At 41.9% G+C, this 60,948-nt stretch overlaps 2 protein-coding genes and 1 non-coding gene across 4 annotated transcripts; 2 read left to right on the plus strand and 1 right to left on the minus strand.

Annotated features, from left to right (window-relative positions):
* The first annotated feature begins 26,192 nt into the window (after positions 1-26,192).
* LOC121709062 (NACHT, LRR and PYD domains-containing protein 12-like) lies at positions 26,193-40,499 on the plus strand. The gene is made up of 8 exons (XM_042092113.1): positions 26,193-26,223; positions 31,129-32,893; positions 32,972-33,145; positions 34,077-34,250; positions 36,680-36,850; positions 37,157-37,327; positions 39,278-39,324; positions 39,565-40,499. The coding sequence occupies exons 2-8, from the start codon at positions 31,149-31,151 to the stop codon at positions 40,188-40,190; spliced, it is 3,108 nt and encodes a 1,035-aa protein (XP_041948047.1). The 5' UTR covers positions 26,193-26,223; positions 31,129-31,148; the 3' UTR covers positions 40,191-40,499.
* A 4,233-nt stretch (positions 40,500-44,732) lies between these two features.
* Positions 44,733-44,806, plus strand: trnan-guu. The gene has a single exon. It is a non-coding gene; the product is annotated as a tRNA-Asn (tRNA).
* A 4,421-nt stretch (positions 44,807-49,227) lies between these two features.
* mdh2 (malate dehydrogenase 2, NAD (mitochondrial)) lies at positions 49,228-60,379 on the minus strand. Of its 2 annotated transcripts, XM_042092136.1 has the most exons (9): positions 60,196-60,379; positions 58,182-58,350; positions 53,229-53,312; positions 52,661-52,770; positions 52,245-52,370; positions 52,000-52,077; positions 51,691-51,790; positions 51,059-51,210; positions 49,228-49,549 (listed from the first exon to the last, which is right to left on the minus strand). In XM_042092136.1, the coding sequence occupies exons 1-9, from the start codon at positions 60,256-60,258 to the stop codon at positions 49,418-49,420; spliced, it is 1,014 nt and encodes a 337-aa protein (XP_041948070.1). In that variant the 5' UTR covers positions 60,259-60,379; the 3' UTR covers positions 49,228-49,417. The 2 variants fall into 2 exon arrangements, with proteins under 2 accessions (XP_041948070.1, XP_041948071.1); XM_042092137.1 differs by lacking the exons at positions 53,229-53,312; positions 58,182-58,350; positions 60,196-60,379 and adding an exon at positions 53,135-53,170.
* Between the last annotated feature and the right edge of the window lie 569 nt (positions 60,380-60,948).

Below are 60,948 nucleotides of genomic sequence, written 5' to 3' on the forward strand. Positions count from 1 at the left end.
ATAAATGGAATCTTTGTAAAAAAAAAAAAAAGGCCAAATTAAATGGACAATAATTTACAAAAATCCCGTCAAGGTGACAGCAAATTTCTACAAAGTAATGTTAATTAATTAAAAATAAACAATGCAAAATAAGCGATTGCTTTAATATTTACCCTCGTTAAAGTAACTGACCTAAATCAACAGCGGTCCAGCCAATTAGCCTTTTTTACCCGGCGGCGAGAACGAGGCTACAGGGTACACTTGCCATTACACCTCAGTCCAGCAGATGGTGGAGATATTGCACTCTGTTTGCAAACTGCAAAAACTCACTGAAGAAGAAGAACATGCCAGTAAAGCCTTCTTTTTCGGTGAGATTTTTCTTTTGGCAGTTTGCAAACGGAGTGCATTACCACCATCTATTAAGGTTTTGCACCTACGTCATAATGTCATGTGACCGTTTGTTTACAACTAGAGTGGTAGGCAAGAATGGTAGGCAAGGCACTGCAGAGTGGTAGGCAAGCCTACAACAGTCGGGTTGCATAGGCTACACATGGTTAACAATAGCTTCAAAATTGAAATTTGAATATCAAATATTGACCGGGATGCCGACCACTTGTGTAGACCCTAACAGTTGGTTTTACAATAAGAAGCAAAAAGGCAACGAACGACCGTTTAGCCTACCTATCCTCGTGGTTGTGGAGGATGATCGTTAGCAGCTGTGAAGTATTTTATTCTCAGGATGGCCTAATGGTGTAGCCTACTGTCTACGAAGACGTAGGCTAAAATACAACTATCTACAGTCACCCAAAAATGAATTGCCAGAGATAGGCTATGAAGGGAAAAAGTGCAGCATTTTAAACATGGCAAGATTAATTTTACCGGAACAGTTTGTTCTAATTTGTCTCGTGAAATTCGTCCGTGTGGACATCAATCACCTATCTTCTGGCCTTCTATTTCAAGTTATCATGAGTGTCATTTGATTATCACAAAATAAATCAAAACAGAAAAGGCTTATGTGCTATAGCCTACAGCTCAGTTAGGCTAACTCCCCTATGTCAAAATAAACTGATTTTTGAGCTGAACTTAACACAGCAACCTCAAACACCGCTGTTGAACCTAGGCTACTGCTTCAGTCATGTAAGAAATAAGCAGTTTATGAATTATCTTTACCCGTTTAATCAAGTCCACATTACAAAACAACAGCATATTTAAAGGCTGAGCTAGCATAACAGCCTAATATAGCCGATACTGCAATGAACTAGTAAAAAAGTTTCATACAATTAATGAACTTTATCACTTACATTCTGAGTTTTTCTGGGTGGTTATATATCCATGCAGATCGTCTTCGAATGAGTCATCGCTGTTATATGTTATAATATGTTACAGGATTCATGACTTTAACGTCATTAATGTTACATGATGCTGACTGACGCTGGCTATGTAGGCTAGCAGTGCTACCGTTTTAACGTCTGCTGAGTCTACATGCCTACCAAAAGCTGTCGCTGTTCAGTTCAAGTTAAATGATTAAATATTGTTTGATTTTGTGTCAACTTTCAGAGGGAAGACATGTTCCTTTCTGGCCAAATTTCACAGCTTCTAAGAAAGTCTATCGTCTTAGTGTAAACCGAGTTTTGAACAGAGAAAAAAAGTTAGGCTACCATAGGCTACATGTAGGTTCTCCCATAACGTTATCGATACAGATCAATGCACCAAATCAGGGCGATTTTAGCGAAATAACGTTCCTGTGACAGGCTATCAAATATTGAACAATGGGATAACGTTTCATCATCACCTTTATGGATGCCTGAAATGTTGACATTGCTGAAATACAGAGATGTAGCCTACTGAGAGGCAGCTGCAGACAACGATGTTGAATGGGTTCAACTTGTCCCTTGCCTACCAGGTGGATGTAAACAAAGCTATAGAACCTAGAACACGTCACATGAAAAACGTTAATTGAACTGAGGTGTAATGGCAAGTGTACCCTGTAGCCTCGTTCTCGCCGCCGGGTGAATAAGGCAAATAGGTGCTAATAGTCTCACAATTAGTGAAATGGGGATCGCCCGAGTATAGTGAATGTGTATATAGTATTATAAAGACACCTGCGTCTGGAAGGTCTAGTCACTGGTCAATCAGTATTCCTGGCTATACAGCATGGAGACAAAAGAACACTACAAACAACTCAGAGAAAAAGTTATTGAAAAGCATAAGTGAAGGGATGGATACAAAACAAGTCACTTAACATCCACTGGAGTTCAGTGGAATCCATTAAGGAATGTGGCAAACGTGCAAATCTGCCTAGAGCAGGCCGTCCCCACAAACTGAGTGACCGTTCAATACAAACAGTGGTGGTGGAGGCCACCAAGGCACCTATGACAACTCTGAAGAAGTTAAAAGCTTCAGCAGCTAAGACGGGAGAAACTACAGTATGCATACAACTTTTACCTCAGTTCTTCACCTGTCAAAGCTCTATGGGTGAGTGGCAAAGCTGTTATTAAATCTCGACTAAAGTTCGCCCAAAGACACGTGGGAGACTCCAAGGTCAAATTAAGCTTTTTGGGCATTAGAGTAGATGCTGTGTTTGGTGGACATCAATCACAGCACATCACTAAAAACGCACCATCCCTTATTTGAAGAATGGTGGCGGTAGCCTCATGCTGTGGGTATACCTTTCGACAGCAGGCCCTGGAAGACTTGTAAAGGTGAAAGTAAAATGAATTCAGCAAAATATATAGAAATCCTGGATTACAATTTGATTCAGTCTGCAATAGAACTACAACAGTGAAAACTACACAAATGTTTTAAAGACCGCAAGGTGAATGTTCTGGAGTGGCCGAGTCAAAGCCCAGACTTCAATCCTATAGACAATCTGTGGCTGAACTTGAAATGGGCTGTTCACACCCGATCTCCTTCCAACCTGGCAGAGCTTGAGCAGTTTTGCACAGAATAATGGAGTAAAATTGCAGTGTCAAGATGTGCAAGCCTAATTAAGACCTATTCACACAGACTCCATGCTTTAATTGCAGCCAAAGGTGAATCTACTCAATGCTGACTTGAAATGGATGAATATTTATGCAATCGTTTTGTAAATTATTGTTGAATATACAGTCTTGTATTCAAGAACCATTTTTTTCAATGTGGTATCTAACAGGATTTTAATGAAAAGCATTAAATCAGAACTAATTCAATATTAAAATCACGCTTTGAGATCCTGTTGAAATCTTAACACACGAAGGTCACAAGTGAAACAAATCACAACCTGCCTGAATCTTACAGAAAGTGGCTGTCCAACAAGGGCAATTGGTGAAACCAATGGGACAAGACAGGCTAATAAACATAATCAGTTGAGGGGTGGAGACAGAGATAGAAGGACCAAAAGTACATGGTTACGTAAAACAGAACCACATAGCAAGGACCCATATAAAGAAACACGCATAGCAATTAAGGAAGACAAAACAACACGCCAAACCATAAAAACACGTTTGTATATCAAGCTTGGTTTAAAGTATCAACTTCACATTTTGAGACTTTACTATTTAAAACATGGTCTTCCAGCTACCTTCACGGTAGACTTTGTCATACATGGACAGTATACACTTCACCTATAGGTGTGAAATTATTCATTACATTTTGTTTATAATTTAATGACACCCAATGAGTTATTTAGGGCTCTATCGCAATTGACTTTGTATACTCGCGCTTTTGTCTTTCCTATTTTGCATTGAGTGCATATTGGAATTTTCCCTCCACAGGTACACGTCCATAAATTAGGGATTTAAATTGCGCCCAAGGGTGCGGTTAAGTGAAAAGAGGGGGCGTGATCCGGTGCAAACGTTTACTGTTGGTATATTGCAGTTTCAGAAAACAATTCCGCCACAGACCAAGGAGGTATTCCATCAACCTCGCTACAGGCCAAACCTGGCTTATTTCGATTAGTCTCGCTAATTTTAGTGAGAATTCCGTTCCATTAGTGAGGTTAACGTGAATCCCAGCTTGGTAACTATGGGAATTTATGCCACACCAGACAGCAAACTGACTTTGAAACGCATCCGCCGCGGAGGTACGGTGAACTCCGGAACGGATCCAGAAATCGGATCCGAAACTGCGTCCACTTGCACACCATGGCGGTCCCTTTGCGTATCCATACATAAATAGATACATCCGCCCCGGTTTCGCTTTGGATTCGCGAATGAGCCACAGATCCGCTCCGGGTCCGTTTTGGACCCGGTCATATGAGAGGCATCCGCCGCAAATCACCCGTCCCAGATACGTTTAGGATCCATTCATGAAGCAGTTCATCTGGCCCATATCTCTGGCATATTTCATTGCCAAAAACTAGCTACTACTACAGAAATATGTACATGGATTTCTATGCAACATCACGAAAATATGCGTGCGCAACCAAGAGGCAGAAAGCACCATAGAACAGCATAGAGCAATGCAAAAGAGCAAAAGAATAAAATGAGTTTTTGTGCTGAAAACTGCACCAATTCGAAATCACGATGGTTAGAGAATGTTAAATATGTTCAATATCCCTAACAGAATGCATGTCTTCACCAAAAATGACTAAATACAATGTTATATTAACGATGCAAATGAACGGCAAACTTTGAAATATAGTGTAGCGATCTCACCCTCTGACAAGAATCACCTTTGGCCAGGACGGCCATTTATTGGAACAGGAAGACTCCGACACACTCAAACACATTCGGATAATTCCATAGGGCAACACAGGGGTAGTCTCAGCCACACACGTAACACACAATAAGGGTTTACCACACACATCAACATGGGGATAAACAAATGAGGTACAACCAAATAGAAAACTAACACGCTAACAAAAACACAAAAACATGGTACACGCAACTACAACTATTATAACCAACATTACAGGTTATAGCATTCACTCGCACTGCATTATGGGAGACACTCATTCAACGTTAGACATGTACATCCACCGACGTTACATAACCCCTTCCCGAGCCATTGTCGTCCCCGGCAATGACAGCTCAGCTCACTGCTCGCGGCTGCGTCTGTGTCAGTCCCAGTGCTTAGTCCAAGTGACCGGAAAGCCTCCGGCTGCAAATGGAGAGTCCACGGCTACCGGAGCTTCTCTGTAGACGTAGGATCCCCAGGCTGTCGATGGCCCGCTCCTGGCCACTACGACCCCAGGCGATCAGTCTTTGGAGCCGCTCCCGCAGAAGGCCCGGCATTCTCCAACGATAACCCCTCCCGACTGGAAGGGCTCTCGGCTGCCTCTGTCACGTCAGTTCTCCCCCGAACAAGCACCAGAACCGGCCAGACGTCGGTCGTGGTGTCGCTTGGGCCCTCGGTCTCCCCGCCTCAAACAGCAGCAAACGGTCCCACTGCAAGCCGAACCCCCGGATACGCTGGAACCCCTGGATGTTCGGTAGCCCCTTCTGGCTACAGTGACAGCTCGTGCCCGTTGCCACCTGTCCACAGTGTGCCGATCTCCAGGCGGTCAGCAGTCCACGTTGAGGTCCCTCCTCGCGCTGCCCTCTCGTCGAACTTTTGTCGGCTGTCTCTCGAGCACAACGATGCTCCACTGTGGCGGGAAATGGAGACCCCGACCCTCCAAGCAGGCTCGGGACACACAGGAACTCACACACAAAACGTGAAAAACACTGCGCAGGCTTGCGTCAACCGGAATGTGCGCACTTTAAATCGCAACAGTCCACAAAACGATAGCTCCCAAGGCTCTACAGATCGACGTTACCCTCATGGCCACAAGCTGGAGCACCGCAAGCTCCCGAACTAGCAGCTACGACTCCATCACACTCTCGACCAGCAGCTGACGCTCTCGACGCTCTGGAGAGTTCGCGCTCTCTATGGATGAGATCCTCGGATGACGGCAGCATCGACATCGGCGTCGAGCCGGGAACTTCTTGCCAGCCGCGAACACTTCCGCAACATTAGCCAGGGCCATTCACTGGCACTGACCAGCGCTGGCAGCTTTCGTCGGCTATGCAGGGCTGGTCCCGCTGGTCGCCTGCACAGGTCCCGCGCCGGGCTGAAAGGTCCTTCATCCTCTGTAGTGGCGAGTTCAGCGAGCTGGCTAGTCCTTATAAGGACCATTAGAACATCTGCTGAGGTTCGCCGGCAGTAGCCGAGCGCTCATGGCGTATGAAAAGCGACTTCAAACCGCCTAAAACAACTTGTTTGTGAATGTCTGACAACTGCTGCAGCGCATGCACGTGCAAGGAAACCAGTAGGTGGAGAAACCAGAAGGCACACAACACCGGAACGATTTTAAGGCTATTTCGCATAGGCTACTCAATGGTGCTATTTCACACGCATTATAGCGACCCCCACTCACCGGGGTTAGTGAAAGGTGTTAATAGACGATTGGCGTAGCCTACAGTGGACTAGGGCTGTCAAAATTGCTCAAAAATGACGTTCGAATATCCCCTCTAAAATAAACACATGTATTCGAATATATTGGAATATCTAGGCTATATTATTTGCGCATTATGTCAGTGATGCGCATCATGTCATCTGTTTTTAACTTTTTGTATGGTTATTGCTTGACAAGGGGGATCCCAAGCAGCTTTCAACCATAAGGCATTTCCTAATTCACCTGACACTGATATTCAAAATGTTGAAACTATTTCGGCATAGCCTATAAGCAGTTTAATTAAATGTAATGTTAGTTGTAAACAAACGGGCTACTTGGTGAGGCTTGGCCTCACAGATGCGCTCGTGCCTTAAATGGCAATACAAATCTTCACGATAGGCCTATTAACTGACCGCCCGATTCACGTTGGCTGGGGGGCAGGGGGGCCATCAGACATTTGTTCCCAAGGGTCTATGAATTGTTAACCCGGCCCTGCCCCCAACGAACGCAACTTTCCACCTCTGAGATAGCTGAAAAGAAGTCTAGAGGACTCCTAACTCACTAGACCTACTTACTGTAGGCTGCGCAAACCACAAGCCTGCATTCGAGGCAGGCCTTCTGTTGAAGAATTTTATATAAATCCTGCGCTAACAGTAATCCTCCTACCCCCGCTACCACAGCTGTGGATAGTGTGGCATGCTCACGCTTTATGTCTCCTTCTTGCAAACTAGGCCTATAGCCCAACCATTTACGTCTTCAAAAAATAACAACTTGCCAGATATGCCTTCATAAATTTGGGCTTAATTCAGCATTTTGTTCTTCCACTCATTAAACATTGTTTGCTGGTAACCAGCCACAAATAGCCTACAGATTCTTGCGTGCGTTCTCTCCAAAATGTGCCCGTTCTATAGGCTATCCAAGTGCATAATTCTGCGGCATAAAGCAGATGTATTTGTGTATTGTACAGAAAAATAAAAATAACCCGTCAAGCAGTCAATTGACTACATTGCAGTCAATAAGTAGTGCAAATTATGAAACCAAAACGTGGGTCATAGTTGTCTAAGCCTCTGCTGTGAGGCCAAACCCATGAACAAAGACGCATTGATATCTGCAATAGTTTTTTTTTTTGGCGAAACAAGCTCACAGCCGAACGAGTCATAGCACTGAACGAAGAGGCAACTGGCATGTGATCTCCCCACGGGCCAATGGATGTACAAGTTTTCTCCTGTGCCTACGATATTTAATCCAGTGTTTTGTCAAGTTGCAAAATGCTATTCGTTTTAACGAATTTTTATGATAGTACAACAATTATGTTTAATGGTAGATCCTGCTTTTTCAGAAGGGACCGCAGGCAGAGCGATGTACAGTGGTAGAGCGACGCACAGTGGCTGAAAGTGGTACTAAAGCTTCACGCAGCTTCACGCCGCGTAATGCGCGAATGAAGTGGTCATTTGAAAGCGATGCCCACTGTAACATACAGCTATGTGCAGTGTGGTAACAGTGCCATTGTAGTGCAGAAACATATATAAGAGTAGTAAGAATAAATGTAAATGTAAATAGGTTGTGTAAAGACAGCATGTGTAGACAAAAGGCATGTGACCAGCGTTAACGGCAACCTACAAATGTAGAGGGTATAACAATTTCTCAGTCATTACCTGCTCCTAGAGCAGGGCTATTCAACTTCATAACCAATTGGGCCAGACAGGAAAACCACTGGGTCATTGTGGGCCGCTCAAAATACTGTGTTGCTAAAATTACTCCTATTGTGGCTATTAGAGACATGCATTCATGAGTATCCAGCTACATTTAAAGAGTTAAGTAAAATACATTCACACACACAAAAAAACATCACTTGATGTTGTGGACATTCCTTGGATACTCTGAGATACATCAATAGGGTCTCAAAACAATCCCAAACAGACATAAGGTCTTTATAGAGCAAATCCATATAGATTATTTGTCAAATAAACCAGTAAAACAGAATTCAGGGATGGAATATATAACAATCACACTATAGCTCACATTTTTTAAATAAATCAGTGAAAAAGTATCCTGACAAACAAGCAGCATTTTAATGCCTTGTACATATTTCATAATTTCAATTCTTCTGTAGGTTACCTGATAGCCCAGTTTGAGAGGCGAAAGACATGTGACATTATTTTTGCAGCCAATCATTGTTGTCGTTTTATTGATTTGATCTCAGTCATAGCTAAATTTGAAGGCAGGCCACAGGTAAAATCCAACAAACCACATTCACCCCGTAAGCCAATAGTTGAATAGCCCTCTCCTCGAGCTTTTGAGATATTGCCATCGCTCCAGCACTGAAAGGCACTGTTAGAATGCCAGGTTCAGCATAGCATATTCCACTGTCTGCTCACGTTGGTGACCGGACCAGGGCAAGCACGCTTTCGCAGTTCCCACCGGAAATGCATCTAGTTTCAAAATGTTCCTGGAAACCTGCTAAAATCATCTGCACCCCCTCTCAGAAAATACTTCAATGTCCCTGCAGGGAGTTTTTTTTTTTTTTATATAATTTGGCCGGAGTATTTCACACATTTAAATTGGCCGGATTATTTCACACTTTTAAAAAGCTTGATATGCCTCTGATAGCAGGCGCTACACAAGACTGAAGTGAATGTTCTCTTGGCTGGACTGAAGGATAACCTAAACATGGATATGGAGAGTCGACAATGCAACTCAGCATGAAGTGAGAAACAGTTAGGATATGACTTAGATGCAGAGATCAATAATGTACAGACTGTGATGAACGGTAGAATTGTGACTAAGTAGAATAAGAAGAAGGAAGGACGAAGGTATGAATGGCGCATGGTCGATGGCCCATACGAGTGACGTCAACGTTACTGAAGCAGAGAGGTATTGAATGAAGTATTTGAAGTAGGCTACACTTCCTGGTAGAACTTTTTCCTAAGACATCATTTCTTAATGTGTACACAAATATAAACTGTCAGAAAAAGGAATCCGGGTGGCTTTTTAATAGCGTGTATTCCAATACAAGGCCACAATACCTCACAGTCCCGAACCTTGGTGCATGACATTAATACTGCAGATATGTTTATGTTTATGGAATTTAGCAGACACATTTATCCAAAGTGAAAATATGATTCTTACATACTTAGATCCAGTGGCAGAACAAGTCAGAGCCAGGCCGGGGGCGGGGCACATGACCGGGCCCTTTATTAAACTCATTAACAACATAATTTTACAACATACACATACACATGCCCGCAACAGCGGGTCTTACAAGCATCAGTGCCACGGAGAGCAACTACGTAATTTTGAAGTCCATCGAACGTGAAGTGTAACCAAGAGAACAACAACAAAAACATTAGGCTACATGATAATAATAAAATTATTATCTAATAATAAAACAACAATAAGCAGCACTATTTAAAGGAGGTAAGACGAGCCTTGCGCTCCGCAAACTCGTCCACGATGCTCTGTGTAGTGATGGGCAAATGAAGCTTTGGTGAACCACTAAACCACAGCAGTGTGAAGCTAGCAACACTAATGAAAAAATCCAATATGGCTTCCACATGTAGATTTTTCAACATAAAAGTCCTTACCCAAACCAGTATATGTAACCAAAAATATTGGTTTGCTAAGGACTTTTATGTTGAAAAATGTATGTGTGGCGGCCATCTTTTTGCTTTTCAGCTAGTGTCGCTAGGTTCACACTGCTGTGGTTCAGTGGTTCACCAAAGCTTCATTTGCCCATAACTAGCTCTGTGTATGTCCATTTTGCTCTCTCATTCTCTATGGACATTATGGCAAGTCCACTCAGTCTCTCCTGTCCCACTGTGCTCCTCAAGTGGTTTTTAATTATCTTTAAAGGAACCATATGTAAGATTGTGGCCCAAACTGGTACTGCAATCACTTTCAAATTACTGTAGAGCGGTGTATCCCCTCCCCCACACCCTGACTCGAGGTTGCCAACCCAGATGCCGAAACACTACTGACTTTGTGATTAGTAGATAGGTGGAGGGTGGCGCATCAGGCCAAAACACAACATGACATGACAAAACACAACATAAACATCAGTTGAGGGCTGCAACTTCACTTTTTAAATGACAATATACTGGCCGGACTACAGTTGTCAGTGATATAAGTATTTGAAATGAACATGATTTCTTAATGTCTAGTGGCATATAAGGGTCATTTTATGATTAATTGAAATACATTTCTTACATATGGTTCCTTTAACTTGGAGAATGAGCGCTCAGAGGTTGCAACGGTGACTGGAAGAGTCAAAAATAAAATTAGGGCGGTGCAAATCTCACTGAATGCAGAAGTTACTGCTGGGTGGTTGCATTGGCGGAGCGAGGTGGTGGCTTCGGGGGCTCATGCCCCAAATCTCTTTTCAAAAGCCCCGAATCTTTTTTTGTATGTGTTTTCAATTTCCAACGATTCTAATATCTAATTTAACTTCCCCTCAGTTTCTCTATAAATGTTACAAAATGTAGCCTACTATTACTGAGCAAATATCCCTTACTTTCAAAGCCCAATATTGACAGATAATCTGATTTCCCACACAATGAGTTTAGGCAATGCCAGAGCCGAGATGTAGCGGTTTACGTCATAAACCTGGCAGGAAAGTTCAGAGCGGCGCAGTCAGTTTAAACAGCAAGCCGGTAAGAACAACTATTGTCAAGACATTAGGCAATTAGGCTACTGTACCCCGGAATACAAAAATAAACTTCAGAAAGACAGAAAATGTGTTGTACTGTATTCTGTAGTCTGTATTCTGTAGTCTCAATGACCTAATCAGTAGATATAGCCTACCTGTTGTCAGTTGAGTTCGTTCAATTTGTTTATTGTAGGCTAGTAGCCTAGGCAAATATGAAACGGAGATGTAACGTGGCTACCGGCGGGATTTTGAACTTGCATGTTTCATGCATTTTAGGGCAAAAAATACCATGGGATTGATGTGTTCTCCATTTGAGGAACGTAATCAATTGTGGACGTGCACAGACAGCTCAGACACAGAGCGCATATAGGCCTAGGTTAGGCTACTTTCACTTTCTAGAGCGCATTCATTAGGCTACGTAAAAGATGCTTCATACCAAAACAATGATGAAACATTATCAAATGTATCATGACGTGTTGTCACAAAGACTTACTCCAATTAGAAAATCGAAACCAAAATCATGTAAGTAAGAGTTCTCTCATTGACGCCTGTAGGAGACAATATCGTTGATCCAATTTTGTAAATTTGCACGTTGTAAAGTTCAATATGAGAGTTAAAATAAAGCCAGTCATACAGCAGAACATTTTATTCAATATTTTACACCTACTAAATCATCAAAGTAAATTTCAAAACTTTTCAGTAACTGTGAGTCATAACTTGTCCTGACTGGTGCCCTGCAGGTCCCGGGCAGGGGGCGTGTCCCCCCCCCCCCCCTCAAGCTCCGCCCCTGCTTAGATCACTATGACACAGGTGACATTTTTTCAAACCAGTAAATCCAGATTTAATCTCACTGGGGATTGGGCACACCCCCACAGGATAGTTTAAGATTGCCTCAGACCAATATGCATACAGACTCAGACACTGGGGTTAAACATTTTCTCTCAATCGCAGGCTGAAGACTACTGAGGTAATTTTTATTCATAATCATAAATCATTATAATGTGTGTGAACAAATAGTATTAGTTGTTGTTTTGCATATATTTTTGGAATTGTTTTCACAGCCCATTTTATAGTGTAGGCCTACTGAATATGATACATAATCTTTTGTAGCCTTGCATCTATGACTTTTTGTCTCAATATGGAGGCCGGGAGGTTTCATTGCGAGATTTCTTTTTATATCAAGAGAATTTTTAACTAAAACGTGTGCTCATTTTACTATATCAAGTGCTTGTTTTCATAAAACATGTGGTCGTTTCAATTAAACCATGCATTCATTTCAATGATTTCGTTCCCACGCTTTATTCACAGAAACAGACCAACTTGGGCTAATATGCGGCATGCATACAATGTCCCTTTGATCATTAATAAGCGAGTCATTGTTAAAAGACATTAAGGCCTACTTTCCAGACATAGTAGAATAAGGTAAACAACAAGTCCAAATATTGACTAAATGGAAACCTAAGAACTACATAAATGGCTCAATATGGTGTGCTGCTGACTGTTAGGATGATTGCATAAGGACATCTACGAAGTGTGACACCAAAAAGAGATTGACTACTGCAGTATCTCCCTCTTTAAGTCTGTACCAGAGCCATAGAAAAAGAGAGTTGCGACACTCTTTGAAGTCGCCGCCACGCGGACACGTGGTTCACGTATGCTTCAACAATTCCAAACAGCTCTTTGCGTGTCGTGTTATTTCAATGGGATAGACAGCAGCAAGTGCGTTATTGAACGGGAAACATTACAACAAAACAAAAACGAGTGTTATTACGTGTTAGTATGCTTACATTATAGTGTCAATTACATATTGCGAGTATAATTGGTCTGCAACATCGATCTAAAATATGTTTTTTGGTAGTTCTAACATTGAACGTTTGTTTCCTTGCTGGACATAAGCTGTTATTGGATTCCTACATTTGCCTGTATCACGCTACATATACTTTACTTACATTGTCAAAACGTAGGCCTATGCATTTTGTATCCTTTTTGTGTGTGGACATTAGATCCAGTGTCCTTTTCAGTTCGTTTGGTGAGATGAAGATGAAGATGAAGGTGCCCCCCCCCCCCCCAATCTACCACACAGCTTTGATCATTGTAAGACTAGCAATAAACGTCTATCAAATATATAAATAGCATTCAGTAGCCTAACAGCTGAAATTTAAAAAGTTTGATCAATGCATTAAATCTCTTTTAGAGAAATAGTATAAAGGTGGCCACCAAAGCCTTGGTAGTAATATTTTAAGACTAGCCATAAACATGTCAAAAAAACATAGGCTAAATAATCAATCAATCAATAACAACTTAAATGTGAAAGTTTGATCAATACTGCAAGACACCCACTGTTTCAATAACACACTTGTAACTCAATAAGCAATCAACTGTTTCAATAAAATACTTATAACTTATATTTCAGTGTGCTAAACTGTGCTAACTTTCAGTGTGTTACCATGTATTTGTCATGGGGAAGTTTTTTTCCCCATGCATTTATTCTAGGCTACTGTCAGTGACTGCCGTGAGAGAAGCGGGTTCTGTGTTTCGTTCATGTCAGTGACTGACACGAGAGAAGCAGGGTCTGTGTTGTGTTGAATAGGGTTTGAATGCTGTTGGAACAAATAGTAGTTGATTATAAAGGTAACGTTCTGTTGCAATATTCTGTGTGTTCTGGACTGCAGGTAACTTGTTAAGCCAGTGGTTCTCAAACTTTTTCTTTCATTCCCCACTTTGATCAAGGGGGCATTGACTGATGATAGTGGAGATAACGTGTTATCCCGAGGCCTTTGCAAGTCAGCATCTCCGACGGTAGTCTACCCTATTAAAATATACGTTTTCAATGTCCCAAACGGAGAGCCATACTTTATTGTTTTAACAATCTCTATGCCAAAATGTAGGCATGGGAACATGATGAAGTAGCCTATCCAACTGTCGTGTGTTAAATTATTGTGATTACGAGCCAGTGGTTTTCAAACATTATGCGCGAATCGGACATCTAACGAAATGCAACAGACTTATTTCGTCCTCGCATTCGCAAAATGAGGACAAATTGCTCAGATAACGGGTGTACCTCCAGTTATGCACGGTTTTAGTCAAGTCATTTAAATGTGCTGGTGAAACAGTTGTGTACTCTATTGCTATTTATCCCTATTCACCCACGCCGTCAATTCTGTGGCGCAGTGCGTTAAGGCCGGCTGATGACAAGTTATTTAATTATTAGTTATCAGTCCCCTGTCCAAGAGTTCGAATCTTTTGAGAAATGCTGAATAGACCACAACCAATTTCAATTCTTCAACACGGTCACCGTTAGACTAGAGGGGAGAAAGAATGGGAAAAGATCTGTTCTTCCAGAGCTTCGTGCCAAGTAATAAGCGTTGAGTCGAGATGTTTGTGTGAATGAAACGAAGCGTATAGGCCATAGTGTGACATGCGTAAACCAATGGTGTAGAGATGACGCCACAGGGTTTTATTTAAGAGAGCCTACGTTTGTATGTAGGCAATTTATATTCACAATACTTAGGCCTACTAAAACTAGATGTACCGCATTGCGGTACAAAATATGACCGCCGCTCAGTCCTGTACATCCGTTCCGCGAAAATAAATCACCCTTCAATGTCTCCATATTTTACTCCATCTCCCACTCTTGAAACTTTTGTGTATGCTTGTTTGGCATGCCTGATTGTGTGTGTGCGGCTGCACAGAAAGTAGCCTACTGGTGCTGAAAAGGTGAATAGATTGTAGAATAGCCAAAGAAGATGTAGCATTGTTATAAAACCTTTAAAATCTCTAAACAATCACAAGTAGGGCAGTTCATCACAGTTCATCCATTGCAACTGGATTGATGAAAGGTCACTTACACCTGTAGGCTACATTGTATTTGGGAAAAGCAAAAGGTATCAGCATAATGTTATTTATTTAAATAACTTTATGCGGACTTAAACTGCCATATCTTGGCGAAAAGTTCCATGAGTCAAGGAAAGCGCGAATGTAGTAGCCACTTCTAAATGGGACCCACTACACAGTAGCTTAAGGTGTGTTGCTAAAGCAGCCATAATGAAATGAAGGTGTCATTGTTTGGATACTTCACACACACGTGCTTTTTAATTTCACAGACTACAACTACCAAGCTGGAATCAAAGCACATCGATTCCCCTCTCACACCCTGCACGCACTTAAAACAAATAAACAGGCGTCTCAGTCTCACGCATGTATAGGCAAAACTGTATCAGACCGGTGTAACGTTGGTAAATCTTCCATTGCACAGAATGATTTTGTAGCACGTGCAATAAATGACAGTCGAAAGATACAAACAGTGCTGCTATCAATTTGCTTGGTATAACCGCATTTATAGTTTTCTACAAATGCAATCAATCAAATGCCTCCATCACTCAACCAACGCTAACAGTAACATTACCTATAGGTCCTTATTGATATTACAAGATTAACGTACCTACAGTAAAAACCAAGCATGTCCGATAAACATCCTCAGATTTATTTCGGCTTCAAGAAGAAATGGGAATTACACTTCATGTGAACATCGTCCTATCCTTATTAGATGTTCGCTGCGGTAAATTACAGTCCTTGTAGGAAGCTGTCCATTGTTTTTTCCAACCCACTTTTAACTTCCAAAAAAATTACGTCTCACTGCAACGATGCGCCATCTAGTGGACAAACGACTACTTATCGCCAATACTGAAAATGCAGCCATGATGATGATGATGAATATTTATTTTGGCTTTCTTTTAATCCTACTGAATTTGTAATTATGTATCGGCCGTTCTAATACCGATAGTATGTGGGTGCCTGTGTGTGTGCATGTGTATATGTGTGCACCGCCATTTACAGGCCAATGAGTGTACAGTCACTAAATGTACACATAACCTAATTTTTTTAGACCCCCCCATGGATGAAATTCTACGAAACTTGGCATACCCCCAGAGAATGCCAGGTCAATCATACACATAAAATTTGGTGCAGTTCTGAACATCTTAACTGAAGATAGGGGCGATTAAAGCAGAATAATATTGCATTTTCATTTTTTACCGGGGGGTGGGGGTGCAAATCACAAATGAGTGATTATGAGCCAGGTTGATGTGGGCCCTTGAGACCAACATACCATAAAAGATTCTTCATCCTCAGTGCCACGGTTCAGGTAGTTATTTAGGAAAAACTGTTTTTTTTTTGCGGTTCGGGGTGGTGGTGGTCCCCGGGGACGAAATGAAATTTTTCCGTAAAAGTCTAGTGGGGCTACATACCCACCAAATTTCATGTACCCCGGTGGTTCGGTGTCCCGGGTATCAATGACCAAAAATTCAGGGAGTAGATGACGGGAAAAATTCTTGAATTGTGTGCATGTGTGCGTGTACAAATTTATGTTTATGTGTGTGGGTGTGTGTGTGTGTGTGTATGTGCGTGCTTGTGTGTTTGCCTGCGTATGTGTGTTTGTGCATGTGCATGCATGCGTACATATGTCTACTGTGTGAGTATGTGTCATACGTATGATTACTGTAAATGTATGTGTGTACGTGTGTATCTGTTTATGCACATGTGTGCACATGGAATGGGTTAACATGACCCCTGGAGGCAAACATACGGAAAAAATTGGTCATCCTAGGCCCTACAGTTCTCAAGCTATTCACAGAGAACTGTGCCTGCCCTACCCTCCTTTCGGGGGGTCCAGTCCAGCGGGGGGGGGGGGGCTACAGATCAAAACGAAGAATGACGGTTCCATGCTATCCATGTGGGGGTACATGCCCACCAAGTTTTGTGTACCCCGGTCTTTCAGTGTCCCGGGAATCCTTGTTGGTGTACGTCACTAAATGTACACATAAATTATTTTATTGTAAGGCCCCCCATGAACGAAAGTACACAAAACTTGGCATGCATTCGGAGGGTGTCATAATGATCCTACACTTTTAATTTCGTGCAGTTTTGACCTTGTCAGCCAGAGATATTGTGATGAAAACACCTAATTTTTTGCTTTTTAATTTTTAACTAGGTGGCGCTATACATGAAATAAGTGGTAATGGGATGGGTTGACATGCCCCCTTAAGACCAACATACATAAAAAAGGTGGACCTCCTAGGCCCTACGGTTCTCGAGATATTCACAGAAAACTGTCTCCGGCCACCTACAGGCCAGTTGGTGTATAGTAACATAAATTAATTTATTGTGTGGCCCCCCATGAACAGAATTCCACAAAACTTGGCGTGCATACAGAGGGTGTCATAATGATCATACACTTCCAATTCCGTGCAGTTTTGACTATGTTAGGTCACAGATACCTTCAATTACAACACCTCATTTTTACTTTTTTGTGTTTAACTAGGTGGCGCTATACATGAAATGAGTGGTTATGGAATAGGTTGACATGGCCCCTTAAGATCAACATACAAAAAAAAATGGTCCTCCTAAACCCTACGGTTTTCGAGATATTCACAGAAAACTGTGTTTGCCCTACCCTCCTTTCGGGGGGTCCAGTCCAGCGGGGGGGCTACAGATCAAAACGAAAAACGATGGTTCTATGCTATCCATGTGGGGTTACATGTCCACCAAGTTTCGTGTACCCCGGTCTTTCAGTGTCCCGGGAATCATTGACGGAAATTTGGGCATGCGAAAAAGAAAAAAAAAAAAAAAAAAAAAGAAAAAGAAACAAAAAAAAAAATCTGACTAAACCTATATGACCGCCGCTTCGCTGCGCGGCGGTCATAATAAACGAATACGACGTTTTAATGGGCATACCGTAGCATATTGTTCAAAACATCATCAGAGTATGCCTAGGCTAGCCTAAGATAAATTGTTCAAACCATATTGTTTCAAAATATTAAAAACTAATAATAGCCAAAAATACTAAATGAATCGCAATGCATGCTGGGAAGCAAAACTCAGCATGAAATAAAGTAGGCCTAGGCTACATGAAACATAACTAGAATGCATTGACGTTATATCCACTCGTTTTCTTGGACCTGCTGTGATCAAACAGGGACAGCCTATAAATGTAAGCCTATCTTCCTGGAAAATTGCAGATAAAGAAAAATGTATCGTTTTCTCAAGGCTATGAATGCTCTTTATAGCCAACTTTAAGATGAAATAAATAGATTCTGATGTTTCTATTCTATATCATTGTTTTATTAATAAACAGTAAGGAGGCAGAGAGCTTCTGCTCCTCGTTAGAAATCTCATCGGATATGTGCACTCTTTGCTGTTTCCACAAGGAGCTGCTGTAACATCGGGGACAGCTATGCCTATGCGTGACACTTTTAAACGCGAGCATGCATATATAGTAATATAAATAGCATCCCCTTCTTTCCCTCCCCCTTTTATTTACATTCTCTGATAACTTTACTAATTTCACTCTTTCTCTCTGCCTCTCCCATCGTTATTCTGACGGGGCCCCATTGGGAGACTCGGTCCTGGCGGGTCGCTGTGTGGTTTTGGCATTGGTTGGGTCCTGTGGGTTATCTATTGGCCCTGGGCCCCCGGTGTGCACCCTCCTCATACGCTCATGCACACGCCTTGTCCTGGAAGCACACAGCACGCTTTACTCTCTTTTAATTGCACTACATGTTAGGTGACATACATAAACAAAAACTACAAAACAGGCTAGGGTAAGAGTGGAGTGCAGGTAGATGCCTCATCAGGTGTCTATCTGCATGCCTCACTTATTTTAATGCACACATTGAGGAGGCATACATCTTACACAGGGTAAGTGTGGTGTGCATGGGGAAATCCTGACAGATATTCACCATGCATGCCCACTTCTTTTAATGCTACACTCTAGATAGACCCCTCAACCTAGCCATTCACATACTGTACATATTTAGGTCAAGAGTGGCGTGTTGGGTGAAGGTCTGGGGGCGAGGTGTGGTTGGTCGTGGTAGTGGGGGATGTGTGCATATGCTGGGGGCCTGGGGCGATGGGTGGCACGCAGGTCCTCCCCTCTGTCAGCTCGTCGCAGTATAACTGCGGGGGCTGGGTGGAACTGTGGCCATTAATGGGTGCCCAGGTTGGCAATCAGTCAGGCAATCAACCAGGCAATCAGTTATTCCTATTATTATACTTATCTTTAATAGAACTAGATGTACCGCAGAGCGGTACAAAATATGACCGCCGCCCAGTCCAGCACATTTTTTCCACAAAAAGAAAAAAAAAAATCTGACTAAACCTATATGACCGCCGCTTCGCTGCGCGGCGGTCATAATAATTACTCCTCGCCTCTGAAACTCTCCCTCTCTATGTTCCAGCTTCTCTCCTCCTGGCCCAACAGCAAGCCAGCCTTATACATATGCACACACACACATACATCCTCACATACTCACCCCCCATCCCCACCCCCATCCCAACACCACCTCATTCACACTCTCAGAGCTACCATCCGCACCCCCCCCCATCCCCCCTTCTTTTCATTCCGGTCATCAATTTCATCCCTGATAATCATATCTGTAATCATCCTGGACGCAAATCATCCTTAGCCTTTCTGTTATTAATGTTATGTTGTTTTTGTGGAAGCCAAGTCAATGTGATGTCTTGTTAAGTTACAGTATGTGTTTATGTAATGTACATCTGTTTGTCGTATGTAGTATTCATGTGCATGTCGTAGTGTTGTATTTTCTGTAATGTCAATGATGTTTGCAAATAAAAAAAATAAAATAAAAAAAACGCGAGCATGCGTCAAATAGCCTAAATTACAATGACATTTAAACAAGTCATGAAGAAGCAGTATCCTTAATTCTTCTGCAATGTAGAGATAGATTTGTAAAGCGTTTTGCTATACAAATTAAGTAGTCTTTTGTTGCTAGACAACCCTAAACAAATGCTACGTGGTCTGTTTTTAACATTTCTCTAGTTTTATTGCATCGTATTCAGCTCCAAAAGCCGGTTCAGTCCCAATTCGGCCGTGTGTGTGTTTCTGAAAATAAAACAGATAATAAGTACGTGACTACGTTAAATAAACCACTGCCTATTTAGAGCATGTTACATGCATCACGTAATGACAGTTATCTGAAGAAATGCGCATTGTAGGCTAAGCTAGAAGCTAAGAACAGCGACTTTGCTAACGTTACACCAAGCATCACATCAGCTAACATGAATTTGATAAAATCCCTTCCCTAGTTTGTAACGTTATGCATTAACATTAAACTATACGTTAACAACCCTTTTCCCAGTTTATGAAGTTGTGCGTCCATGAGCAAAGTAGACGCACAACTTCATAAACTGTATGATATGTTGCCTTAGACTACGGTAGGCTAATGCAGCTACTGCTAGAGACTAGATAGATAGATACTTTAGTCATCCCCAGACGTGTAACGTGAAGTCGTGCATGGATGTGATGTCTCCATCCAGCAGGCGGTAGCCAGAGCGCTCTCAACTCTGCTGCCATGTGTGAATAAACAAACTTCCCCCCCATGTCCCCGTTATAACGTTATTGTCGGGTCCTTAGGAGGTATTTGAAATGACCAAATGCAAATGTCATCCGAGGGACCTGACGGTGACGTCCCCAGAAAGTCCTGCACCGGACGTCACGCAATAACCAAACGATAACTTGCTCCGGACGTCAATAAAGTCACCGGAACGTCCGCTAGAGAACATGATGTCCGGGACCAATCGGGGACGTCGTGAATGTCGACATAAGGTCCGGGGGACGTCCCGTGTTTGTCGGGTAAACTACCAGTGCTTTTTCAAAGTTCTCAATGTCTCGTTTTAAATGTCAGGGCCCTCGGAAGTCTACCAATGAAGTGTGGAGATACATTGAGCCTCGTAAATGGTGTAAAACAGTGATTTATTTGCATGGCTAGCCCGATTTTACCATTGAAAAAGCTGTTGGTAGCATCGGCTAACTAGCGCCAGATTTTGGAGTGCAGGGGACAAGCCTAGATGGGCTATGAGACATACGTTCACACTTGGTATCATGTTTCAACACACTTTAGGTCAATATCACACCGGAATTCTCCTTTAACTTGAGAGCTGTGGAAGCAGACGGCTTTCTTACCTGCCACTGCCGATGCTAATTGGATTTACTTAGAACAAGTGTGTTAGCCAGCTTTTATTCATTTTTGTAAGTGTAAAACAGAGAAATAAAACAAAGATCTTTTTTATTTTTTAACGTTTCCGAAGTGGATTTTGTTGAACTGGACTATACACTGATTATGGAACTAGCTGCTAGCAATGTGGTCAGAGTAAGCCATTGCAAATCTCAAGTCTTCAAACCTCTACACAAGAACATCTCTACTCTTAACATCAGTTTCTACTGAAACAGATCTACAGACAGGTCTGAGACCCCGTTTACACGAGCATGTGTATTTTTATAAACGAAGACATTTCCCTACGTTTGAGCCTTTCATTTAGACGCAAACGGAGAATTCGCCCCGAAAAGCGGTTATCCAAAAAAACTCCGGCCAAAGTGATTTTTTTGGAAAACTATGCGTTTGGTTGTAAAATGAGGTAAACGGAGTTTTGGGCAGCCAACGTCACAGTATGCGACAGAAGTACACCAAATGTGCGACCAATGTTTACATTTATATGTTCTCACGTGCGACTTCACATTTTGGGGCTGAGGTGATGTCAGGGAATTTACCTCAACATATTAGACACAAGAACCACAACACGTAGTATTGGTTTGCTCACAGACTCTCGGCGCCACGAGGAGAGAGTGCTAGTGAAAGGTATGAAACCCCTCACCATCAGTCTCCGAACCTGCAGCCCAAAAGCAGTGTCTTTTATTGTACAGATACACAAAGAAACAGGATGCCAGACATCTGTCTCCTTCAGCGTGACTTTCCTCAAAACCTACGCACAGACACACTCAGATGTAGGGGGCCTTTTCCTGTGTGTCCCAACTCGAACTCTGTGTCCTTGAGACTCAGCATAATATTTTTGATCACAGAGATTAATTATATATCTGTTTACACAGGTGTTTTATACAATGATAATAATAATTCCTTTACAGGTGATCATGGATGCGCTCAGAATAGCCATCGCCTTTATGTTGGTGCAGACCCTTTTTGTCTGTTTGCATTTGCAAGTTCAGCTCCTCTTTTATGTGGAGGAGCACAGAAGAATGTGTAGACAACAACTTGCTTTACCGCTGCTATCCGAAGAAGAGAGTACACTTCCGTTTCCGGTGGCTTGGGCAACTTTTCCGGATTCTGATTGGTTAATGTGAGCTTGAGCTTATCGTTAGACTGCCACTGTGGTTTGGCGTGCTCATGACAGCATGTATGTACACGGGTTCGTGTAAACACAACAAAAAAAAAACGGTCTCGTGTAAATGCAGTTTTATTTGCAAACGTAGATGGCCAGATATTCGTTTAGGAAAATACCCTGCTTCGTGTAAACGTAGTCTGATGCTGCTCATTCTGTGACAGAATAATAGACTACCTGAGCACGCCTTAATGACGTTGATGTGATAATGTGATGTGCACAAGCTATTGAATCTAACATAGGCCAACAAAAAAAATTGAATTGTATTCTGTTGGTGATGATGCTGTGGATTTTTAGGAGTCTTGTTCTCTTGAAATTCTCACGGTAAATGAGAATTTTTCTGTAGAATCAAGCAACAAAAAAGTGTGCGATTAATTTAAATGTGAGAACTGATTTCATGATAAGAGAACATTACCATGTATAATATTCAATAAATCTTAGACCCTAAGGATGACCACTTATTATTTTTGCAATCTGAAAAAAACTCTATATGTAAAGGTAATACTTAAGGTGTTTTTTCTCTGCAACATATTTTAACATAATGTAACTGTTCTGTATCTGAATAACAGCAACTTGTATTACTATCCACGTTTATGGATACTTTTAATCAGATGAGAAACGGAATAACTGCTCAATAGAAATTATCATACAAACACCTCAATCACAATGGAAATGCTCCGATCAGAATTTTAATTGGAATGAAAGAGGTGGTGTAGTCCGTTCCTATTCTGATTGAACAGCCATGTATACGGTCCATCAGATTTTCTGCTGTATCTTCAGAAGGAAAAGTAGACAACAGCTATTCCGATCAAAGATTCTAAAGCTCTTGAGAGCACCTTTTAACAGACAGCACAACTTTTTTTGGAATGACAAACTGTCTAAGTAAACGTCACTAATGATTGCCTCTTTATTCAACTTCAACACACGCATAAATCTTTCAGCATTTTAACATGCTCATTCACTAGATGTAACACCCAACCGGGTCCGTGTAAACAGGTACACTAAAACAATGCAGGTGGAATCACATGGCCTAGTTATCTAGTCAGACTGGATGATTGAGCTCAGCCACTGGTGGATAAGACATGCACACAAATACCTCTGAATTCTCTGGATTCTTATGCCTCTACAGCCTGTAGAAATATTTGCAGTCGTTGTTGCTAAATTAATTCACGTTTTTAGTGGGTCATTTGATCTATGAAGAATTTTACACAGTGAAATCATCAATTTATCCATTTTAAATTTGACTTTGATATATTAAAGTTGTTTTTGTGCAGCCATTAAGAATTTCTTCAGGCGAAATAAGGTACCAAATTGTACCTTTAAGGAAGGTTTTCGCCTGATTTGGGATCGCATATTCACGACATAGCTCCCCCTGCAGCTTCGGTAGGAAGTGACTGCTACACTAAACCCCCACTAGCTAGCAAGCTACCCATCAATAAACCAAGCTAAACACATAGGGCTCGCAATAAAAACGGTCGAGCAAACACATTGTTCAAGAGACTATCAAATCACATTACAAAAACGAAAGTTCGTTCGTTCGTTCAATGTGTCATGGCTAGGACACAAGTCCGCATTTCATTGACTTGCCACAGGGGTGCCCCAATGCAAGGGGCCCTTTCTCTTTGCTGTCTACACTACTTCATTAGGCCCAATCATATCACTGATACACTTTATCTATCCTTCCTGCCTGATGATGCCATAGTCTCGGCACGGATCTTGAGCCTTAGAAAGGTTTAGCTGGAGGTGAGGTTCTTTCATTCAAGCAGATATATAAGAGAGACAGCAGAACCCAGCCAAAGAAACCATACACAACAACATCAATATCCAAACTGACACCCTCTCTCTTGCATCTATCAAGGTGGCAAGAAACTTAGGTGCCATGATTGATGACCAGCTAACCTAACCATGTTGCCTCTGTCGCCCGGTCGTGCTGCTTAAAGGAGAATTCCGGTGTGATATTGACCTAAAGTGTGTTGAAACATGATACCGAGTGTGAACGTATGTCTCAAAGCTCATCTCGGCTTGTCCTCTGCACTCCGAAATCTGGTGCTAGTTAGCCGATGCTACCAAGAGGTTTTCGTTGGGGGTGCCTCGGGCATCGGCCTAGCCATGCAAATAAATTACTGTTTTACACCATTTACGAGGCTCAAAGTAGCTCCACACTTCATTGGTAGACTTCCGAGGGCCCTGACATTTAAAACGAGACATTGAGAACTTTGAAAAAGCACTGGTAGTTTACTTACAAGACAATTTGTACAGACCGTATCTTCATGGAGTTTAGCGTTTGCAGCCATCTTGAATTTAGTCACGATAAGTCGAGCGACGAGTATGAATGAACAGGTATGATAAGGGATCAGATTACAAAAATAATTCTGTGGAAATGCATGGATTCCAGTTGCTGCTACTGGAAGAATGGGTACAGATCCCAAATGGCAAAATGTCTGCAGCACTAGGCCATATAGCTGCAATATTGAGCAACACAATAGCGTAATAGATATAACATGTTTTTAAAATCATTTATTAAGTTGCTAGGCCTTATTTAAACTATGGGTAAAGTAGTATAAATTTGGTGAAGGTTCAAGGCGTCTCATGCATGAACTTGTGTGACGTGAGAGGACTAACTAGACCTGTTTTAGTATGACCTTCCTTATAGTATTAAAGGTGACAGAATGGGTGGACATGGAGTATTTTATTTTGTTCTCTGATGTTAACAGCAATTATTCAACTTTGGTCTGTCATAAAAATGGGCAGTGTAATTTCCAAACCACATTTACAACCCTATAGTTAGGTAGGGGAATAAAACGACCCTTTTTAGCAGTTATCCAGTGCCCCTCCTGGCATCCACATGCAGCCAGTAACTACTCATAACAGGCTTCAGCTTCCACCTTCCACCAGACCAGAGTCTGTTTATTCAGTTATATTTAACTACTTGTTTCCCTTAGACAGTAAACACATATCAAGTTAATAAACACTATCTGACTGTTGATGCATTACAGTTGAAATATCACCTCTGGGCACCTATCTGGCGTCCTCTTCCAGGAGATGATGGACTACTTGAGAAGATGCTGCAGACGGAAGACTGGAAATGGTAAAAATGTCATGTCTGAGGGAGAGATACTGTTTCATGTCTGAGGGAGAGACAGGTATCTGAAGTTAGAACTCTCACATGCTCACTCTCACCCCACTTTGTCAATTGTCCATTAACATTGTCCACCTCTTTTTTGTTCTTGTCTTTATTTCTTTCTTTAACCCCCCAGCGCCTCCTCAAGCCCCTACACCCCTCCCACCAGCACCTCCTCAAGCCCCTCTCCCCCTTCCCCGAGCTCCTCTTCAAGCCCCTCTCCCCCTTCCCCGAGCTCGTCTTCAAGCCCCTCCCCCCCTCCCCCGAGCTCCTCTTCAAACCCCTCCCCCCACCCCCCCAGCGCCTCCTCAAACCCCTACACCCCTCCCCCAAGCCCCCACCCCAGCAGTGCCCAGCTTCATCTCAGCTCTGACAGGTGGAGTTGTTACCGCGCCTATTCTCACTGGTAACAACATCACAGGGCCAGTAACCATGAACTTCAGCACAGGTAGGTGCTGAAGAATGAACAATGAACATGGAGCTCTGTACAGACGTAAATTTAATTCTTCATGGCCATAACGTTATTTTAATGTAAGAAGCTGCATACAGTGCCTGTCTCAGAAGTCTTGTAGTAGCCGACACTCTCCATGTCCTTGTGAACCTATCAGGGCAGAAGGAAAAAATACAGCTTGATTTCTTTATATCACCTTTTGAAGTAGGCCGCGGAAAAATAAATTATCTGACTTTACTTCAAAAAGCTGTTATCAAAAGGCTGTTCATGGGTCTTGTGTTGGTATTCAAACTTATGAATTCCATCTTACTCTTCAGTCCTACACTGATGTGCCAAAAAGAAGCTTTTTGAAACTTAATTTAAATCGTGCATCAACATGTATTTAGTTAATGTTTTTTCACTCTCTCCCTCCTCGCTGTCCCTCTCTCTCATGTACACCAAAGACTCTGCTGGAGAACAAAGGAAACAGCAACTCTCTACAGGTAATGGATTTCATGACATACCATAACATAATAATAACAACAGCCAGGTAAGATGTTTATAATGAACTCATAAAATATAACATAAGAAATCAATTCATCCTTGGCTAAGTGTCAACTCATCTCCTGTACCATTACAGTATATTAAGCAAGCTAATGGGCCTTATCTTACGCATGGTGCATCACGGTGCCAGACGCGATTATTGTGATGGCTTGTGTTTACTGTTTGATACGAAAACATAATTTTTACAAAGGTGTGAAGGGTTAAGCAAGGTGTGTTAGTCTGGTTAACCTATGTTGTAAATGTAATGTAGGCTATGGTAGGTCTTTTGTAAACCACAAACTATATAGTAGAGCGGCTACAAGGCCAATTTGGCAAGAATCGTGCAAATTATGATACAAGCATGAAACTTGGTAGGTATGTGCTTATGACCAATACAATCAAGTCTACCTGATTGGCCACTTGAAATGAAAGACCCCAGAAATTGATTTATTGCATAGAATTGACCTAGCAAATTATGATACAAGCACGAAACTCAACATGTATGTGCTCAAGAGCAATACAATGAAATCTACCTGATTGGCCACTTGAAATGGTGGCCATTTTCCAAGATGGCTGCCAAAAAAGACCCTAGAAATTGATTTATTGCACAGAATTGTCAAAGCAAATTATGATGGATGCATACAATTTGGCATGGATGTGATCAAGACCAATACAATCAAATCCACTTGATTTGCTACTTGAAATGCTGGCCATTTTCCAAGATGGCGTCCAAAAAGACCCGAGAAATTTGCAAATTTCAAATGTGCAAATTGCAAATGTGGTGTAAATAATTGTTCATTCTCCTTAAATATGTTTCCATAGATGATGAAGTGATACAGATATTAAAAATGTTCCACAATGACAAATAAGCCACCTATGACACATAAATAGCATGGTGATAACATGCTAATAATGCCAGTTCTTAATGTCAATGGAGGGCGTTGCGTGATGCCACCCCCCACCCCTCCAAACAAATAAAATGGTTATGACATGCTAATAATACAATGACACTAATATGCTAATAACGGCAATTCATGGTTTTATCGATGTTGCTGTTAAACAAAAGATGCGTGTACACCAGAAACAACCTCAGCTACCAAGTAGCCAAGATCGTTGAAGAAGCGTTGTCATGAATTCGCTTTTTTCGCTCTGGACGTGACATTGACATGTTTGATTTAGCTAATCACATAACGGCTCTGGCTTGTCAGCCTGGGACATTCGAAGATAAGAGCATTCCAATTGCTTTTTGACATGTTTGATTTAGCTAATCACATAACGCCTCTGGCTTGTCAGCCTGGGACATTCGAAGATAAGAGCATTCCAATTTTTTTTTGCCGAACCGCTCAATACCATCATATTAGCTGACTTTTAATTGCTAAATCACTTAATCGCTCTGGTCGCCCAGATTGGTTCACTCCCGGCGAATTCACTTTGGTCGCTTTATTCGCCGACCCTCCATAGACAAATAATGACTTCAGTCTTTCCGGTCGCATAGGTCGCTTTTGGTTTTACATGCAAATAACAGCGGTAACAGTTATTAACGACAAATAAGCCCCTTATAACACACTGATAACATGGTGATAACATGCTAATAACAATTCTTGATGTCAATGGAGGGTGGTGCGTGATGCGATACCATTGTGGTAATAATATGCTAATAACGGTAATTTATGATTTTCTCGATATGGGCATTTAAAAACACTAATAACGTGCTAATGGTAATAATGTGCCGCTCACTATAATTTGTACTCTCTGCGACTGTCCCCACAATTACCCCAGAGTTAGAGAACAAGGCGACCAGAGTGAATCAATCAGCAGTGGTCCAATGTCGCTGTAAGTGGCTAAAATTAATTCCGAATAACCTCAATGGCTGGTTTAATTCAGATAGTTTTGGTCTAAATATTGTAAGGATATCGAGAGTGATATACAGTACATATACTCAAATGTAAAACGGCATATACAGTGTAATTTGTAGTAGGAGAGTAGGCTACAGAGTAGGGCAGTAAGAACAGACAGGAATATTATATATGAGGCATACTAGCATATAAGTGTTCTGTGTAACCACTCTGAAGGCCTGACTGACCGCAACGTCAAAAAAAGGTTTGGTTTGACTAACTGTAGCAACATTGCCCTTTTCCATGCTCAAGGTGAGGGTGGGTAAAGAAATATTACATCTTACTTGTGACATGGTCAGAATAATCAGCAATTGATATTGATATACTGCCACACCACTAATCAAAAGGCATTTTCTTCTTCTCCACCTGCTGTATGTGTTTGCACGGCTTTGTTAAAACAGGCTTACAAATAGCATTTTTATACACGTGCGTCTTTGTGTTAAAATACCTACACTAAATTCTGAATCACATTTTGCCAATCAGCCCAAAACACAATTGAAAAATTGCTCACATTTGCTGTGAAATGGACTGTTATTTTTCCATGCTGAGATACTTACTGCCATATTGTTCTTCTTGGCATCCGAGTTCTTTGCCTTGTTACAGTTACCAAAAAAAACAAAAACATGCTGTTATCGCCTGCTCTGGTTGTACAGTCGTATTTTAGATAGGCAAGTTGGTGCACGGCTCTGTCAGTCCTGATGCTGTTGCATACGCTCTCTTCTATTGTCCCTCAGTGAGATTTCTAAGATTAATTTAGCCCTTCCAGGGTTTGTAGTCTTTGTACATAGTTCATTTGTGAAACACTGAATCTCAGTTATGTGCCTTTTTGCTTGATTTTTGCTTGATTGAATTTTGCTTATGACTTCATCATAGAAGGAAACAGAAATGTAGTGAATGTTAACATTGATTTGGGCCACATCTGCTAAATTAATTGCAATTAATGAAGTTCTAGTGTCTTATTTGGTGGCCATCTTTAAAAATGGCTGCCATATTACATTTTCAAGTTGCAAATGAGGTGGATTTGATTATATTACTCTTTAGCACAAACACACAAAATTACATACTTGTATCATCATTTTCTTGCTCACTTCTGGGCTAAATTCAGTCTTTTGGTGGCCATATTGTAAAATGGCTTCCATTTCAAGTGGCGAGTCAGGTAGATTTGATTGTATTGTTTTTTTAGCACATTCATGCCAAAATTCATGCTTGTATAATAACTTGCTTGATCAATTCTGTGCAACATATTTTTGGCGGCCATTTTCTAAAAATTAAAAGTGGCAAATCAGGCAGATTTTATTGTATTGGTCTTGAGCACATACATGCCTAATTTCATGCTTGTATTATAATATCTTTGGTCAATTCTGAGCAATAAATCAATTTCTGGGGTCTTTTTTGGCGGCCATCTTGGAAAATGGCCGCCATTTCAAGTGGCACATACCTGCCGAATTCCACGCTTGTATCATAATTTGCACGATTTTTCCTGTAGCCGCTCTACTAATAAACATGACAGAGAGGCAGAAACAGATGATGGCAGTAAAGTCAGATATTTTAAGTTGAAGAAACAATATATGATTATATCATATTAGAGTCTACTAGCTTTTTATATTTGTCTCTCTCCGTCACACACACACATAAACAGTGTAGCCTACCATGTTCTTCTGCATCCATCTCCTCCGAAATGGAAATGCGGTGCAGCCTTATCTTGAGAAACAAACAACACAAATAACCAATGATAACAAGTCAGAACTAGAAAATGTCATTCCAAGTAAGGAATTACCATTGCATGTACAGGCAAAAAGGCTGCTGTTTAAAACATTGTATTAGTTAAAAAAAAATACAAATTACTTACAGTATGATTGTTGAGATTACATAGACCCACAGTATTCTTGAAAACCACTTCCTAGGTTAGATGTTAGCTTAGAGTATATGACAGTCAGTACAAATTAATTGTAATAATTTAATAAATTATAATAATAAATAATTAATTCAATATTGATCAATATTCTTTATTTTAATACAGTACAGTAGAAACAACAGCGGAATGATACAAAAAATACACATAATGAACAGTTTATTCTCATAATGAACAGTTAACAACCAATCCAAGTCAACAATTCTATGTTGTTGAAACCAATTTTAAAGCTAGCCAATAATTAATCTTCAGGAAGAAACCAGATGTCTACTGAATTTGGATTCTTACAGAATTTGATAATGCCAAAAATATTATCCTAAGATATATTTAGTTATTATACGGCTCTTCACAATACTAGTAGAATGCTCCATTGACTTGAATGGGATTTCCCAACGTTCTACAGTAAAGTAAGTAAGGGATAACGGCCGCCGACGAGGGCGAGGGGCAAAAAACTCCCCGACGCGCAGTCCATTAATTCCGTATAACTGGACACACCTCGAAGGCCGTTATCCCGCTTATCACCCAGTTGCTATTGTAAAGCAAAGGAAACACACGGTTCCGTTTAAAAAGAAGCTCACTAGTTCAGCTTGTTGTACAACTTTCGTTGGCCCTATAACAGCGATAGCATGGAAAGTTAGCTAGTTTACAGTTGATTCCATTGTTGTGAAGCCTGCAACTAAAGATTCTAGAGCGCTGCAACCGTCGTCCTACTATGGTTGTTATAGTTACCATTCATAAGCATTGATATGGAACGGTGCCCTGTTATTCAGAATTAGTAGCCACCCCACCAGCCAATCAGAGAAGAGTATTTCTTCTCTCCGGGTGATAAATTCATGTAATTACCGCTGCAAACATATAATTACCGCTGTCAATGGCAACAGGTTTTGTGCTGCTGATCATATCACTCCGCAAGTATTCCGGTCACTTCTTGCATTGCACCGTTCACTCTATGCACTTACCACACTGAGCCTGCTAGGGGGAGACAATGAACAGAGGGTTGGGTGGTGCAGCTTACTCAATGATTTTTGACAATCACTTTTTACACTTTTTCCAAATAGATGACGTCGTCAGGAGGAGAATGAGTGCAGATAATAAGAAGGCTTTGCATGAGAGGTTTGAAAGGCTGCTTGAGGGAATAGAGGAGAGAGACAAGAAGATGCTGAGTGAGATCTACACTGAGCTCTACATCACAGATGGAGTGAGTGAAGAGGTGAACACTCAGCACGAGATTCGGCAGATAGAGATCAGATCCCAGAGAGTGAGGAGAACTGAGACGGCAATCAGATGCAATGACCTCTTTCATCCCTCTCCTGGACAAGCCTGTGTCCGAACAGTCATGACACAGGGAATAGCGGGCATTGGAAAAACAGTATCTGTGCAAAAATTCATCCTAGACTGGGCCGAAGGTCGAGCTAATCAGGATATAGATTTCATCATTGTGCTTCCATTCCGGGAACTAAATTTGGTTCAAGATGTTCAGTATAGTCTTCTGAAACTCCTGCTTGACTTTCACCCTGAATTGAGAACTGAAGTAGATGCACAATTCTATCATAAATCCAGGATCATATTTGTCTTTGATGGCCTGGATGAAAGCAAACTTCCTCTGAACTTTGAGGAAAACCGTAATCTGTCTGACATAACTGAGGCCACCTCTGTGGACATGCTGGTAACCAACCTCATCCGAAAGAAGCTTCTGCCCTGTGCATTAAAATGGATAACGTCACGACCAGCAGCAGCCAATCAGGTTCCCTCTGAGTTCATAGACAAATGGATGGAGGTCCGGGGATTCACTGACCAGCAGAAGGAGAAGTACTTCAAGAAGAGAATCAAATGTGAGACTGAAGCAAACAGAATTGTCTCACAAATAAAGAAATCTACAAGTCTGTACATTATGTGCCACATACCGGTTTTCTGCTGGATTTTGGCCACAGTGATTCAGAGAATACAGGATCAGAGAGGCAACAGAGAACTCCCACAGACTCTGACGGAAGTTTTCATCCAATTTCTCATCATTCAAAACAACACGAAGAACATGAAATATGGCAAGAAAAATGAGAAAAGGAAGCTCTTCATGTCAAATAAGCTTATGATCCTGAAACTATCTGAACTGGCATTTAAACATCTGGAAAAGGGAAATATTTTTTTCACAGAGGAGAACTTGGCAGAGTGCAGAATTGCTGTGAGTGAAGATCTGGAGAAGTCTGGGATGTGTACCGAGATCTTTGCAGAAGAACCTGTGATTCAGAAGAGAAAGCTGTTCTGCTTTGTGCACCTGAGCATTCAGGAGTTCCTGGCTGCTCTCTATGTGTTTCAATCCTTCTTAGCCAAGAACACGGATGCATTGGCGTCTTTCCCCAGAAAGGAGGAGACACTGCATGATCTGCTAAAGAGTGCAATCGATAAATCCCTGCAGAGTACCAACGGACACCTGGACCTTTTCCTGCGCTTCCTTATGGGCATCTCACTGGAGTCCAATCAGAATCTCCTACACGACCTGATGCCCCACACACATCAGAGCTCAGAGAGCCTGAAGATTGTAGCTGGGCACATCAGAAAAATTATACGGCAGGACTATGACTCCACAGAGAGAAGCATGAACCTTCTACTCTGTCTGCTTGAAGTGAAGGATAACTCCCTTCATGAGGAGATGAAAAAGTACTTGGAATGGGGGACAGGTCTTTCAGAGGCAGACTGTTCAACAATAGCCTACATGCTTCTTATGTCAGATGACATTCTGGATTTGTTTGACCTTAGGAAGTACAACACATTTAATCAGGGTCGTAAGCGACTGGTAATTGCCGTAAGGAACTGCAAAAAGGCCCAGTAAGTGACAATAGCCTAGTAGTCTAACATTTTGCAGATTAATTCAAACTACATTAATGGTGCTAGTGCTGTTTGCAGATTTTCTGGATGTGGCCTCTCCCTGGGTTCGTGTGAGGTTATAGCATCTGCTCTCCAGGTAGAAGACTCACCTGTGCAGGAGCTGGATCTGAGCTCTAACCCCCTGCTGGACCCAGGGGTACAGGCTCTGTGTGCCGGACTGACCCACACCAACTGCCAGCTGAGGACTCTGAGGTCAGGAACGCAGCATCTGAGTTATACTGGGGTGTTGTTGATGCTTTACTTGATGCTTTACTCGCATTCATGAAGGCATCACTAGCAGTTAAAAACATTCGGGGCTTTAGCCCGTTTAGTTGAAACGGTTCTCATTATTTCCATTTTGCCTGTGCTTGCTGCTCACTTTTGATAGATTAATCCAACGACTCTAGCCTCATTTGCGCCACATTGATGGCATAATATTGTCAATAAGCATACATTATCATTAGCAGTCGTCATTCCTTTGACAATATCTTAACATTTATGTTTGCTATTAAAAATTAACTATATAGCCTAGTCATCTAGCAGATTGGAATATGATTTAATTAGCAAAGATGCATATCATATGGTTCATGTTATATTTAGCTTAAGGAGAATGAATAATTGAGGACTCACTCATGGGATTCTACAAAGGCAAAGTAAGTAGGCTATAAACCTGTTTGGCCATGCTCCAAACTATAGACTAGTGAGTGCAGGTGCAGGGCAGGCTGATAAACAACCTGAAATCGTAAATGACGCAAACAGCATAACTCTGCCACCTCCTTGTCCTTTATGATTTCCTCTTAAATGCAAACAATGGCATGCCCTAGAACTGGTTCTTCCTCTCTCTGTGTCTCTCTCTCTCTTTTGTGCGCGCTCAAAGTAGCCTGCATTCCAAATTATGTTTTATGGTAAGGTAACATTCAAGTTAGATCTGCTGCATGAAGGGAGTGAGAGGACACCCGTTTCCTATTTGTATGTTTGTTAATACTGGTGGGTCCATCTCATCTCAAGGCTTTAATGCACGATTAGAATATAAACTATAAATAGATTCTGTGTTATTTGCTTAAAAAAAAAATTCCAGGGCTTTAGCATGCCCATACCTAACAACACCACTGTGTGACGCTGATGTAAAATATGCTGATTGCAGACTGGCTCAGTGTGGGCTCACAGTGGGATCATGTGAGACTCTCACAGCTGCTCTTCAGTCTGAAACATCTCAACTCAGGGAGCTGGACCTGAGTTACAATGACCTAGATGATCATGGAATACAGTTATTGACTCGTGGTTTGACACAAAAATACTGCAAACTGGAGGTGCTGAGGTGAGTACTACATAAAGTAATAAATTATGATGATGTCAGGAGGATATGTTTCATTCAGAAGAATCATACAATCTCTCAGACCTCTAGCAATCCAACATACGCAAACACACACACACACACACATAGAGAGAAAGTAAGAGAGTGACTTCTTCATGGCCAATGGCCAATACCATGACATGACTGTCATGGCGGCGCAGATATGTTTTCCCTTGTAAAAGTAACAAATGAAAACATTCTAAGTAAGCTGAAAAATCTCAATCCTAGCAAAGCAACAGGTCTTGATAATATTCCCACAAGATTCATACGAGATGCTGCAGAAACTATTTCTCCTTGCATAACACATATTACCAACCTGTCCATAGAACTAAGTACATTTCCAATTGAATTCAAAAGGGCGAGAGTAATTCCTTTATATAAAAAGGGGTCAAAGTAGATCATGGAAACTATCGTCCCGTATCCATTTTATGTTGTCTGTCCAATGTCATTGAAAGGGTTGTTCATGAGCAAATAGATAACTACTTATCATCACACAATCTTTTGTACGAATTCCAGTCAGGATTTAGAAAATCTCATTCTACAGACACTTGCTTACTTTACTTAACAGATTACATTAAAAAACAAGTGGATGAAGGGAAATACTGTGGCATGGTTATGTTGGACCTCCAAAAAGCGTTTGACACTGTGAACCACTGTATTCTTTTAGTCAAACTTAGAGCCTTGGGTTTTAATTCTGTATCTCTACGTTGGATCCAATCTTATTTGGGGGATAGGGAACAAGTGGTAGATGTGAGTGGTACTATATCAACTCCTCTTCCACTTACATGTGGGGTCCCCCAGGGAAGCATCCTAGGTCCGTTATTTTTTCTGCTGTACATAAACGACATGAAGTCAGCATGTGATTGCAATCTGTATCTTTACGCGGATGATTCAGCTCTTTTAGTGTCTCATCGTAATAAAGCAGAGGTAGAGAAATTACTTAGTTCAGAACTTCAGAAAGTCAGCATTTGGTTATCTGAAAACAAACTGTCTCTCCATCTTGGTAAAACTGAATCAATACTATTTGGATCAAATGATAAGCTAAGGAAGTCACCTGGATTCAGTGTGGTAGTTGGTGATTCTGAAATAATAACTAAGGAATCAGTAACTTACTTAGGCTGCATACTTGATAATAAATTATCTGGGGAGTGCATGGCTCTAAAAGTTCTGTCTAAAGTAAATCAGAAAATAAAAATTCTAGCTAGAGTATCCACATTAATAGATAGACAAGCTCTCGAGATTCTTGCTGGGGCCCTAATACAATGCCACTTTGATTATGCCTGCACTTCATGGTACACAACCATTCCTAAGATTTTCAAACAGAAGCTGCAGACATCACAAAACAAATTAGTGAGACTTATTCTTAAACTATACCCATACACACACCTCAACCCGGCTCATTTTAGTAGCCTTAAGTGGCTCAAAGTAGAGGATAGAGTAACATATATAAAAATGTGTATGGTACATAAAATAATTAAAAATAAAGTACCAACATATCTTTGTAATTATTTTTTTCGGGTAAATGCTGTTCACAGTTACTCAACAAGGGGTAGTACCACTGACTTTGTTCTATGTAGATTTAAAAGTTGCATGGGCAAGGGCTCTTTTCTGTATTCAGCAGCCATCATATGGAATGGGTTACCAGCAGCATTAAAGTCAACAGATAATACCGATCATTTTAAATCATCCCTAAAGAACTGGCTAAGCAATAGACAGTAGTATGGTTATTAGAGTTACATGCACTGTATGTACTGAGCAGTAGACAGTAGTATGGTTATTAGAGTTACATGCACTGTATGTACTGAGCAGTAGACAGTAGTATGGTTATTAGAGTTACATGCACTGTATGTACTGAGCAGTAGACAGTAATATGGTTATTAGAGTTACATGCACTGTATGTACTGAGCAGGAGACAGTAGTATGGTTATTAGAGTTACATGCACTGTATGTACTGAGCAGTGGACAGTAGTATGGTTATTAGAGTTGCATGCACTGTAGGTACTGCACTTCCTTCTCTGTTTTATGTTGTATGTCTGGGGATGCCTGGTCCTCTCTATGTTACCTTGTTTTATTTTTGTTTTATTCCTCCACATACCACCAACATAATTACATTCACTTTAAGACATATGCCTTCACCACATGCCTACACCTGCAAACACTGACACACACCACCAAATGCACACATCTTAAGGACCACAATGGAAATAAGCCCTGTGGCTTTATTGTGTTTATCCTTTTGACTGATAATTGAACAAAGTCATTTTATTTATTTATTCATATAAGAATCATCCTTTGTACAAAAAACATCATGTCAATAAAGATTTTCAATCAATCAATCAATCAGAGCGAGCATACAAACTTAATGTGTGTGTGTGTGTGTGTGTGTTTGTCAGACTGGCCTTCTGTAAGCTGAGAGAATCTTTCAGAAATCTGGCCTCAGTTCTCCAGTCGGGACACTCACAGCTGAGAGAGCTGGACCTCTCCAACAACGACCTGACTGATGACGGTGCTATAGAGTTATCTACAGGCCTGAGCCATCCACACTGCAGGCTCCGGACACTGCGGTAATTCTACAATATACACTGATGAGGGCACTATAGAGTTATCTACAGGCCTGAGCCATCTGCACTGCATGCTCAGGACACTGAGGTATACAACAATATACATAATACCTCAGGACAACAACCATATTTCCCCACTTCCTAACAACCATATACCTAATGGCTTTAAGGGATTTATTGGCTTACTGGAATTATTGCTCTACATGATGTGGTTATTGTGATTGCAAAGGTAAACACCTTAGTAGATATTCCTATTTCACCATGGCGATATGCGTCTCCACTTGCCCTGTCTTTCTCTCTCTCTTCCAGTCTCTCTGGTTGTCTCATCACAAAGAGAGGTTGTAGGTTTCTGTCTCTGGCTCTCAAATCAAACCCCTCCCACCTGAGAGAGCTGGATCTGAGCTACAACCACCTAGAGGACTCTGGAGTGAGAACTCTCTCTGCACTTCTGAATCAAGAGTGCAAACTTCTAAAGCTCAAGTAAGAATAAGGGATGTTAAACATATGTGTCCTTGTCATTGTCAGTTTTACTTAGCATACACCTTTTCACCTGTCAAAAGTAATGACAAGTGGATTTGAAAAGCCTGCAGGTAACCATAGTTATGGAAAGAAACATCATATGTGACCAGCATGGCAAAACCAAGCACATGTCTCCCCAGAGACATTTTGAGTTAGACATTTTGAGTGATTCTGAAAGTGTAGTCTCAAAGCTATCCAATGATGTCTCACTCATGGAGATCTGATAATATTTGAATAAGTTGTAGCCATTTTAAAGTATACACATCTCAAAGCTACAAGCTGAGAAATCAGGGTTTTCAATTTGACTACTTTCTCCCTCAATCCATGGGAGGGGAACACAATGGTCCTCATTTACATGACATTAAGATCAACCCTCCGCCCTGTCACGGTCACTGATTTGTCAGCCTGCAGTGCTAATCACCCATCGAATATATCTGTAATGGGTTACAGAACCAGTTAGTAGCAATTAATAAAGTAGTCTAAAACAAACATGAGATCAAGTTTGCAAACCATGTTATTTTGAATGAACACCCAGTGCAAGGCACCAAGTTGGCAATGGATTTAGCAGGTTTAGCAATGGATAAAATAGTCTAAAACGCGAACTAAACAAACATGAGATCACGTTTGCAAACCCTGTTAATTTGAATGCACACACGATAAGGCACCCTGCCATCAGTCAAAACAAGACATTCTCGCATTATTCAAATTAATTGCCCACCGAAACTATCTGTAATGGGTTTTGGCTAGTAGCCTATGGTGCCAATAGATAACGACAGTAGGCCTACGTTAGCTAGTAGCAATGGATAAAGTTTCTAACACACAAACTTTATCCCCGTCAAATGTAACTGTGGAAATAGCATCTGATACCTTACGATCTAGTTCCTCTGCTGCCAGACCGAGAGATTCTTCCTCGTTGTAATTATCTTCGGCTAAGGTCAGCTCTAGATTAGGGATGTTCTCCAATGTAATGAAGTCGCCTTCATTATCAGATTCAGGTCATCTGCAATCCGCTGTGCTTTGTCCATGTCCATTACAATTTTAAACAAACAGCATGCTGGTTCAGTAAGTAGCCATGAGGCCTGCATGAGGTTACTTCTAGCATACAGCTGATTGGCCGACAAAAAAAAGAGCACTAATAGTCATGCCCAATTCAAACGCTGGTTTACTTCCTGAAACTTAACCATTTTCAAAGACAAAATATACACAATATACACTTTTAAAGCAACCAATGCTGTTATCTGAAACATGGAATTGCTTCTTTAGGACTTCAACTTGCACATTCTGCAAAAAAACGAAAATAACTAATTTTGAAAAAAATTAGGCAACTTGAGCCTGGTTTTGCCATGCCTGGTCACATATAGTAATGTGAAATGGTTCATTTAAGTGTATTTCACATCTTTGTGCGTTGTTAAATACTACTGGAATATATTCGGGGATGGATTACTGCATGGGCCGACCGGGCCCAGGCCCAGGGGCTCAAGGGGTCAGGTTGCCCTGAAGCCCAAGCCATTGCATGGAATCATTGCCTCAATACCAACACATCAGGATGTAGGCTATGAATCTGACTGAATTTAGTATTGGCCATCCCGAAAATGCACCACAATACAGGAAATCAAATCAAACAAATTAAAAATGTTCTGGGGGAGGACCCCCAAACCCCTCCTTCCCACATATGCAACATTTAGTGGGGGGCCCTTAATACATCTGGGCACAGGGGCCCGAAAGTTCATAATCCATCCATGACTATATTATTCTAAGTTTTAAGCATTTAATCATGAAGAAGCTAAGAACCCCACTATCGACAACATCAAACTAAACAGAATTTATAGATTTGACTGATACTCAAGTAGTAAGTTCGTAGGATGTATTTTTTGTGTGTTTTCTAAACCGGGTGCATTTTTGTCAACACAGGACTGATCATGATGCACTTTGCTGGTTGAAACCAGGGCTGCAGAAATGTAAGAAAATCACTGCATTTTAAAGGCACCCTGAACAGTTTTTTTAACCTCAACATAATCATTTTGATGGCACGACCTCATAACATGACAAACGGCACTCCTGCCATTGTCTGAGCTGCCCTCTGTAGGTAATTACTGGCCTAGCAACTTTCTAGTCTAGGGTTTGTGGTGTTTCACAACGATTTATATTCCCTTAGCACCACACACACAGAGTAAACTCAGTTGCCTTGTTTCCTGCAGACAACTGTGAACCCAGGCTGGACCCCAGCACAGCACTCCAACGTCTCAATCTGTCTGACGGGAACACAAAGGTGACACTTGAACAAGAAAAAGATGGTACAAACCCAAAGAGCCAACATTTCAATGTGCTGTGCAGAGACGGTCTGACTGGACGCCACTACTGGGAGGTTGAATGGAGTGGACTGGGAGCATCCATAGGTGTGACCTACAGAAGTATCATCAGGGAAGGAGGTGTCTATGACTGTATGTTTGGGGACAGTGACAAGTCCTGGTGTGTGGAATGTTACGATACATATTTTGGAGCCAGACACAATGAAATCGAGACTGACATCCATGCACCCCCCTCTGACTCCCATAAAGTAGGAGTGTATCTGGACTGGCCGGCCGGCACTCTGTCCTTTTACAGTGTCTCCTCTAACACACTGACCCACTGGTACACATTCCACACGACATTCACTGAACCTCTCTACCCAGCTTTTAGCTTTACATTCATGTTTTCTCGCTTTTATGGAATTTACATCTCCTCCTCCGTGACCATCTCTCAGATCCACACAGACAGATCCCCCTCACTGCCTTTGCCAGGCTGGAAGGAAGAGGAGGAGGAGGAAGCGGAGAGAGGTCTATAGTGAGAAGGATATTGGGGATGGGGGGCAGCAATAGATCTGGACTGGTGTTCAGGTAAAGGTGGTGGTGGCCTAACGGCTCGTGTCCATTATCGCGGCAAAGCCCACCGCGCCGCACATAGCCCGTTGATTTCCTATGGAGAGTGGCAAGGCGGGGTTTACGCTTCCGCAATGCACCTTGGGAAGGCGGCGCGGCCATTCAAACAGAGGCGGCGCGTCAAGAAGTTGGGCTTGGCTGCTTTATGCAAATGAGAGCGGTTAACGCGAGGTGGTTAGCCAATGAAAGTACATCTTCGGTAAACAAGTTCTGTCCTTTGCTCTAGTCTTCCGGTCCGGAACAATATATTTGTTCCGCCTGATAATCGTGTAGGTTTTATGAAAATATATTAAGCTATATAGTGGCGAAGAAGTTAAGTTTAGAACAAGTTCGCCACTGCACCCTATCAAAAAGACCTTGTTGGCGACTTGAACCAAGGCAGAATGTGCTTTGGAGGAACATGTCAGTGATATTTTTGAGTGTTTCAATAAAATATGTTAACAGTAGTAGGCTACCTCCACTTTAGTAGCCTACGTTAGCTGGCACTGTGTAATTACATCAAATAAAACGTTACACCATACACTTTAGCCTATATACGCCCACAAGCGGCGACGGGAGAGAGGGCTAGGTGTCTGCAAGCGTCTACGCGCTACAATAATGGACACGAGCCGTAAGCCAGACCGCAGAACTTCCTTAGTTCAAATGTGCACAATATGTGAAGCAGCACTGAACTGTGCTGTTTGTTAGCTTGAAGTAAGAAATTAATGATCATTATCTGTAAGAAATGGTTCAATACCACAACATAGTAAAGTGCCTGGACTAAGGATAACGGTATGAGACATGTTGGGGCAGTCGTGGCCTACTGGTTAGCGCTTTGGACTTGTAACCAGAGGGTTGCCGGTTCAAACCCCAACCAGTAGGAAGCGGCTGAAGTGCCCTTGAGCAAGGCACCTAACCCCTCCCTGTTCCCTGATCGCTGCTGTTGGAGCAGGCAGCTCATTGTGTCGGGATTAGTGTGCGCTTCACCTCACTGTGTGTTCACTGTGTGCTGAGTGTGTTTCACTAATTCACGGATTGTAATAAATGCAGAGACCAAATTTCCCTCAAAGGAATCAAGAGGCATTGCTACTCTGGCCATGTTAAACGAGAATTCCGGTGTGATATTGACCTAAAGTGTATTGAAACATGATACCGAGTGTGAACGTATGTCTCATAGCCCATCTCGGCTTGTCCCCTGCACTCCAAAATCTGGCGCTAGTTAGCCGATGCTACCAACAGCTTTTTCAATAGTGGTGCTTCGGCATCGGATTCCAAAAATAATTCAGTGGAAATGCATGGATTCCAGTTGCTGCTACTGGAAGAAACTGGAATCCATGCATTTCCACTGAATTATTTTTGGAATCTGATCCCTTATCATACCTGTTCATTCTTACTCGTTGCTCGACTTATCGTGACTAAATTCAAGATGGCTGCAAACGCTAAACTTCGTGAAGATACTGTCTGTATAAATCGTCTTGTAAGTAAACTACCAGTGCTTTTTCAAAGTTCTCAATGTCTCGTTTTAAATGTCAGGGCCCTCGGAAGTCTACCAATGAAGTGTGGAGATACATTGAGCCTCGTAAATGGGTGTAAAACAGTGATTTATTTGCATGGCTAGCCCGATGCCGAAGCACCACTATTGAAAAAGCTGTTGGTAACATCGGCTAACTAGCGCCAGATTTTGGAGTGCAGGGGACAAGCCGAGATGGGCTATGAGACATACGTTCACACTCGGTATCATGTTTCAATACACTTTAGGTCAATATCACTCCGGAATTCTCCTTTAAAGGCTGGGCTTTGTTTTATATTAGGCTAAAGCTGGTAGGCTAGATTAAGCTATGTGGATGTCAATAGAAGTGTTTTTGCTGTAAACAAGATTAAAACAAACCACATCAGACACATTTCTGACAAAGAAATCTAATTTATATCAGGCCATGACAAAAATATGGGTAAAGAGCAGGAAAGAATGGAGGATGACCAAGAGGAGAGGGATGGAGAGGTAGAATACAGAGGAGAGGGATGAAAAGGTAGAATACAGAGAGCAGAGGGACAGATAGAAAGATCAGAGGGATGGAGAGATAGAATAGAGAGACCAGAGGGATGGGGAGATAGAATAGAGAGAGCAGATGGATAGAGAGGCAGAATAGAGAGAGCAGAGTGATGGAGAGGTGGAATAGAAAGAGGAGAGGGATGGAGAGGTGGAAAATGAGGTAATGCCATCTTCACCAATACCTGGTCAAATTCTACTACTGTGTTTTGGGATGCTGTATTTGGCTTTGCCAATACATGTGAATCTACAAAGCTCAGCAGCAAAAAATATGCAGAATATGCTTATTGCAACCTAAAATGTACTCTAAATGTAAGAAGAGCTGGACCTAAAATATATTTTAGCAAGATAGTTGCAGCATGGTAGGCTGAATTGCATACCAGCAATATCATATTGAAAGACAGATTTAACCAGCCTCTGGAGGTGGAAGTTGTGAGGGCTTCAGCTGTCAATCTGATCAAATCATGACCATCCCCCACTATGCTATTATGAGTAAAATCTACATGTATGACTTGTACACAAGTACCAAATTTCTGGTCATTGTCAGTACCATGTTTTTACTGAGGGTCAATTGTTTAGTGGGATAATCTGATGAAGTAAATTAACCTAATATGAACCCCTCCCAGAAATAATTACCACAACAAATTAAAATTATGAACTTTTTTATTCATTCAGCACAGTATAAAGAGAATGTTATATGGTGACAGAAATCAACAATCAAACAAGCCACTTTGATTTTTTGCTGTTTTCATGAATACAAAAGATGGGTGATCCCCCCTCCTAGACAAAAAAAAGTTGGGTGACCCTCCCCTTAACAAAGAATAAAAAGACATGACCCTCCCCTATTTTCTTCTGGTGGCCCCTTCAATAAATAACGAACAGTCCCTAAGATCATTTTTTATGTTTGAGGTCCACACGATGGGGCCCTTACACAAAGGGAGGTGTGTTGATCCAGCATCTTCCACACCTCCCATGACACTCCTGACTCCAGCCAAATGTGTTGCATCCTCCTTACCATGTCCCTCTTATAGGTGTACAGAGTATATGGAGAGCTACCCATCCCTTCCACATTGTGTATTTTGTGTAGTTCACACACAATTGTTGTTCAGACTTTGGAAACTGAACTCTTTTTATTTTTTTGGAAACCTAAATGAGTGGCAGACCTCCTTTTTATGTTGCAGTGTCACCATACCTTCCTCCCATTCTTTTTTGTGTTTGTTCCTGTTCTTGTTTCAAACACACATTGAAAACTTAATAAATAATCTATTGAAAACCTAACATGTATCAGTCATCCTTTTCATGCTGTAGTCTCACCAGCCGGCTGAAATATTAGTGATAACTGATAACTATTTCATTGAAACAGTTGATTGCTTATTGAGTTACAATTGTGTTGTTACACATGCTTATCTTGCAGTATTGATCCAACTTTTCACATTTAAGTTGTTGATGATTGTTAACCTATGTGTTTTTGACATGTTTATGGCTTAGTCTTAACCAAGGCTGTGTGATGGCACCTTTATGCTATTTCTCCAAAAGAACAGAACAGATTTAATGCATTGATCAAACTTTTAAAATGTAAGCTGTTAGGCTACTGATTGCTATTCATATTTATTTGACAGACGTTTATTACTAGTCTTAGCCTACAATGACCAAAGTTGTGCGGTAGGTTTGGGGGGGGGGGAGGCACCTTCATCTCACCCAACGAACTGAAAAGGACACAATCTAATGTCCACACAGAAAAAGGATACAAAATGCATAGCCTACGTTTTGACAATGTAAGTAGCCTAAAGTAGGCTATAGCCTATACGTCAACGTGAACTTAGGAAGGTGACAGGAAACGACTCTCAATACAGTCTACACTGCCACCCTGTCGTCAGCAGGCTATGTCCACAACAATAGTTGGGTTCTTGTCTCAACTTGCCTGACTTTTTACAGTCCGGTTCCAAAACAGAAAATGTAACGAACGAAAAGGCCTACTGATTTCAGGCTTTTATCCAAAGTCATAGACCAGTGTTGCAGTCCTTGCATAAGTGTATTATGTATAAAGTATAGGATATTGTGTAGAAATATCTGTCTGTGGACACAAAATTACCGAAAGATATGCAACTTAGGTGGCCAGGAGGTGGCTCAACGGAGCCATAAACGTCCAAATTTCTTTCGTCTTTAAATTAAGAATTAGAGTAGCCTTAGCCTATCTGGTGAATAAACGTACAATTTTGTCTTGATATTTAAATTCATTCGTATATTTAAACAATAGCCTACCTTTCTGTAGATCGGCTTCCATTTTTAAAGCCTCTGTCTGACATCGAAAGCAGCAAACATTAGGCTACCAGACAATAGAGAACATCGCATGGACTACTCAAAGAAGTCTGTGAATAGATCTTCGCGTTGAATTAAGTCATTCACGCAAAGTCAGCGCGGAGTCTCTGTGGCGCAATCGGTTAGCGCGTTCGGCTGTTAACCGAAAGGTTGGTGGTTCGAGCCCACCCAGGGACGGAAGGTTTTTATGTAACATAAAATTGTGTGCTTTGGCACTGGAGACTGTAAAACGACTTTGATGGTATAGCCACTGCAAGTGTCAACTTACATTTACACGCACATGCTTTGCCAGTTTTTTCCAGACGAATTTGATTGAATTAGATGAGCAACGCAAGGCATTTCATACGAAAACAGTTTCTCTCCTGCACATTTCCATTTCCTGTGGTGAGCAGACTGTGATTGCTGCTAAACTAGTGTTAGAAAGCAGATACATTTTAGTACACGGTATCCGGTGGTACAGTTTGGACACGTGAACCCAGTAAAGGAGGTATAATAATTCTGTAGGCTTCGAGTTGTCTTGAACGCAGCCACACGGCACTCTTCCATTGACTTAATTATTACAGCGCCTCGCATGGTACAGATGGGCATTACAAGAGTATATCTGGAGCAAGAGCATGCGTTTTGAAATTAGTTTTTTTAAAGTATATTTTTGGGGCTTTTGCCTTATTTGGACAGGACAATGGAGAGTGACAGGAAGCAAGTGGGAGAGATACATTTGGTGATCATTGGTCATAGTTTTCTGACCTTACACTACGCCTTTTCATAGCAGAGTAGGCCTATACAATGCTTAATGTCAGATAAGGTCCATAATAATTGGACTTTGGGTTGGATTTTTTGATAGTTTTATGTGGTTATAAGGAGTAATATGAAAGATAAATTTGGCATCATTGATCGCGTTGTTTAGGCTACATTAAACCATGTTAAGCCTTTTCACAGCCTAAAATGCTTAATGTCAGATAACGTCCATAATAATTGGACTTTGGGTTGTATATTTGTATAGTAGGCTAATTATGATGAGCAATATATGAGATAAATTTGGGGATCATAGTTTTCCAACCAAGTCTTTTCATAGGCCTATAAAATGCTTAATGCGTAATATCAGATAACGTCCATAATACTTGGACTTTGGGTTCAATTTTTTGATAGTTTTATGTGTTGTTATGAGGAGCAAAAGGTAGGCTACAACCACGTTAAGCTTTCTCCTTTCAATAGGCCTCAATGGAGCAGAAACGCTTTATGTCATAATGTCCATCATTAGAGGGGATGCATCCCCTCTATTGAAATCCAGATTCTTCTTCTTATTAGGGCCCGAGCACCGACGGTGCGCGGGGCCGCGACAGCCTTGCGCACCGAGAGGTGCGAAGCCCTATTGTTTTTGAAAGGATTATTATTATTATTATTATTATTATTATTATTTATTATTATTATTATTTGTTCACCTTTTTGCTATTTTTGAGGTGGTTAGCATGGATGAAAAGTCTTGGAATTTGGCACACACATCTGGTATCACAATGGCTACACAGGCATAAAGGCTTGGCCCCGGGCGTGGCCCAGGGACTCAGTAGCGCCCCCTTAGGTGATTGATCCAGTGGTTGGCACATACTTTCAGCTAGACACAACAAATTTGGTAGGTGTGTGTATCTCCCCAAGATGAACAACTTTCGTATGTACAATGCATTAGCCACGCCCAACAGGAAGTGAGGTATTTGGGATTTTATGCGGACTAAAATGTGATGAATTGTGATGCCAAAAGAGGTGCTTCCCATCGGTGAAAATGCATGAAATTTGGCACACACGTCAAGAGGTACCATGAATACACAGGGGAAAAGCCTTGGCACCGGGCGTTGCCCAGGAACTCCATAGCGCCCCCTTATGTCACTGTGACTTGTGGTTGTCTCACCACATAAAGAGGAAATGTGTCATAAATCACAGTGCATTGAATGAATGGTCTGAAACTTCTCAGGTTAATAGATATCATGATTATGATGATATCCAGACACCCAATAGGCCTGCCTGACATAGCGCCACCACCTGGCCAAGCAGGAAATGTGCCAGAAATGGACAATGGCTTAAGTGATTGATCTGAAACTTTATAAAATATTGGATATCATTATTGTGATGATATTCACATGCATAATTCACAGGCCTAGCATACCGCCACCATCTGGCCAAGCCGGAAATGTGCCAGAAATGTTCTATGCTTTGAATAAATGGTCTGAAACTTCTCAGGTTAATAGATATTATGATTATGATGATATCCAGATACCCAATGGGCCTGCCTGGCATAGCGCCACCACCTGGTCAAGCAGGAAATGTGCCAGAAATGGACAATGCCTTAAGTGATTGATCTGAAAGTTTACACAAATTTTGGATATCATTATTGTGATGATATTCACATGTCTAATTTCCATGTCTAACATAGCGCCACCATCTGGCCAACCAAAAAGTGTATCAGAAATGTTCTTTGCTTAAAATGAATGGTCTGAAATTTCTCAGGTTAATATATATTATGATTATGATGACACCCAATGGGCCTCCCTTGCATTGCACCCCCACCTGGCCAAGCAAGTACATGTGGCAGAAAATAAAATACAAAAACAAATAGCACACGCATCAAATATGTACATTTCACAAATGCACCACATCGGTGTTTTGTTGGATTCCGACATGTCACGGGTTGCGGCCCGCAGGTGCTCGGGCCCGCCATTGCCGCTTGCGGCTATATTTATTATTATTTTTCTTTTTACCTTTTTGTGCGCGCTATTCAGCCCAAACCGCTTAACGTACAAATTTGGTTGAAACACCGTTCCATAGATCTTCCAAGGCTTTACCGTCCTATCTGTTTTTCATTTTTGAGAAGTTTATACTTTTTGAGATATTTGTAATTAAAAGTGTATTTTTCCCCCATAGACTTGAATGGGGCCTGTGATGTCATAATAGAGCCAGCTGCGCTCGTTAAGTAGTTCTCAGAGCAGTTCCCAGGCTAATCAGAACACTGGCACAGGTGTCACCTGTGAGGATTCCAACTGTCTCAGCTTCTAAGCATACAATCTAGCTCTACCTGAACTACACATCCTGTTAAAGTGTTTCCTGTGTGTCAAAATAAAAGTCCCAGCCATATCTCATGCATTCAGCATTATATCTCCAGAACGGCTTGACGTACATGCTTCAAATTTGGTACGAGTGTTTTTATGGACTCAAAGATGAAGTGAGTTGAAGTTGGAGGTTGAAGGTCAAATGTCAAGGTCAAAAACACCTTGAGTGTGATATCTGAAGAATGCCATGTCACACAAGAGTCAAATTTGGTTACTCCAAAAGCACCTTTGCAGGTATCACAATTACCCTACCAACCAGCTAGCAGCAAGCTCAACAGCCCCACCAACACCCTAACCAGCAGACTGCATCCCCTCGTGTAATTCCTCGGAATTGCATTTCTAGTTGGACTTTGGGTTTGATATTTTGAGTTTTATGTGCTTATGAGGAGCAATATGTCAGAGAAACTTTCGATCATTGATCGTTGTTTAGGTAGGCCTAGCCTACAATAAACCACATTTAAGCTTTTCTCGCCATATAGCCTATAGGCGCAAATAAAGAAAAAAACGTTAAGAGATACCTTCTATAATCGTTGGATTTCGGTTTAGTTTTTTTGACAGGCTTAAGTGTTCATGACAAGATATGGCCATGAAATTGGTGATTGATCGTTGTTTTGCGACGTTGTCACTTCAAGATTTTTCACCGTTAAGCGTTTTAGAATGTCCCGTGAGAGACGGGGTCGGGACATGACCGCAGGTCGGATTCGAACCTGGGTAGGCACTTGGTGTATATGGTGCCACAGCGGCCCCCTCCGAAATTACGTTTTAACAGCAGTTTCCTCACATTGTAATTTCTTTGCCATTTTTTGCTGTTGTGAACTAAAAACTATATACCTGGAATCAGCAGATCAAAGACTTAACATTGTCCTGAAGGGGAACCAATTTTGGCAAAAATGAGCCTATGCTCTGCTTTCCTGCCACACATGCATCAACATGAATACACACAGAAAGCAACAGCTATCAGTAGAAGGTAGATATTTTATTTCATAATTACTTGTCTCTAGTGTGTGTGTGTGTGTGATGCCAGTGGTGGAGAGATGGTGCGGGGACACAGCACGGGGCACGGTTCCCACGACAGCCGAGACTGGATCACACGGGGCCTAGCAACAGGCGGCACAAGAGTCCAGACTCACCTGCCGTCTGGTGCAGGTGAAGGGGACGGCTCTACCGTGCCAAAAGGAGCCTTTTACATAAATCGGCATCACCAGTGGCTTGAAATGAGATAGGAGGGGGAAATCCCCACCAAGCAAGTTTTCAGACTCAAAAAGAAACGTGCGCCTAGGAAAACCTGGCACCCACATTTTATGTAACATAGAATATACACAGGTAACTAATTAAATCAGGTGATCATAACCAGGGTTTCAGGTTATACTGAATGCAGTCATACAGTAATGCGGCCTTATGATGTTCCACCCAGATAAACAAACAAACAAACAAACAAACAAACAAACAAACAAACAAACAAACAACACACAGATACACAACGCACACAAGCTTCCACGTGAGTGTGGTAGAGGACACTGTTTATTGATGAAGCCATGGAGAGATTGAGATCAGTAACAAGCTGCTATGTGTGTCATCGCTCATGATGAAGACTTGACTCGGAGATGCTCCGAACCCAACAGACAAGAGACTGGACTACATAAATAAGTGCTCGTTCTCCGGCTCAGACGGAGAACCCACTGGAACCGCCCGCTCACTTCATGTTTGCCACAAAGTCTTCGCCCTTCTTGATGGAGCCCTTGAGCTCACCGATGGCATCGGCCACCAGCTTCTCCTCGAAGGCGGACAGCTTGCCCAGGCCCAGGTTCTTCTCAATGCCGTGTTTCTGGTGAAGGACAACAGGCTACTTTACAACCAGATCCATGCACACATTTCGATTTTATTTGTAAGGGCCCGTGTGAAATTAAAACATAAATGTAACCATTTGATGCATTACACCAGAGTAAGCCTTAGGCTAATTTACATCTTCAGTCCCACATCAATAGATGAATTGATTTGAAAACCTACAATATCTGCGTGTGTGTATGGGGGGTGTGTGTGTGTGTGTGTGTGTGTGTGTGTGTGTGTGTACTAGGGGTGTAACGGTTCATGTATTCGTATTGAACCGAAACGGTACGGACGTCACAGTTCGGTGCATGAATTTACACGGAGAATACACAGTATAAAAAAAAACATAAAACTCGTGTGCGTATTAATTAATGTCATGCGCAATTACTGTTAAGTAGCGAGTTACGGGAGTTCTATAGCGACACCTAACGCTAATCTGTAGCCTCGCCTTAGCTCTGAAGCTCTGATTGGCGTCTATGTTTTTTTTGTCAGGTCGTTGGTCGAGTCAGTCAGTCAGAGATAGTAGCACTAAGGTGGCGACACACATGATTAAAGGATCCGCTGGTCTCTTCGCAAGTTTGAGAACTTCAGTTACAGTAGTACAGGCGAGAGAGTGGTGGATAAAAAAAACTGTGTCGGCGTTGTTCAGCAGTTGTTGGGTATGTGAGTGGAAATATATGCTACACATGTTAGAAGCAATCACCCAGATGATGTAGGCTACCAATCACCGGGGAAAAAAAAAAAAAAAAAAAAACCCCTGCACTTCACCAGCCTTTGGATACACATACAAATAGAGCCAAAACCTATGGCTTAAATTAAATGATTTCGTAATGACAGAAAGCCATGTAAATCGCATGGTAATTACCTTTATGTTGGGGTAACTTGTAACTTCTCACATGAGGAGCTGGTAGTGTTAAGTGCAGACAGTAAGTGTCAACGCTAACCAGGCTAATAAACAAACCATGCTACGGTGAGTTTGCCCTTCGACGTTAAGTCATGTGACTTCTAGTTGTAGTGTGTTTATGAAATGAAAGGAGCAATTTTGTTTTTTAAAAGAAGGCAAAATAGTGTGATATTTTCACAGTTAGTAGGCTACATTATTACTCTACACACACTGAAAAATATTGAGGCAAATTGTAGACCCTTCCATATACAACTAAACACAGATGTTGAAGGTCTTGCTTAAGTGGATTTTTAAAAATCATTATTCTATGTAATTTGCACTTTCAGAAATAAGAGATGCTGTAGGCCTATTTTAAGTTTTATAGCTGATTGTCTTATTTTGTTTACAACTTACAGATGGAGTCTGGGTACTTATTGTACTGTTTACCCTACATCTTACACACTTCAGGCTGTTGCAGATAGCTCAGGGAAGAGACTGTATGACACTAGGTGGTACAGCCTGATACATGCACAATAAAAAAAAAATTGCTTTCTGCATTTTTGTTTTGCTTTTCCCTCCATTGTACCGGGACGTCGGTGTCGGTGTCGGTGTCTGTGTACTCACCCCCAGCAGCAGTGGTGTTGAGAAGTACTTGCATTCGGTCTCCTCGGAGCGCACGTAGGAACACTCCACTACACCCTCCTTCCCGTTCATAGCGTCCAGCACGGAGAAGGCGAAGCGGGCGCCAGCATACGCCATGGACAGAGTGGCAGAGCCTGCGGACGGACACACACACGTAAATGTAAATCAGGTTTCTTGGCCAAGTATACTTGCGTATACAAGGAATTTGGTCTCTGCATTTATCCCATCCGTGAATTAGTGAGCGCACACAGTGCACACAGTGAACACACAGTGAGGTGAAGCACAAGCTAACAACACAGCTAAAGCTAAGAAACAGAACAAGTCCCTCTACCTAGCTACCAGACAGGAAGGCAAACTGCCATTCAGTTCTCTGTTTTGTTAGCAGATGGCAACAGAAGCACATGAGAGTTAACAGGAAAAGGAACTCTACTCCTCATTCGGCTATGAAAATGGTGTGAACACGTCACAGGCAATGTGGCGCGTGAGAAATGAAAGAATTGGCAAAACTTAAAACTCTGCAAACTAATATCATATTTTTTTTTTAAAAAAGGGCCAATCCGATACGAGGCTGGCCCTGTGGAGCCAATCAGACGCGAGGCTGGCCCTGTGCCCACCTGCTCCAGCCTTGGCCTTGACGACCTCAGTTCCTGCCTCCTGGATCCGACCAGTCAGAGCCGCCAGCTGATCAGCAGGGAACTCCACCTTTGGTGTGCACTAGAGGAGCAAGTACAGCACACACATGCACTCACGTAAGGCAGAGGGAGTCACAGAGGTAGTGTGTGTGTGTGTGTGTCAGACACTGAGTGTGTGTGTCTGTGTGTATTAGTCAGATGTTGAGGCTGTGTGTGTGTATCAAACATCGATTGAGTGTGTATCTGTCAGATGTTGAGCCTGTGTGTGTGTGTGTGTGTGTGTGTACTTACCTGTGAGATGAGGGGGATGATCGTCTTTCCTGCGTGTCCTCCAATCACGGGCACATTCACTCGTGCTGGGTCAAGCCCCTGAGGACACAACACAAACATTACTCAGGTTTCAAACCAAAACACACACACATACCCTCTCGCTCAAGAGTGTATACATACAATACCAACTACCAAACACACACACACACACACACCCTCTCATTCAAAACAGTGTACACATACAATACCACACACACACCCCTCACCTTGAGCTCAGCCACAAAAGCGTTGGCTCTGACGATGTCCAGTGTGGTGACTCCAAAGATCCTGTTGGGGTTGTACACGCCGTGCTTCTTAAAGATCTCTGATGTGATGGGAATAGTGGAGTTGACCTACACACAACAACAGTTTACAATCAAATAGGGCTTCAGCTAGCAAGATCATAGGGCTACATTCAAAACGATGAAGCATGTGATTCAGCAATAAACACACTCATAGTCATGAAGGACAGTGAATAGAGTGTGTGTAGTACTATCAGTAGTGTGTGTGTATGTGTGTGGCTCTCAGACAGAAGTTGAGACATCATATGGTTGGTGTGTAGCTGTACAGTGTAATACACAGGGACACAAGGGCCTGAGCACCCATGCCAGTGTTAGAGGTCAAAGGTCGAGGGTGTACATACGGGGTTGGCGATGATGCAGATCATGGCCTCTGGGCAGTTACGGGCACACGCGTCAGCCAGGGTGGCAACAATGGTGGCGTTGGTGTTGAAGAGATCATCACGGGTCATGCCTGCAGACAAACAGGCATGCGTCAGGAGACGTGCGGGCAGGCGCACACAGACAGCTCTCTAGACTCATTATATATAGATTTTCTCTCTCTCTCTCTCTCTCACCTCTAACGGTACAGTTAAACTAGGTGTGCCAGCACACGCCTGTTGTCCTTCTACAGGATGTCCTACAGTTGTGCTGCATCACATATTCACAATCTACACCTCCTCTGCTCAGCTCCTAAAGTACACCAGCTGCACCTAAACCTTTCCTCCACTTATAAACTACCAACACACACACGCTACTCTCACCTGGCTTCCTGGGCACTCCAGAGGGGATGATGACACTGACACTGACACTGACACACACACACACGCTACTCTCACCTGGCTTCCTGGGCACTCCAGAGGGGATGATGACACTGACACTGACACACACACACACACACACACACACACACACACTACCCTTTGTCCTCACCTGGCTTCCTGGGAACTCCAGCAGGGATGACCACCACCTCACATCCCTTCACCGCTGCATCCAGCTGGTCTGCACCAATGTAACCTGTGGAGCAGAGATACCCACGTGAGCAGGACGGCTATTGAAAACCACACACAGCTTATATTTCAACAACGTAACAAGCAAGAGGGGTGTTTTAAGACTTTATTTTAAAAAAAACAAACAAAGTAAACTTGGTTCTGGATGCTTGGCCTGGTCTCAAACTAGGCTCTGAAATATTACTTCTTGCGGGGAATTAACACCGCAAGCAAGACCTATAAATGTAAACTAATGAATTTACACCCCTTCCATCTTCCATGCTACAGTTACGCAGCTACAGGTTTATTCTTGTGCAGGGTTTAAAATCGCACCCGCCAAATGCACATAAAAATAATGTCACCCGCCACTGGCGGGTTGCTGACATAAGTTTATTTCTGCAACAGAGAGTTTATATGGTCTACATCAGTGGTTCTCAACCTTTTTTCAGTGATGTACCCCCTGTGAAATAATGTTTCAGCCAAGTACCCCCTAACCAGCGCAAAGCATTTTTAGTTGAGAAAAAAAGACTTAAAACAGAGCACTGTGCCATCAGTGTCTAATTTATTAAACTTTGGAACTAATAAACACATACAACTTATATTTTCCTGAAATTATATATATATATATATATATATATATATATATATATATATATATATATATATATATATATATATATATAATTTTTTTTTTTTTTTTTTTTTAAAGTATTTTTGCATGGATTGTACTTTTTATGTACATGTTTATTTTAACCCTTAGTTTTTTTTTGGGCATTTTCACTACCTTTATTCATAAGGATTTATTCTGGTCATTGTAAGTGCCACACACACATATTATATATGTGTGTCTAAGCTATCCAAATAAGCTATCCAAGTCTAAGCTATCCAAATCTGCCATCATTTCATGTATTAGTACTAGCATTGATTTTATTTTGAGTTTTAAAGAATTAAAATATAAAAAGCGTATTATAAAAAATCTTATATTTTGACATGTATCTCACCACAGCAAGATCATAGCTCATACATGCATTTCATGTGTGTGTAGGGCAGACGGTCCTGAATCTGGCAATATCATTCCCACGGTGGAGGGATTCTCTGGGGCTGAGCAATTTACAGACATATGTGGTGTGGGCCTTACAGAAATAAATGCCATTTTTTTTATTTAGTGATTAAAAATTAGCATTCTGCGCTCCATATATCTGGAACACGAACTGATCCGACCTGACTTGCCCCAAGTTTATGTGCGTGTGCCTGTCTGCACTCATGATTCTCTACAACTTTTTACTGCGTTGCCATGAACAAAGTAAAGGCAAAAAAGGTGTTTCTTTGTCGAACAAATTGGGATGCAATGTGAGCTTTGAATTGAATGCCATGCAGGAATTAGCTAGGATCTCAAAACCGGATTATGAACATTCTTTGCCATAGAGAAACACACAATAGCGTTGGATTATAAACATGCTTTGCCACAAAAACAGACAAAAATGTGAGGTAAGTCGAGCTATATGAAGTTATTATTTTGCTGTCACTTCGTCTGTTTCATAACCCAGAAGGATGTACTTGGTATCAAATGATAGCTCTGTGTCTCCTCTTTCATCTGATAGTGATATGCTTGCCATATCTATCCGATCACGGGTCCGCGAGTAATTCAAACGAGAGTAATGGGTGTCCAGTTGGTTTTTGTACATGACGTTATTATTTTGCAGTCACTTCGTCTGTTTTCATAAGCCAGAAGTAGGGATCGACCGATATGGTTTTTTCAGGGCCGATACCGATATCAATTATTACTAAAAAAGGAGGCCGATAACAGATATGTAAAACCGATATGTCAGTTGTCAAAAAAAAATAATTCAAAAGCATTTAATTATGCAAACTTTTCTTTCTTCTTTTGATACACAATTGTCTATCAACTTGCATTACTTGCAAGTGTAAATCCTGTGTATCATGTTAATCCAAGAGCTAAGTGATAGCAATTATTTTCATAGACTAGGCCTACACAATGGGCTATGTGCTTGTTAAGGGACCTGTCACAAAGAGGATGCTTTGCCATCGTGTGTGTGAGTGCACGAGAGGGAGAGGGAGAGGAAGAGGTGCATGCGTGATGGCAAGTGTTACGGTTGAATAGTTTAACAAAACAGTTTTAAAATAGTTCTTAGGCTATTTAAGTATGCAATTTGTGTCCATGTGTAGACTACAAGCTACACTTTTGAGAGCCTAAAGCTCAGGACGCAATTTAGTTCAGGTCGGATTAAATTACGGCTGGCCCTGGGTGCATGTTGTCTTTTCTGACAGTCTGTTTCAAAAAGGAGCAATTAGACTTTTTGACGTTCGCTATCGCATAATTTAGGACTTGTCTATACTATGTCCGCCGTGGTGTCCCGATATTCACAATTAACGAACAAGGCTGAGGCAGAGAACTCCCGACACGCAGCACCCGAGTTTGTAGGCTAACTAGTAAACAGTAACGTGCATCAATCGGGAATTAGCTAAATGAAGGAAGTGGGTGCTTTACTTATTGATCCGGATCAAAGAGACAATAGCTTACAAAGTGGTGTTTTTGTAACTTCAGTGTAGATGACTGTGATTCATTGCAACTTCAGCAATGTAGGCTACCTTCCTTACCGTCGAAAAATAGCTCCGTACAGCTGAAGCCCAGTCTACAGTCTGCCTCAGTGAGAATCCTAAACTTTGTCTGTGTTCAGTCTTCGATCCTGATTGGCTGCATTCGTGCTAACTAACAAATCAGACGGTGTAGTGGGCGGGACAATGCTCTTGACCACAGAGTAGCAAATGCAGGGAGTGAAAGACGCTTTACAGACAAAGTAGCGCGTTTCATTCTTTATCCATTTCAACATCGGCTTATTGGTGGAAAAAATGACCGATACCAATTATTATAAAAATGCTAAATATCGGCCCTAATAATCGGCCAGGCCGATAATTGGTCGATCCCTAGCCAGAAGGATCGACATACTTGGTACCAATGGATAGCCCTGTGTCTCCTCTTTCATCTGATAGTGATATGATTGCCATATCTATCCGATCATGGGTTCGCGAGTAATTCAAACGAGAGTAATGGGTGCGCAGGTGAACGCAGAGACTGTAAATATGATTTAATTTCATGATTTTCTTTATCTTCATACTTTAACGTACAGACAAGTGGTGGTCTTGTTGGAAAGCCCCACTTCTGCTCTGTCACTCACACAATAAAGGCTTCTCGCTGCTATGAACAGTTGTGGAGCAATGTAACAGAGAAGAAAGGGTGTTTTTTGACGCACTTTGCGTAATCGGCTTCTAAGGGTTAAAATCTCACGTACCCCCTGGAGTGCCTTCGCGTACCCCCATTTGAGAACCACTGGTCTACATCACTTAAGTTGGTACACTATGCTTTCCAATAATTAGAATGACCCTCACTGTTTTTTGCTGTGGAAAACTGCTGCACTACTGCTAGATAGCATGCTAGTTAGCGGTACTGCTGCACTAATGCTAGATAGCATGCTAGTTAGCGGTATTGCTATACTACTGCTAGATAGCATGCTAGTTAGCGGCACTGCTGCACTAATGCTAGATAGCATGCTAGTTAGCGGTACTGCTGCACTACTGCTAGATAGCATGCTAGTTCGCGGTACTGCTGCACTAATGCTAGATAGCATGATTCTTAGCGGTACTGCTGCACTACTGCTAGATAGCATGCTAGTTAGCGGTACTGCTGCACTAATGCTAGATAGCATGCTAGTTAGCGGTACTGCTGCACTACTGCTAGATAGCATGCTAGTTCGCGGTACTGCTGCACTAATGCTAGATAGCATGATTCTTAGCGGTACTGCTGCACTACTGCTAGATAGCATGCTAGTTAGCGGTACTGCTGCACTAATGCTAGATAGCATGCTAGTTAGTGGTATTGCTATACTACTGCTAGATAGCATGCTAGTTAGCGGTACTGCTGCACTACTGCTAGATAGCATGCTAGTTAACAGTAGGCAAAGTAATAAATAACATCTGGTATTTTAGGGAAATTGTTAAAATTGTTGTATAGCAAGTTACAGGTTTTGAACATTGTGTCGTCTGAGTATTCTCATTAGCAGGTGATTTATAAGAGGAAGAAGAAAGTATAATTAGAGAAACGAGGGGCTAAACTGTCCTGATCGATTTCAAGTGTATGCAGGTATGTCACAGTGTGAGGAGAAAGAAACTACAGCACTAAATCCGAGAAACGAGGGACTAACTTAAAGAAGCCTATACATCTCAAACTGAACTAGAAACAAAAATTAATGACAGGGCAGCAACATGGATTTAGATTGGATCTATATCTTTTTAATAATGACATTTTTGCAGGCTGTAAAACATATTTAGAGAAAATTGAAGTGAAGCGTAAAAATAGGCTTCCTCTACTTTTTACAGTCGTAACACATGCATTAAAGCAGGTGTAAACTGATGCCCTGGTTCCAATAGAATTCTAGAGTTAATAGACAGCTGATGGCAACTGGTGGCTCTGGTGTAAATTCCCAGTAAGGCAAGCACTACTTCTGCTCCTCTCTTTAGCGTACCGTAATTTCCCAACTATTAGCCGCGGTTTATACATTGATTTCGAAAAATGTCTTCAGCCATGAGGTTAATACACGGGGGCAGTCAACATGGTATTAATGTTTTTTTTGTTTTGTCTTTTTTACTTGCATAAAACACGGTCCTGCAGTTTATACACAATGTGACTAATTACTGTACATTCATCATACTGCTTCCCATGGTGCTTTTTAAAATGTTGGTACATGTTTGTCGTGTTGCCAAATAGTCCGAGTAGCAAAATACTCCAAGATAATGAGCTGCACAATTAATTGCGGCCTTAAAAATTTAGTTCAAATTGCGAATTTTGCGTGCTGGTGTGTGGGATGTTTCGAGAGGTTACCTTTGACTTGTGCGCGGGTCTCGATGTGGCTGAGGTCAGCAGCGACGCCAGGAGTGTGAGCGATGTCGTAGAGGGCCAGGTGGCTGACCAGAGGGCTGTTCTTCAGCAGGAGCGAGAGCGGCTGGCCAATACCTCCCGACGCACCCAATACGGCCACTTTAGCATGGCTCTGCGCATACACACACACACACACACACGATCAGATATGCGAAAAGAGTGACACCATGGGCTACTGTGAGGAAGGGACCCTCTCCCATCTCTCTAGGCACAGCGCTACCCCTACCCTGCCCTCTAAAGGCACGGAGTGGTAATGGTCAAGGTCAACATTTACCCCACATCATGATAGCCATATGGATCAACAGGCCCAAACTGTAAAACCCGACCAGTAGTGACTGCTGGTCCAATTAAGAATCCAGACACCACCTATGGCCCAGTAAGAATATGCCCTCCAAGGCAACCCAGCACTGCCCTCAGACAACACTGAGGCCACCTGTACTCTACTGTGCTGTACAGCATGAGTCATACTGTAGGATGTTCAACAAAGACACTCATTAGCAGGAGGCTTGGCCTGTATTGAGCAACTTCATGGTTTCCTTATCAGGCAATTGCAGGGGCAGAGATAGATCAATGTGCACCAGCTGACAAGAGAAGTGCTTGTGGTCTGGTTTAAGAGATGCAGAATTGAGAGATGTGCTCTGCAGTGAGAAAAAAAGATTGCACTGTTTAATTTCATGAAGTGCCTCTGAGTGATGCTCAGTATTCTAGAACCTGAGAACAGGTGACATTCTTAAACAGAACACCACCAACCAACTCAGTCCACCGGAAACTCGGACCTGAGCAGAAGCTCTAATATAAAAAAGAAAAAAACTGACTACCTGTCCTTCATGAAGCACTCCACGCAGAAAGGGTAAAGGTCAGAGGACAATATTTTAGGAGGTAACCTTTCTGCTGCTCCAAACTGGTCACATGTGAGCGGTGGGGGTCCAAGAGCCACTCACTGCAAGCAGGGGATTTGAATTAAAGGCCCTGCTCGTGAACTAAGAATTCACTAAAGCTCTTTACGCTACAATACCGGCTACATGACATACTCTTCGCAGTGGCCTGCTCAGACTATGGCGCTGGGTCAATCACAAGGGGGTCGCGATGTTGGCTACTACCGATTACTAAACTATGACATCTGCCCAGCCCTTGTGTCGATTACAATACTGCAAGCCAGCCAACGTGAGACGGCTAAAGTTACTGCAATGCTAAACCAACCGGAGTTTCATCTGATTTGGGTTCGATTAGGGTTGGGTTGGGCACTTGCTTCAACGTGCAATGCCAGTTCAAAGGCCAAAAAAAGACTAGCAAAGTGTATCAGACAACAAGGATTCCAAAAGCGTTACCGTTAACTTTACAGTAACGTAGAGTCAACCCCACATCCTCATCAGGTGTCCGACGTAATCTAGAGAGACCTTCATTAACCTTTCCCTCAACACGCGTGCAATCCGAGTAAAGACAAAGGTGCGTTAAAACAATGTGATCTTATTTTAAATGCGAAAATGCTAAGAGGACAAGGTTAGCCACTGATATTATTGCGGGCCACCCGTTGTCATCCATCAAGCATTGACCTTTTGGATGTGCAGCTAACGTAATGGTTAGCGCGCTAACATTTGAGCTAGCAAGTTAACTGACAGCTGAGGTTAAAGTAACTTGGCATTCAACCTAACATAACGTTACTGAGGCAAAGTGACAGATTCACACTGACAGAAAGTAACGTTATCTGACTACTTTCTAGCCTGCGCCATAACGTTGCCCTTAGTAGCCAGCTATCATTAAATCATCACACAAGCGTGGTGCATTACAGAACATTTAAGCTAACACTTTCAATAACCAATCGTAATGTAAGCCTACAGTAGAATATTGATGCCAAGCTAGCTAGCCCAAGCAGGCTAATATAGCCCTCACTAACTAACGTTAGCTAAGCTAGTCACTACTGCAGCTTGGCAGCTATAAATATGAATTAATACCTCACCTGTGAAGATGTGGAAAGACTCCGAGCAACACTGATGGTTGGTCTTGCAACGCGGGAGAACATATTGGACAGAGATTGTGGGGCCTCACTTTAAAAAAACGAATTAAATAAAACGTATCGTTTCTCTCCCGTGTGACTCCAACGTCCTCTACCACAGCAGCCGGTCGAGAAAGAGTGTACGTGCTACCTAACGCCGACGACATAAAATACGCAATATTCCTTGACGTCTCTGATTGGACGAATGATAGCAAACCTCTATTGTGATTGTACAAAAAACGTGCCAATCATCCTTTGGGTGGCGAGCTACCAAAGAAGAACAGGAACGAGTGGTCCAGTATTTAAAATCACAGCGCCATCAAAGTTCAGGAGAATACAAGCCATTGAGACAGTGAGAAATGTCAAAGAAATTCCACAGGGCCTCCTTACACCAAACAACTTTGACAAGATTTGGGAAAGAGTATTGTCAGATTGGAGTCTTTTAACTAAATATTTGTATTTTTGTTGTAGCAGTTTTAAATTTACTTGCCAAAATTAACACTGGAGTATATCTGGTTACTAGCTTTACTTTGCTGCTTGCTTGCTTGCTTGTAATGCCCATTTATTCTAACCTGACTCTCGCCAGATGAATTTCGGTCCGCCTAGCTCCGCCTAGCTCCACTCACATCCATCTGGGATCGGTTCCGTTGAGAGTGATTTCGGCACCAGATTGTATGGTAGAGCCAATCAGGACGCAGGGCGGGAGTTTCATAGACG

Source organism: Alosa sapidissima, chromosome 5 (assembly GCF_018492685.1).
Source record: "Alosa sapidissima isolate fAloSap1 chromosome 5, fAloSap1.pri, whole genome shotgun sequence".
NCBI classification, from domain to species: Eukaryota; Metazoa; Chordata; class Actinopteri; order Clupeiformes; family Clupeidae; genus Alosa; species Alosa sapidissima.

What these genes read in the sequence shown, in the direction of transcription:
- LOC121709062 (XM_042092113.1), top strand. Translation starts at nt 31,149, where the DNA reads ATGAGTGCAGATAATAAGAAGGCTTTGCATGAGAGGTTTGAAAGGCTG. An exon ending in TGCCAGCTGAGGACTCTGAG is followed by an intron (nt 33,146 to 34,076) that starts GTCAGGAACGCA and finishes TGCTGATTGCAG; the next exon opens with ACTGGCTCAGTGTGGGCTCA. An exon ending in GAAACCAGGGCTGCAGAAAT is followed by an intron (nt 39,325 to 39,564) that starts GTAAGAAAATCA and finishes TGTTTCCTGCAG; the next exon opens with ACAACTGTGAACCCAGGCTG.
- mdh2 (XM_042092136.1), bottom strand. Translation starts at nt 60,258, where the DNA reads ATGTTCTCCCGCGTTGCAAGACCAACCATCAGTGTTGCTCGGAGTCTT. An exon ending in CAAGGCCAAGGCTGGAGCAG is followed by an intron (nt 51,211 to 51,690) that starts GTGGGCACAGGG and finishes GTCCGTCCGCAG; the next exon opens with GCTCTGCCACTCTGTCCATG. An exon ending in CAACACCACTGCTGCTGGGG is followed by an intron (nt 49,550 to 51,058) that starts GTGAGTACACAG and finishes GTCCTTCACCAG; the next exon opens with AAACACGGCATTGAGAAGAA.